This window comes from Chionomys nivalis, chromosome 1 (genome assembly GCF_950005125.1).
Source record: "Chionomys nivalis chromosome 1, mChiNiv1.1, whole genome shotgun sequence".
Taxonomy (NCBI): Eukaryota; Metazoa; Chordata; class Mammalia; order Rodentia; family Cricetidae; genus Chionomys; species Chionomys nivalis.
The window spans coordinates 197,170,840-197,242,928 of NC_080086.1; the positions used below are offsets into that span (position 1 = coordinate 197,170,840).

General features: G+C 39.4%; 1 protein-coding gene and 1 pseudogene across 4 annotated transcripts; both read right to left on the minus strand.

The window, feature by feature from the left end:
* Window positions 1-369: 369 nt before the first annotated feature.
* Window positions 370-43,944, minus strand: Casd1 (CAS1 domain containing 1). Of its 4 annotated transcripts, none has more exons than XM_057778064.1 (18): window positions 43,296-43,944; window positions 36,870-36,966; window positions 36,220-36,340; window positions 31,796-31,840; window positions 30,285-30,335; window positions 26,519-26,563; window positions 25,971-26,094; window positions 24,645-24,859; window positions 21,292-21,714; window positions 20,218-20,307; window positions 14,447-14,566; window positions 13,302-13,458; window positions 12,017-12,096; window positions 9,629-9,730; window positions 7,980-8,120; window positions 7,380-7,457; window positions 2,664-2,756; window positions 370-1,822 (listed from the first exon to the last, which is right to left on the minus strand). In XM_057778064.1, exons 1-18 carry the CDS (start codon window positions 43,840-43,842, stop codon window positions 1,565-1,567), a joined length of 2,787 nt encoding a protein of 928 aa, XP_057634047.1. In that variant the 5' UTR covers window positions 43,843-43,944; the 3' UTR covers window positions 370-1,564. The 4 variants fall into 4 exon arrangements, with proteins under 4 accessions (XP_057634047.1, XP_057634038.1, XP_057634056.1 ...); XM_057778055.1 differs by having other exon boundaries at window positions 30,273-30,335; XM_057778073.1 differs by lacking the exons at window positions 36,870-36,966; window positions 43,296-43,944 and adding an exon at window positions 36,673-36,757 and having other exon boundaries at window positions 30,273-30,335.
* Window positions 43,945-71,904: 27,960 nt separating this feature from the next.
* Window positions 71,905-72,089, minus strand: part of LOC130885923 (phosducin-like) — a 756-nt pseudogene continuing 571 nt past the window's right edge.

Below are 72,089 nucleotides of genomic sequence, written 5' to 3' on the forward strand. Positions count from 1 at the left end.
CCGTCTAGGAGGCAGAGCAATGAATCATTACAATTGTCTATCTGGGAAATGTCAAAAGATTAAGGAAGGGCAGAAGAACAGAGAAACAGGGAAACACATTTCTGTCAAATAAATATTTCTCAGTTAGTGGGAATGTATCAATAGCATATAAGGTTGGAGAATTATAAAACTTTTAAATAAAACATAGAAATAAACCATAATTCTTAAATTTCCTGGTTGGAAGACAGATTACCATCACAAGCCCTAATAACTAAATTATTCACTCTCAGCTAGAACTTGGTGATTTATCCCTACATATAAAGGGGTTGGTAAAGAGGATAACTGAAATAAAAATCATTTAAAAAAAACACACCCAAGACTTGCTATTTTGCCAATACAAAAATAAGCATCCACTGAATGTTTATTTACTGTTTAAATTACTCCTTACTGTCACACACTGTGAACGGAAAATACATCTTACCACACACAGGAGAAAAGCAAACAAGTGCAATCTTTCATACATTAAAAATCATAATCAGATCTGTACAAGAGATAAATAAATGTATACGTTTAACAGTTAGGTTATAAAAACCAACTGAACAAATCATTCATTATCCAAAGTCACTATTGTACTTACAATTCTAGGTCATACATTTCAGTCAAAGGACTTGAAACTTCACTATGCTGTACAGGTTCAGATTGATAAATATTTAAAAAAATAGAAGGGAATAATAGGCAGTAACCAAATGGCTATAAAGGGCTTTCCAGAGATTGGAAATAATATACAATACTTGATTAGTGGCCAGCAAACATTTGTGGATACACAGGGTAGCTTGTTATCTATCTTGTTAGAATTTAGGGAAAAGAAATAGAAGAATCTCGGATTGGAAGGAACACTTGGCCTTTTTAAAAATAATGATGGCATCCACAATGATCAAACCTTGTCACCAAGATTTAGAACAACTCTGTGAAGGGCAAAATGTACAAAGCTTTAGGTTTACACACCTGAAGACCAACTACAGCTAGGAAAAAAGTCACATCTGAAATACACAGCAGATATGAATACAAACGAGTTAACGACATGCTGACTCTCACTGCACATCATTGCACGTATGACAGAAAGGAACCCTGCAGGCCATTTCAGTACTAAGTTCTCAGAGAAGTAGTTCCATGAGCAGACACAGATGGGACAATTACTACAAATTTAGGGAAGATCAAACACTCAGTGGCATCACTAAGCTAATTAAATTACATATATGTTTACTGGAAGATCGATCATTTCCCTGCCTTCATATGTCAACTATAATCACCTATGAACGGAGACACAGGTCCAGTAGAAAAGTCTTTCCTACATGCATTCCTGTCGGATGCATCCTGGTTCACTGTTGTTGTGCATTTCACACTGGATATATGCAGCGCTGAGATGTACAACCACACGAAGTGAACAGACGTCACAAAACTATCCCCTTGTCAAATGTTTATATTTACAGAGTCATTAATATTTCCAGACAGATGATTTCCCCTCCAGGCAGTTGCAAAGTAAGCCCAAAGAGTTTGGTGTCAGGATCTTAGGAGCCGAGAGTCTTCATTTGTCTTGAACGGAGGATAAGAAGAGTAGTCCACAAAAGAATGCAACTGTACATGCCAGCCTTCTGAGGAGAGACGGGTTATCTTTAGGAATAAGGACCTGTGCTAGGTCAGTAGTGATCTGAGAAATTTCATGGGCCACACAAACAAAGATGAAAGTGCTGACAATGATGTTGAGGGTAGGGTTTCCAGGGATGAGTACCAAAATGCCCCTCGTGTCTGCGGCCAGCCAGATGTGATACTGACAGATAAACAGCTGGAAACAGAGCAGAGCAGAAACACTTGACGTTAGGTGTGCACAGAGCTTTAGTGAGCAAGTCACAAATGTCCCTAATCTAAATATGTGGTGATGCTTTACTCTGGGAGGCTTTTCTGACCCATCGGGTTCTCATAATGGCCCGGAAGCCTGATGTGCAGTTTGTTGCTTTATACAGTCCCTCTTCTAAGGCAGACAACGGAAAATGAGAGGATCCTGACCAGAGAGCTTGGAGAAACTTGCCTGCCCTATTTAAGAAGGTAACTCTATAAATATACTCTATGAAGTATCTGGTATACCTGTAATATGAATTCTGTAAAAGCATTTTATTTCAAATAACAAAATTCAGAATCTGCAGAGTGTGCTTCACACCCCATGGCTTAAATTGATTTTGTAGATAATTTTATCTTTATAGCTCAGACTGTAATGAATCTGAATTTCTTCCAACAGTGTCCAGTCATATAAACCTTACATTTACTACAATAAACATTAGAGAGCTGAATTCCAGCAGTATTTAATTATGGAGAAAAACAAAAAGTCAAAATCTCCCTGGTGTAACTTGATTTCTATCTGGTTAATACTTTTCTGCTTACTTCTTACTTCTTAGTTGGACTGAAAAGCTTAGAGCAATGTGAAGATGTTCTGATAGTCACTGACCTCTAGTTACTGTTAAATAAGACTTAAAAGCATCCCAAATGCTTTATGATTGTTCAAATTTATGTTCAAATACACGGGACATAACTCTGATCTGAAAGGAGTGCATCAGGTTTGCCCATTCACACACACACATGTACATGTACACTTGATTATTTGTGATAAAGCAAAATATTAGAGTACCAACCTCTAGTGAAATTTTTCCAAACCAAGCAAAAAATGAACTGTAAACAGAACGGGCATATCCAGGGATGTTCCTTATCAGAATGAAGGCTACAATCTATAAGAGAAAATCAAAAAGGTAAATATCATTGCATGTTTATTTAAAAGAATAAAGTGATGACTTCATTGTTTATATTCTTGAATTTGACATATAGTTTTAATTGATAAATATTGGCAGGATATTTTGGTTACAGTGCATACAACCTGGGTTTCTCAACACATGATCTGTATACTGAAGAGTAATGATGGTTTGAGGTAATGTAAGACAGAAATGTTTTACTTTATGCATAACAGAAACATATTAACCCTTTGCTCCCCACTACCAGATTCTCTATGGAGAGTTGATGTACTTTTGCTCTATTCATAAAGTATCTGCCAGGTCCATAGCCACTCTTTTTCTTTACATATTCAAAATTCCTATCTGTGCTTTGGATATGAAGTCCTAAAATGGACTGACTCACCGATGAGCTCATGGCTGGGGCCTGCATGGAGGAAGTAGGTCAATGAGGATATGAAGAGTAAACCTTGTCCCTGAACCTTCCTCTCTATTTCTGCTTCTTAGCCACCCCGGGGCAAGCAACTTTGACAGACCACATTCATTCCATGGTGCTCTGCCTCGTCACAGTCCAGAAGTGCTAAGGCCCACAAACTCCACTGAAACCTATTAAGCCATGAAGCAAAGCACGTCTTGCCTCCGTTAGGTTGGTTTTCTTGAGTATTTTGTACAGAGAATACAATCCTTCCTGCTCTGCCAGGGATGTGTGTGGGAGCAGCAGGGCCATGAAAACCATCAGGTGGCCTCCACAAGGCCTGACAGGTGACATCTCACACAACATTCCCACGCAGTAGCTTTCTCTCTGGATTGTTACTCCAAAACAATCTCCGGTTTGGGGGCTTCTAGCTGACACCCTTTCCTGCATCTTTTATGTGCAAGGGGGAAGAGCCTTGCATTTTTGAAACTTCCAAATCACAGTCTCATATCCTATAACCAACCGTTTATTAAGTACTATCCTTAAAATTCATCTTCCTTTAAAAGAAGCAAGACAGTACGCTTTTTCAAAAAAAGAGATTACATTTTCATCATTATATTTTCAAAATTTACTCTTTCTTTTAAAGATTTATTTATTTATTAGATATACATTGTTCTTCAGGCAAGAAGGGGGCACCAGACTTTACTACAGATGGTTGTGAGCCACCATGTGGTTGCTGGGAATTGAACTCAGGACCTTTGGAACAGCAGGCAGTGCTCTTAACCACTGAGCTATCTCTCCAACCCCTCAAAATTTTACTCTTATAAAAGGGTTGGGACATCCATTTAAACTTCAGAAAAGAACTCCTACTGAGTGATGTTTATCCCATGCCTCTGTCAAAGGATGCAGAAATTCTCTGGAGAGATAAGAATAAGGAAGTGAAAGGAGGTATTTGGCTAATCTGGCCAAAAGAAACTCTCACGCATTTAGCTGCAGGATACTTGGGCAATAGCATCAGAGAACTACCAACAGGGCCTGTTTGTGCCTAGGACTTGAGAAAAGGCACTTAACTGGGTCTGCTTCATCAGCAACACAAATGGGGAGGAGCTTTAAAAAGGAGACATAAGCATTAATATGAAAACACGCATGGGTGTTTATTGAGGCACTCACTGGAGATCTTTAAAAAAGCTTTCTACACGGTTAACAGCATAAGCATTGCACATTTAGAGGTAAAGTGTCATTATAACTAGCTGTCATGTAAAGTATTGGACATATGGATGCATATGCATGCAGTCCCTTAGGCTGCACAAATGGACATCCGGGAAGAGCACTTTCTCTCCTTAGATCTAGGATCCACCATTCCCAACATTTACTACATCCCTTTGTCCTACTGAAATGCTGTACTGTATCATGTTTGATAAATAAGGAAAATAGAAAAGTCAATGAAATAATCACCATGGAGAGCACAGTTGAAGTCTGAAAAGTCATTATTAATGTCAAGTGAATATAATGTTTAAATTTGGGTTAACATTAAAACTTCCTGTTTGCTATTATAATCATTTTTATACATTCTTTATGATTAATTACCTGTTCCATAGCTAGTCACAGCTGAAAATTCCTATCAAGGATGATGGGCAAAACCACAAAGCTCCGATTCAAAGATTGGCACAGGCTGGGGTTACACTCAATGGTGATGTAGTTGTCTGGTGCCTGCCAGACCACACACACACATTCTCTCTCTCTCTCTAATAACACACATTCTCTCTCTCTCTCTCTCTCTCTCTCTCTCTCTCTCTCTCTCTCTCTCTCATAACACACTCACACAAATTCTCTCTCTCTATATATATGTACAGAATGAGAGGAAAGGAGGTAGAGAGAGAAGGACAGAGAAATAGACAGAGGGAGGACAGAGGAGAGAGAGAGAAATGAGGAAAGAAAGACTTCTCATGAGTTAGGCTGAGAAATATTTTTAAATCAAATACTAGGAATTGTTGATGTGGCTAAAATCTTAAAATAATCCCCTCAGACATGTATGTAATGTATGTACTTAATGTACTTAATGATTATCTATTTATCTCTCTGTCTGTCATCTGTCATTCTCCCAGTTTCTCATGAGATACATACATATATCCTCTGTCCACATCTAAAGAACAAGCATGCAGTCTGGTCAGAAGGATGTTGCTATAGCATCTGAATTTCTTAGATGCTGTTGACATTTACAGTGTGGAACAAATATCCTTAAAAAGAAACAGTCAATAAAACTAATATTTGCTTTAATTTATATTCCTAGTTCACTCTTCTACCCTACAAGGGAGAAGCTCGGCTCTCACAACAAAGGTAACTGGATAGACAAGCATGAGGGGGCGGCTAAGTAGGAAGGAGATGATGTTATTCTGCTTGCAGCCACTCTCTGATTTCTCTCTCTAAAGTGTTCTGCCTGGTATATCATGAGTGTTAATGTTCCCTCGCATCCAGTGAGTCACAGCACTGACATTCATAAGTTGTACAAAGAGCTATCGGTAAGCAGTCCTCTTGTCTGCAGAAGCAATAGAAATGCCATTCAAAGACAGCGTTGGAAACTTGATTACCAATCATGCCTAGAGAATCTCTCACCTATTTGGTGCTACATAATACACAGAAGCTGAGAATAAATCCAACAGTCCCTGCACTGAAGAACACTCAGGATGTAGGAGAAGACACTCCAAAAACTCTCCATGCCCCTCTGTGCTAGACTACTTATTCTTCAAAGTTTAAGACGATTTCCTTCAAAAACCTTGCCCTTACATCAGTGAAGGTTAGGAAGAACGCCCACACTTTCAAAGCAATCTATACCTACTGTCCCCACACTGATGATCATGCCCTATGATGACCTGCAACTGATCATTTGCTTTGTAGAGCCGGCTTGAGTCTTCACCAGCCTCTGCTCCCCTTATAGGCACTATTCCCCACGTTTCTACATCTTGGGTCTCTGAGTTCCAGGCCCAATGGCCTGTTTTAAGTCCCTTCACTGTGCCATGTTCCCTCTCATTAGAGGGCCCGCCTAGCTGTTTGTTCCGTCTATTTTCAGGGAAATGATCCATGATCCCTGACCCCATTTGTTTGTCTTCCAGCTATGTCATATACCACCCTCTATTAAATTCTCATAAAGTATGAGATACTTCTACTCATTATTAATTATATATACATATAATATAACATAATTTGTTACAGAATATTATCCCCTCCATAAGAGTAGAAAATGTGCTGGATCTTGTCATCACTGGAATATCTAAAATGCAGAATCAAAAGATTTTATTAAATGAATATAAAACATTGCTAAATAAATGAATCAATGTTTACTGATCCACATCTCCATCAAACCATACATTTCTTGAGGAAGGGTGTCATCTTATTTAATACTGAACCATTAATTATCAATAAGGTATTTAGCACAGTAGGCAACTAATAAATAAAATTAAATAAATTCAAGTAAATATTAATAAAAGCAGTTATGAGCAGAGAATTAAAATGTTTTGTGTATGATGTGCATGTTTGCAAATATGAATATGTATGTGTATGGGAAAGAGGTTGAAACTGGGTGTGTTGCTCAATTGCTCTTCATTTTCTTCTTATGAGATATGTCTCTCACCAAACATGGAGCTCACCAATTTGGTTAGACATGCTGGCCTATAAGCCCCAGGGATCCACTAGCCTCTGCTGCCCAGAGCTGGGATTTTAAGCACATGTTGCTACATCTGACCTTTTACATGGTGCTGGGGACTGAACTCAAAAATCTTTGTGCTTTGTACGGTAAACATTTTACCAACTGAACCATTGCCCTAGTCCTGGAATTAACATTTTCCAATTACAAGTTCTTGGCTGTATAATTTTCAAACATGAGATATAATAAGCCTTTGATAGTGATTTTAATATCTCTAATACTGTAAAGGAAGATAAGATTCAGAGGTTAGGTAATTTCCCTGAATTTTCTGGGGTTTGAACTTTCATCTCTTCACTTCTGAAGACTATATTCGCACAAAAACTTTGAAGTGAAAAGTTCTCTAAATCAAGATAATTCTTGGGAGGGGAGTGTGAAAGCCATGATTTTATCACCTGGGAGACTGAGGCAAGAGGGTCATGAGTTTGAGGCCAGCATGGGCTATAGAGAAAAATCTCTAGAGAAAAATAAAAAAAAAAAATTTGTCTAGAGAAAAATCAAAAAAGATAATTACCTGTACCACAGAAACAGAAGGGTGGAGCTCATTACACTCGGCTTTGTTTTTACAACTGCTAGCCCAGATGGAATAGGTCTAAAACAAGAAGGTACAGGTCAAATCACAAAACAGCTGACCCTTAGAAGACACAAAACAATGTTTTAGTGGTTATCTGCTTCACAACATAGCAGCTCCCTATGTGATAAAGAAAATCATTAGAAGCTTTCTGTAGGCTTTATTCGTTTGTTTCAGGAGGACCAACTGTCTAAGCATGAGAACATGCTTAAGAGACAGGACAGAGATTTGACGCATCTGGTAATCCGGCCGTCACCAGACAGTGCTGGCTCTTCACATCACAGAGAAGATGATATAAGTTTTCCTAAACTGATCGTAGCTTTTGAATTCCAATCTAACTAGACTCAGCTACTGCCCATACTTTACTTATATATGTACATTATATTTAGAACTTATATCCAATTCAAAACAATACAGTAAAAAAATTTTAGTTTTTATTTAAATCAGTTGATTATATTTCTTTGTTTTAAGGTTTTTCTATAAGCCAATTTTCCCTATCAATTAATAATTTAGATAATTAGAAACTTACGTTTTGAAACTTACCAAGAAAGAGACTACTGAAATAAACAATAGAAAGTTGGAAATTTTGTTTGAAAACAAAGGTTCCCCCTTCCCTTCAGAAAGTATTTGTCGTCTCTGCAAAGCCAGATAAATGAAAGCAAACAGCATACCGTGGAAGACCACCTGCAAACAACACAGGGGAAAGTTGCTTTGACCAGTCACTTCTCAAACACTAGCAACAATGCCTGGTTATTTAAAATGTATTTATAGAAGTAGGAGGGCCAGAAGCTGACAACTTTAAAGTTGCCATGAAGAGCTTAAACTGTAAGAACAAACTTTGATAGTCAAATACAGCCAGTACTGCTCAAAATGCAAACAGGAGCAAGCAGCCCAGGCAGCAGGGAGGGAAGTGTTGGAGACTGAGCCCAGCGCCTTCTACGTGAGGAACACAATCTGTTCCACTGGCCTACACCCCTAACCTCAACAATTTAAACATACCAAGCCCATACAGTCTCCAAAACATTGAAATACACTGTACACAGCTTCCTTCAATCAAACCCCGCAACATCACTGCTAAATCTTAAGCTTAAAATGAAACTACTCTCAGAACCCAACATGGTGGAGCAGAAAGCACAAAGCTTTCAAAAAAAAAAAAGACATAACTAGGCATAGTGTGACTTGTCTCCGAAATGGACTGGGTCTTTACATTCCTCTGCTGCCTCCAACCCCCATGCCCCAAATAATAAAACCCTCTTGAATGTCAAAAATGAATTCCTATGTGGAGTTTGGCATTTGAAGTGAGTATGTGGAAAGCGGTCAGGACATAAGGGTGCAACCTTTATGAGTGGGATTAGTGCTTTTAAGAGACCCCAGGGAACATTCCTAGTGAGGGCTGCCCATGGCCCTCACCCAGCACTAAATCTGCCATCACCATGAACTTGGATTTCGCAGTCTCTGGAACTATAAGAAGTATGCTTTGTTGTTCAGGAGTCAACCAGGCTATCGTGTTCTGCTTTAGTTGACAAAACAGAAGAAGATAAGCACATCTAAGCAGATTGCATTAAAGAGACTTCAGCAGGGACATTGTATTTGTATGTGGCTTAGAGGTGCAATAAACTACACAGATGTTAGAACCAAGCATGGCACTGAATAGTTATCAAGAAAACATATTGAAAGATGGTGAAAGATAGAAAAAAAAAAAGCAAAGGGTAAAGTGATTACCATAGATGAGTGTTCTGCTAGATGGTTTGCATTTTCTTTTCAGGTTAAGGGCATGGAATAGGCCAGTACGTTGTTGTTGCTGCTGCTGCTTTACATGTCTCTCACCAATCTATATTGCACAACTTTGTATAATAGTAATCTTAGATTTGAGAGTGGATTGAAAACTCTTGGCAGCTCAGGGTATGTCTTTCTCTAACACACACTTCCCAAAATCAACATTTCATGAAACTCAGGAATGAATACTGTTCTGATGCTGGAGTATATATATGTGAACAACTGTCAGTCAAAGGCTACTTTACAGACAACAATGAAAATATTTTACACGCATGTACTGAAAAAGGGCATGTGTGTGGTCTGCTTTAACTCACTCTCAACGTGTTTCTTTATTCTAAAACTGAGCAGAAATAGACAAAAGCACAACTAAGCTCCTAACATTCGAGGCAGAAAGATATCATAAAGTAGATACATACGTAACGGTCTAACCTCCATCTGAACCACCATTCATACACATTCCCATTCAGCTCAAAACATTTGGAAAGTGGCCAGAGAGAAAAGATCTTCTCAAATGCACCCTAAAAAAAGGAATCCAGACAGTTAAGACAATGCAAATCAATGTCTGCTCTGCAATTTCACTCAAAGATACAGATTTGTTGATAGAGTTGCATAAAGCACGTGTACATTTTAAACTTCTGTTCAATTTATTTTTAAAATATGGCTTCATTTGAAATTCACTTAATAAATTTACTTTAGCTATGACAAATAAATATTATTTAATTAGTTCCAAATTTATTTGTCCTTCACAGGGTTTCTCTGTAGCTTTGGAGCCTGTCCTGGAACTCCCTTTGTAGACCAGGCTGGTCTCGAACTCACAGAGATCCGCCTGCCTCTGCCTCCCGAGTGCTGGGATTAAAGGCGTGCGCCACCACCGCCCGGCTAGAAAACCATTTTATTGGGGAGTTAGGATTTAATACACAAAAATGCTCATATTTACTTGTCAGACACAAAAATACAAAATGTTTTAGCCAATATGATATGAATAACCAAAAGAATGGTTAAAGTGAAAATATAATTTATTTTCCTCTAGCTGTCCTTAATTATTTCTAACGGTTAGAACTGAAACAGTCCCCTGGATTACTCACTCCGTCAGTTATCCCAATGCTATTACCACCTTTGAAACACAGTCTCAAGTTTTACTCTGTCCAGTTATTGAATGGCACCCTCTTATTAATCTGACAGCCAGGAAAATTTGGGACTGAAGGGGCAAAAGTCTTTAGGTACATTCCTGCACACTAATGAAGCCCTTCAAAGAGAACAAATCCTCAGTATTGACTAAAGAATGCCAGCACCCTCTACTAAGGAATGTCCTTTTACTAGACCTACTGCAACAGCACAAAAAATGATTACTGAAAAATAATTACTAAAACCCAAAGAAAAACATGAAGAATTTCTTTACTTTAACAAAATGCAACTGTTTCCATCTTAAGCACAACTTCAACTGCATATAAAACAGAGTTGTATCAAAATCTACTCTGTAGACAATGTTGGTTCATTCTTACCAAAAGTTGATAAATAAAGCCTCCTGGATTATGCATATATATAAACACATGTATAGATATGAGCAGATAAATAACATAACATACTAAATATAAACATATGATCTTGGCCACCTCATGTAAGAAGAATATCTATATACAAATGCATTTGTAAATTAAAATTTTACAAATAAATTGAAATTTATTATTTAGTATATCACCAATAAAGAAGTTTTATTGGGTACTGACATTTTGTGAAGACAGTGGGCTGACCAGGACTGTATCTTTTTTTTTTTTTATCTTGTTCCGGAGTCAACACTGACCCAGAGCTGGGGAGGTTTCATTACTCTCACTATTTAATAACGGGTCAGCTTCCTTTTTTTCCCATTTGAACGTACATATAGAATACTGGGTATTTGTTGGTACCTATTTCTTTATGCATTTCCCCATTGTTTTATTATTTTATTTATCTCACGTGGAAAAGAAAACTGGATGCCATGCCAAAAAAAAAAAATGTCTTAAATGCTTCTAAGTATGACAGTATGAATAAAAGGCCTAACAACCCTGCTCCAACCCCAGCCCCAAAGGCTCTGCAGAACTAGCTCACAGACCACTCCACACATAACAAACACATCTAATGGGAATTTGCACTTAACATAGCTTTATGCAAAACCTAGCACCGTGAGTCAACTGCAGCTTATGTCAAAACTATAGACATTCAAATTAAGATATTTTATTCTGAGTATCATGCTGCCCAAATAAAATGTCTGCCTGAAGGATATAACCAGCAGAAATCACTGCCATTCTGCTGAATCTACAGAAAATCTAAACCATCAAAATAAAGGCTATAAAGTCAGATGTATAAAAATGACCAAAATTTTTTAAATTAAATACACAAAACATAGCAAACCCTCTACACCCAAGTTCATTTTATTAACTGTCTCAAACTTAATTTGTTCATTTACAGAAAAATCCAGTTGCAGTGTGGTACAATGAAGAATGCACAAACTAAGCTGCATATTCCGTCAAGAGAATCATCGTGTAGAGTATGTCTCAGAAGAGGCATTCAATAAACATTTGATGGATCAAAGTCAAGTAAAATGGACCTTGAACAATTGCCAGAGGAAGAGCTTAAAATTGCTCTTAAAACAAAAACAGTAGTAACAAAGTAGGTGGGGTCTCAAAAGAACTTCCCTGAGCAGTCAGACACAGAGTGACACTTTTATTCCAATCATTAAAAACAAAGCTTAAGAAAGGCTCTAACCCTGTTCACACACTTTAGTAGATGTAAACTCTAAATCTACACACTGAGAAGATCATACAAACCTGAGAATATGCCAAGAAGCAGATGCACAGCAGCAAAAAAGCTAGTTTCAACAGCAAGCCGAGATGCCACAAACAATTTCCTAAAAGAAAATATGCAACATACAAAACAATATAAATTTCTGTTAACAAACTTTAATGTTTTTGTATCCTGAATGTTCCTCAAAATAACCCTTGCATATAGTATATATAAATGTTTTTAGGGGCATCAATCAAAGGTAGAGCAAAGGGAATCAGCGGAGGAGGATTGTTGTGAGGAACGGGGCTGCAGTGTGTGGCTGGCTGCGCACACACCTGCCACATGTCTGCTATAGATACATGCTTAGAGGTGCCTCTTGGATGCTTTTACATCCATTCGCTATTGGATGTTTCAACAGGGCATAAAACTATGTTCAACACAATGCTCAAACCCATGTTAAATACTAGCTTAAGGAACTCTGCTTAATCATAAAGTTCCAAGAAGTATAAGCTCCCTAATGGACTAGGATTAACCATAAAAGATATGCATACTTCAAAGTACATGTTCACGTTTATTCATTTTCATAAATGGCTTAAGTTTTGTAGGGAAATTGCACTCTAAATCTACAGAGTGTCCGAAGACACTTATGAATTTTAAGACGGTTCCACTGAAACAGAAGTCAATGAGAAAATATTTCAGTTGGAAGTCAGATACAGATTTAATATTAAAAAAGTCTTTATTAAAGGAACAGAAGATTACCCTTGAATGATCTGATCCTGGGAAGAACTAGGGAAACACCTGTGCCTTACTTGAACAAGATCAGTAAGAGTCTGTGAGAGGGGGAAATGACAATCTTACAGGGAAGTAACTGGGTCCTTTACATGTACAATAGGTTGATGATAATTCCTCAACAGTTGTGTAGAAGACAAACTATAAACTTTGACATACGAGGCTTTTGCAAGTAAATGTTTGCTCAAACTGTCCACATATGTAAGAAACCACACAAAACAGGGTTACCAGTATTGAAGCACAACGGAAGAGTCCACAGCCCCAGGTGACTGCTCTGCCTCCCTTACACTCCCCGCCACTCTGTTTGAAAACTGCCTTACTATTGAGAGGAAAATACACAATAGAAATGTAAACTAGTTATATCCTACCACGAGCTACCTGCCTGTATTATTTTAGAAATAGTTTTAAAACAAAAATGCTAAAAACACACATAAGTTTAATGATCTACAGTCTTCAATAAAAAACAGCCTTTACCAGTAATAGGAAATGCAGTACACTGAAAGAACATATTTATTAACATTAGTAAGACAGTCTATTTACCATTTGCCTTTTTTTGGATTATTTGTGGCCACAGTGCTAACGTGACATATATGACCATGAACCACACGGTGACCAAGGGGACAAAGTAATAGAATTGATAAGGTCGATCCATTACGATACATAACACCACAACCAGGAAATTGAGACGAAATAAGACCTATGAAAATGGAGAAGAAAACGGTTTTCATTCCCAATATACACGAAAAGCAAATCCCAATATACATGAAAAGCAAAGACAGACTTCCCTGAATACAGTAACACATCTAAGACTCAGTAACGACTATACCAGTGTATTTTATCAATCCCCAAGGTTTATTTGTCCTGAAGTCACTGAAGAGTTTAATATAAAAACCTATGCATTATTACACTAACAAAATTCCAGGAAAAAAAACCAGCCTTCACTATCCTGTAACTCCAGTTGTCATCTTTTTAAATAAAGGGAAGAAATCATACACCGGCCTCTTAGGGATATAGGCAGAGAAAGGACTGCCTCGAGAAAAAGGCGTCCATTCTTCTCCTGCTTGATGCTGATTTACCCATTTGGGAAAAGATGGATAGGTGTCAGAGGCACAAAGTAGAATCATTTAAGTTTTAAAAAGTCCCTGTGATTTTCATTAGAGCCATATCAAATATGAGTTTCAATTTATTAACAACATGTAGACTGTGAGCAGGCTCTCGTGAGTCCTGTGCCACTGACTCTATGACCCTGTACAGAGCATTGGCCTCTTAGAGCCTCTGTTCCCACCTATGATCATGAAAAATGATATCTCAGGGTTGCAATAGCAGTAACTAATGCTTAGGAACTGCTTAGCACAAAGCAGAAGGTCTGTAAGTATTAATCCTCTTCTCAGGCAGGGGGAAAGCACGTTCATTTCAGCTCAGTGGGTATCGCTCTACCAAACTGAAGACGACCACCACTGTGACCTCTGATCACTGATGCTATTATATGTGCTTCTAGGTTGTATTTTCCTTCCATCACGATAAACTATCTCAAATTACTACACAGTGAACACTGAAAACAACCTTAAAGCGATATTTCATAAATCCTTATGATTCATGATCTCATAATGACCATATTTATATTTCTTAACAAGTAGACAGAAAAGGATGCTGAGTTGAAAGAAGAGAACTGACTGCATTCTTACCTGACAAACTCTATGGATTCCAAAGTCTCCTTTGACCCAAAAGTAAGAGAAGTGCCCATATCCTGTCTGAAACAGATATGCAGCAACCAGAACCCGAATGTGCATGTACACTGGCAGGAACTGTGGACAGAACAGACAGGGACAGTGTGTGATGGCACAGCACGCCCATCGAAGACGTGATGCTCGAAGTAAACAAGACAAACCCCTTACCCTTGGCAGTGGCTAAAGGACTACTTATAATATTTAGTTTACTTAGCAAAACAATTAGATTAGACATATGAAATTATGACTAGAGCTATCTCTCACCACCCATCTTTGGGAAAGTATCTGTTTGAACTCCCTGTCACCCTCATTGCCACCATCTTCATCATGCCCAAGTCCTGGAGGTGCTCACTGCATTGTTTTTGGAGAACTACATCTTCACATTAAAATACTGTGATGGGGTATCTGTCAATCAATTATCCTTAAGAGGCAGGACCAAGTTATGGTGTGGCTTTCTGGGTGCCTGGAGAAAAATGCCCTGTGGCCCTGCTGCACGCATGAGCTCGCTCTCTCTCTCTCTCTCTCTCTCTCTCTCTCTCTCTCTCTCTCTCTCTCTCTCTCTCATCCTCCCTCCCCACTCTACACAGCTGAGCTTGGACTTCTCATTCCTGTTTCATGAGCTTGCCCCTTATAATAAAGAAAAATATAATTGCTCTATCTCTTAGCTAACCTGGTTAATTTTTGACCCAAGATAATTCAATAGCACTGCACATTTTAACCTATGTATGTCAGTCACAGGAAATGTTACCATATTTCCAAGTACTTAGGAACCTAACTTTACACTGCCATTCCACCTTTAGGAGTGCAACTACTATCGCTACGATATAACTACTGCATTCCTTTATAATCCTTAAACTCACTAAACTTCACTAGCTTGAGTTTTTAGCCACCTGATAACTCTGCAACTATCCAGCTTTAATAATGGGTAGAGCCATTGCAGGACAATGTGAATTTCCCAAGTGATTCTGTGGAGAATGAAATAACTTAAATGTATACCTTAAGGAAACTTTAGAGCCTAAAATGCATGCATTTTGGAATGTATCTCTTTCCTTCATAAAGGCTATTTTATTTGAGAACAAACCCTAGATCAAACCTTCAAACCTACAATCTATCATATACACTTCTGCAGAGCCTCTACTCTAACCAAACTGACAGAGCCTCTCCCTAAAACTGGTCTTGTCTCCTGTCTTCTGTTGCCTGTCAGTACATCCCTCAGCTCTCCCTCTAAATGTGTCTACATTTACTGGAATCTTATTTGCAAGCCAGGAGGTTGTGGTATCTGTAATCTTAGCATCTGCGAGGCTGAGGCCGAGGCAGGAGGAGTACGAAGTCTAGACCAGCCTGGGCGATACATAGAGTTCAAGGCCAGTGTGGCTTTCATCTAAGTGACTACTTAACATACCAAGGGCTACGAGGGCTAGCTCAGTGGTTGAGTCCTTGCCTAGCATGCTCAGGGCCTCAGGACCCACCACAGTCACTGGAGGATCTCAAGTCCTATCCTCCTCAGACCCTAGTTCAAAGTCTTCTCTTCACTCTTCCTCCTGTGTTACTACCGTGGAAATTAGCTGCATATCAGACAGCTTTTGTGAACTCTATTTCATCATTAGTTCTTTCTCTAAATGTCTTACATCTTAATCAGATAAGAAATTCTCAATGAAGGTACAACACAGAATCTCAGATTCACAGAGAAAGAGTGGAAATTTGGTGCTGAAGAAAAGTCCTCAGAAATTAGCCAGCAGAAAAGCATCTGCGTCCATTCCACTCCTGAATATACTGGACAGGAGCTCCTGCATGCATCGTAAGTTGTTTTGTCATTGTATGGTTGGTTGGTTTGAGGGGTTTTGATTTTTGTTTTTTTAACACAAGGTTTTGCTCTGTGTATCTCTGACTGTCCTGGAACTAGCTAGCTCTGTATACCAGACTGGCCTCAAACTCAGACCCACCTTCCTCTGCCTCCCAAGTGTTGGGATTAAAGGCATGTGCCATCATGCTGGGCTTGAATAAGTCAAAGATTTTATTTTGTTCTTTTGGAGGTAGAGTGGTCTGGGCTGATCTCAAACTTGTAATCAATCTACTTTGTCTCAGCTTCCTGGTTGTGGTGAAGACAATCACATCCAGGCTTAAGCACGCGCGCGCGCACGTACACACAATTGAAAAGAATTTGCGTGTGTGTGTACATTTGAATGTAGATGCCCATGGAGGTCATAATAATAAGTCAGATCCCCTGAAGCTAGAGTAATAGGTAGTTGTGGGCTGCCTGATATGGATGCTAGGACTGAACTTGAGCCCTCTAGAAAAGTAGAACATACTTGTAAACCATTGAGTCATCGCTCCATAAATGCTTCTATTAAGGTAACCAACTCCATTGTGAGAAGGTCACTCACTGCTATGAAGGCCCCTGTCACTAAAGTTGCAATGTGACTATCTACAGAGGCTGCAAGCTCTGCTCTCTGCAGCCGCTTGTTCAGCGAGCTAAAGTCAGCCCTTGAATGGTTCCTAAAGTGGCTTCTATGCCCTTTATAGGCTAAAAGAAACAGATGAATCCAATTTTAATAAATAGATTTCATTTACTTAACAAAAATATTTTAAAACTATCATTTTAACATCTTAAGTGGAAAAGCAATAGTCTTCACTATTTCTAATCTGACAAATGTGAACTCAGTGTAAATTGATTGTAATCAGTCATACTCAATCTGAACAGCACACTGCAGCTCTACCTAGCTCTGCCTAGTTTCAGTGGCTGCTTGGCTAACACAGTGGAGTCTGGCTGCAGAGCCACACACTTGAGGTCCATCTCTCTTCCTCTGACAGCTCTGCATGTATTGAAAATAGATGTCAAACCTACGCTAACCTTTCTCAGTCACCTTTACTACTCTCTAGAAAGCAAACTTTCAAGTACCTTTAAGTCTAAGGCTGGGACTACAGAGTTAAGCTTGTTTATTTATAATAAGTAATGCAATTCTATTATAGAAAATTTCCAGGTTCCTACCAGTGTTGGTCTGTCATAAATTTTACATACCATTTCTCCTTTTTACTGTGCAATATTTCAAACCAACAGAAAAGACCAATACAATGTACTCAAATAAACTATGCTGAAAACTCGTAGAACAAAGGTATTCCTAATATGGTATACCATATATCTTGTAAGAAGGAATGAAGTGCCTTACATGGTCACAATATTATACTAGCCAAGAAATTGTTATTAATATAATCTATGGTTTCTCTGGAAATTTTTGTGTGCTGGACATTGTGGTTCATGTCTGTGAGGTCAGAAGCATAAAGATTTAGGGCCAGTCTATTTATATAAAGAGCTCAAGACCAAGGTAGGCTGTCCAGTGAGAGCCTGTTTCAACCACCCAAGGCTTGCGGAGCACCTTAGTTAGTGGTGGAGTCCTGGCTTAGGCTGTGCAAAGCTGGGGCTCTGATTCCTGACCCGCAAACAGTGAGTCACACATGCACTCGACTCTCATCTGCTCTCTATCTGTTTTCAAATCCACATTTCCCTTTTATCTTTCATGTATCAAGATTACAACAAAAGTTTAGAGCTTCCATTGTATTTGGAAGTTCAGTTTCATCAAAGAGGTAGGCTAACTTTCGAGCCCTACAAATTTTCCTCACAATCTTTCATGAAAGTCTCAAAAAAGAAGGAAAAAAACCACAATGAAGCACAAATATCATTGTCTAGCGCAGATGCCAAATTGAGTCTCTCTGCATTTTAAGCATATTTGATATAAACCTTATTTTAAAAGAATGTATATGCCAACAATATGTTGATACTGTCTGCCTGGACTATTTACTAATTCTGGAATTTTAACAGGCTTCTTTCCAGCATGAAAAACAGGGAACAAAACTATTCCTTGATACACTTAATCTAAAACATTACGGCCGGAAAATTACAATACCATGCTGTTAGAGTTTTAAATAAGGTTACTCTCTCAACTACCCAGGAATGGAGCCCCCAAATATCTTGTAACCTCACGAACAACACTTTTCCAGTGAAGATACAGGTAATTTTTAACAACAAAATGTGTATAGCAGAATAGGGACACACAATTAATCATCACAAATGATCTGCTAATCTAAAGTATGTCCTTCTAGAACGGCGTGGGCTTTTTTTTTTTTTTAATTGTAAATGAGAATGTATTGAGAGGCAGGCTAAAAAGATGTATTAAATGTTGGGTTGCTAAATGATTACACGAGAATGCCAAATTGCCTTCATCTTTTTACAATCTAATTCCTTTCTGAAGTCACTAAATTGAGGAACTTAATCTGCCATGAATTTTTCCTACCTAATTTCTTAGATAGAAATATCACCATTTAATATGTCAGCAATTAATTATGTCTGTAAATGGCACGTTCTTAAAACAAGCCCCTACCCCCACTCTTAACTAAGTCCTTATTCATAGGCCAGTGGTATTTCTAGGTTCCTAGAAATAGTCACTTCTTTTTATTTCCAGAGAATTCATGGATTTATGCCACAAGTCCTAAGCCATCTGCCCTGAATTTCTTTCATGCTCTCAGCTTCACTACCTGCAGCTCAAACTTACAGTGGCAGGGACCACAGGAATCTCACCACTGGTGCAAGCTTATAGCACAACCAGAGAATTCCCAAAAGGAGCACAATTTCATTCCTTTGCTTTGTGCCTTCAAATAAAACATCCATAAAACTGAGAAGTTCAGCAACTTTCAAAAATACAAGATAAGGAAGACTATGGCTTTTTCTTTTTTAGAAAAAGATCTAGCAATACTACTTACTCACTAATTGCTGCTGTGCAATCTTAACAATACATCTCTCAGAGCACTCTCCTCTTGTCTGAATTTACCATCATTCAAGCACTGAATATTTACAGATGAGTTTGGTGTAATCAAAGGAGCAATAAAACAACGTGGTACTTCACAGATTATGAATGAGTTCCCAACGTTAAATCTTCACACGCTTTCCATGTGAGTCGGACTCCTCACTCTGAGAGCCTCTATGACAAGGCCCTGTCAGGCTTGCCCAGGAAGGTTAAGACATAGAACTAGAGTTTTTCTTAACTCTCCCACATCTGAGGCAGTCCAGATCATAAAATTCCTGAGAAGAAGGAAAAAACTAGAGCAAAAAAGTTCTAAGTTTTGAAGTTTTTAAAATATAAAACTAGTAGGGGCTGGAGAGATGTCTCAGTGACTGAGAGCACTTGCTGCTCTCGCAGAGGACATGCGTTTGTTCCCAACACCCACATCAGGCAGCTCGAAACTGTCTGTAAGTGCAGCTCTTGGGGATCCAAGTCCTCTGGCTTCCACAGGTGCTTACACTCATGTGCACATGCCCAAACACAGACACACAGCTAGACGTGATTAAAAATAAATGTTGAAAATTATTTTAAAAATGCAACACTAGTTAATTAAAATTTCTTAAAACACTGTGAAGGACAGACTATAAATTTGATTTCTTTTTATAGTAATTAACCTATTCTAAATCCTTTGCCCTTTACAAAGCTTCCTGACAACTTCAAATTAGCGATTCAATAAGATGATGTAAGATATCGGCTAATTTCTAAAGAACTTAGTGTAAATAAATACAAAATCAATCATTGCTTCATCTTTTTCAAAGAAAACTGATTTTGCTTTTAAAATGAAAGATTTTCAAAAGACCTGGGGGAAGCATGAGGTCGCTGGGTAGGAAGTGAGAAGGGCACTTAGGCAACACCACTTTCGATATGCTTTGAACGTAGATTCAAAGTACTTACTGTGCTCGCTCCCGAGATGTGGTAAATCAGAATCACAAGCTGCATCCAGCCTTTCCACTCATCAGTTTGTTCTCTATTTAATACTTTAGTCTGCATAAAGGAACCAAAGACTGCTTTAACACCCATCGGGAAGTCATTATTTGAGCAGGACATATTAAGAATGTAACATTTTTCTGACAGTATTTAAAGCTAATGTTCCTGTCAAAGAACCATGGTTGGGGTAAACAGCCTCTATTTCTCACTAAAAGACACAGTAAAACTATCCTAAATGTGACATCAACTTGAAAGACAACTATAATGAGATCTTGAGGGGTTTGGGTGGTCCTTCCGGTTCTAAATGGCACAGAAACGATGACAGATCTATTTATAGATCTAAAAATGGCATCCACAATCTTCTTTACAAAATTTTAGTATTTCAGAATTAAAAAAAGATCTCACGGTTCCTTTACACTTCACTGACAGAAAATGTTCTATCATTAGAACTTATTTCCCTAAGCACACTCTCACAGTATGATGAAGAAATGATTGGTCATCCTCATAAAGGAGCTGTCTTTATCAGAAGAATTCAAATAATATACCCTTGTAGAAAACTTAAGAAATAATTCTGAACAATGGGCACACTTCTAAATCAGAAAACTCAAAATGCCATGCGCAAAAGCCACATCATTATACAAGCTCTAATTTGTGTGGACACATCTAATAAGTACATAAATATGAAATAGTTCTCTCATAATAGAAGCATTTCCTCATATATATTTACATTTTAACTGACAATAAATAGCATCTAGTACTTGAAGGAATCATTCTACTTTCCCTAGCCACAAGCAGGCAAAACCAACGTGAGTCATGAAACCTTCTCCCAGGGCAAGCTTCCATCTGTCGGCCTGGGATGTTTTCACTGTTTCAGAGGGGTGGCTAAGAGTCTGCTAAGTGAACTGCAGGGCCTTTCTTCCTCATCTGTGAACATGCTTGTAAGCTCTGGCTTACAAACAGTAAATCAGTGACTATAGCTCTTTACTGCAGGTTCTCTAACGAGGCAGGAGGATAACATGGGCTAACGTAGACGATTCTTACCTCTTTTGTATTTTCATTGTAAAATATTCCCAAAACCAATATGTAGATAATTGGAATAAAGAATGATGAGTGTGTATAAAATTTGTTTTCCTTCATAAACAGGTTTGCACGGTCACACATATAGAAATAAGCCATAATCAGTCCAAGTTTGCAGAAAGACTGTAAAAGTGTCTCTATTGAAGACACAGGAGTATTGAGAAGAGTCTTCTTTTCCTCACCACTTTCCAAGTCAGTACATGGCTTATTCTTCCGGTGAGCGTTACGATGAATGGCATAGAAAATTAAATACCCAATAATGGATAAGGTGAAGAAACAAGCAGCTAGCTTCTGTATGAGCGTGAGAGGAGGCCGAGGTTGACAGCAGGAACCGTCCACAGGCTTCAGAACTTTATTACAATACACATTCATGAGGATCATCGCACTCTGTGGACAGACCAATTCCTTCGGTTATTATCTTGTTCGTGACACATTTCATATTCCATTTTCCTCTGTGAATACTGGTGAGCTTTTGACATCAAAACCAAAATCTCTTGTATTTTTTAGACTCCCTTCCCAGACACACATGCGAGTGATGGTATTCCTGCACTCTGTATGAGCTAGTTTGGGTGTCTAAAACTTCTCTGGTTATGGTCACAGAACGAAGCTTGTTTTATTATGTGACCCACGGCACATGGGAAGCAACACTGCCTTGCTACTTATAATGCACTAACACGGTTTTGTTCTTTTAGAGAACAACAACAAAAAACAATGAAAAATAGCAAAAAGCTCACAGATTCGATGACTACTAGTAGATCAACTTAAAAAAAAGGAATACTGACAGATGAAATATACCAAAGAATTTTAATTAGCAGACTTCCAAAATCAGAATAGTTAAGATCAAGTCCCAGTCTTGACATTAGAATGCAATATAACTATTACTGAAAAAATTAATAATTCTTAGCTAACAATATTGACAATATGCCTTTTATTTAATTCACAGCTTATAGACAACTTATGAGTACAATTTTAAGATATCTATTGCTAATAAAATTGGAATGCTCAACAGTTTGATTATAATAAACTTATTGAGGCGAGCTGTCAAGATTCTGTCTAGTTAAAAGATTGGTCAAACTCTAGGTTTATGAAAACTCCAATGTGGGCATCTGAGGGCCTCAGATGCTGCCACAGAGCATAAGCTGTCAGAGGATTCAAGTGTTTAGAAAATCCTATCAGTTTAGCCTTTGGACCAAGGAAGTTCTCCAGCTGGTGTTCTCAGGAACCCTGGTCTACAGATTCTCTTACAAGGTCTGCAACTCTCTCCAAGTCTTCAAAGACCATTATATATATAGAGAAATGGGGTTATGCAAACACAGGCATTTTCCTGCAGAAGGACGGTTACCACAACATTTGACACGAGCCCTTTCGATACCTGATAAAGTGCCTTTGCAACCTAATCCTAAAGGGAAGAAAAGAGGCTTCATAGCTACACTACATCCAGTTCATGGACTAAAACAAGGGACATGAGTTATTTTTTTCCTTAAAATTTAAATTCTTCCTTACAAACACATTTAAGCTTATAGAATTCCTTGCTAGATCTTGCTAAAATAAAATAATCATCTAATGCCAAAACTTTTCAATTATAAGAGTATGGCAATATAAGTATGTGATTAATTCTTCTCGTATACCCACACACCCCTGAGATCCACTACTTTTTAGAAACTCAGAAGCCCTTCAAGGGTGGGTCCCTATTGCTGAAGACAATACACACTTAGGCACAAGACTCTGAAGATTCAGCTGAACCTGACCCTCAAGCCTCTCTCCTGTAGTCTAGCCTCTATGGTACCCGAAAATACAACACAATCTGCCAAGGGAGGGAAACAACCAAACAGTTCTACCCACCTGCAACATCTGGGAACCATGACAATGACCAGCATGGTGAGGTAACTAAATGTAAAGGTGCATGCACTAAGTGGCATTTACATGTTGGTGCTAACCAACAGCTGTATAATTGGTCGTAAGCCTTCTCAAGAGAAGGGAAATCATGACTGAAACTAAGCCAACTTCCCAAAGCTAGTAAGGTCATGGTCCTTAAAAAAAGAATCTACTACTAGCACTTTGGTAGACCAGCATAATTCCTTACTACATTCTAAATCTTATCCTCCATACAGGTAAGTGTAGCTACCACCCCTTACCAAAGAGGCCTCTCTTTACAGAGAGGATGTAAATGGAACAGATGGACACCATGACAGAAAACCACAACTGGACACACTTCAGAGATGCTTGAATCGTAGGGAGTCCAACTACAATGGACACATCTAAATCACCGCCCTACACCTACGGTTCTGGCAATGTTGTGGAAGAAGGGGTAGAAAGGATGTAAGAGACAGAACACCAGGAAATCTGCTTGGGGAGCAATCTTTTCTTGAAAAGGTTGTACAAACAAGACTGGACCAAATCAATGGACATATTAATGTGGAAGGGTGAAAATTTCGCGGGGTCCCATTCCTAGACAAAGAACTACAGATTGCTGATAGGAGGAGAATTAAGTCTCTTCCAGGGATGAGCCCTCTCATTGGTTGTCAGCCCTGAAACCACAACCACACACACACACACACACACACACACACACACATACAAACAATAAAACAGACTTAGCAGGTTGTATTTATATATTTGTGCACATACATCCATATATATATATATATATATATATATATATATGCGTGTGTGTGTAGCAGTAACAATAAAGAAAAAGAGGCTACTGACTTTGAATTGGGGGCATATGGGAAGGGCTGGAGGTGGCTCCTGGGAGGGGCCACAGGGAAGAAAGGGAAGAAGGAAACTGATGTAATTCTATTTCAATTGAAGACGTGTACTTTTTTTAAAAAAAGAAATCACTCTAAATCTTTTGTTCCAGCATACAAAGTGATTACTTACAAAGTTTTTCTTCTCACTTAAAATTTCTGCATCAGGCACCCTAATCTGTACCTTGAATAATGAAGTACAAGAACCATAAGGTTATAAAAATGATTTTTTTATCTGAAAATGTGTGCTCCCCACTTCAGTTGAGTCTGCATAAGGGATGGAGAACATAAAGCAGTCCTCTGTGCATGCTACGAACTCAGAGCTTCTCAACCGTGACTGGCACGCTAGAGGAGGATTCGTTTTCTCTACTACAGCAGCGGAGTCTTCAAGCTTTGGAGAATAAGACACTTTTTACTTACTCTAGCCTCATCTAGGTAACAGAAAGCAAAATTATTTCTACATGTACATTTAGACAGCATGAGTAATTAGGACTGTAATCCTGTTTTTATGACTCATGGGTGTTAGCAATTGAATTCAGTCTCTCCTCCTGACATCTAGGTAACTCTTACAGTTTCTCTGCTGGATTCGGGAAGGTGTAAGCCATCCAAAGACTCCATGATGGTTTCTTGAGCAATTAGTTTGGAAACACTGAACAACTTGACATTGGACTTGGAGTTTTTGGCGCTGCTGTTCAGAATGCTGACTGCAACTTCATTGTAGGCATCTATCTTCTCATTTGTGATCATTTTCCTGTTTTCACTCAGGAGATCCTCATAAACGGGATCTGCACATGGGAAACACATTTCAAAGTAACACTTCAAAGCTTCTTAGCGGTAAAAGCAGGCCACACATGCTACTTAGTCCACATTCCATAGTCTGTTCTTAAACTCGAGGTAGGACCAGGTACTTAGTAAATTACTTCTACATAAAGCTGGCTGAAATTGGCAATGATTTCCTATCTTCCATTCAACTTCTGAGCCAATATCTTGCTCAATTTATAAAACTTTTATCACTTTAGGGAAAACATTTTCGTGTTGCAGCATGGCCCAAGAGTTTAAAGTTCTTGATGCAGATGATAAGAAACTACAACTGGATGATGGAAGGATGTCTAATAAGGAACAATAACCAATCTGCTTCTGTGGCCCCAGTGCAATTCTGGGACGTCTGTTCAGGCAATCTGGAAGTGACACACAGGCCCAGGTCTGTCCATTTCCATCAACTATTATATGTTAATTCTTTCTCATTTTCATGAGAGAAAGGTTTGTCATGAGCCTATAAGTTGAACAAAGATGGTGCAACAGTTCCTTACTACACTTTCTTATCCCTTCCAATTTGGAAATAAACGTAAGAGTTTTTGACAAAGATATTGAATTGCTAAAATATCCAAGGCATTTCATATTGTGTGGAACATTAAATAATGGGCACTCAATAAATTCCTGAAATGAGCTGACTTAATGCGACTTTCATACCCAGTATAAACTAGATGATGTCAATTTAAAGACAGTGCGGTTTCCAAATATCTTTACTTCTAATGATTACAATATTATACAAAGAGGGTCAATATTTTCCCTGCATTTCTTTAGCAGTGAATGTGCCCTGTAGAAAGGAAAACAGTTGACAAGAAACCTCATTTGTCTTCAGGGTTTATCTCTTCACTGCATTTTTCAGCCACTCTACTGGTTGGAGGACATTTTTTATTTATTTTATGCTTCCTATAAGTTTATTTCTTAAATTTAAAAAAGAAAGCAAGACCCTCTGGTTTATTCTAATCTTGCAAACATTATTTCAAAATTCATTCTCAGAAAATAGCAATTTTGTCTCTTGAAGAAGGATATAATAAAACCTATATCTTAAAATATATATAAAATGACATTTTTTCATTATTCATTCCTTACCTTGTAGGACCCAATAAACATCGCTAGTTTTTGCCAGCTTTTCTAAGAGTGGAGCTATGGAGGTGATGTTCACTCTATACTGCGCCAGCGCTTCCTCGCTACCATTGTGAATCTTGATGGACCACTAAGAAGCAGCGGAAGTTAAGCATTAAGGCAGCACTTAGCACAGAAAAGTAAAGTGTATAATGCACCTATTGTAACAATAATTTTAACACAATTCTCATTTTAGTTAATACTAGAATAAATTTAGTCAAATTATTTAATGAAATACATGCTCACAATTATAAAAATTCACTATAAAACAGTCTTTGAATGTCTAACACTCAATATAATTCTAGATAGAAAATAATACTGCAATTTAACATTAAATTTATTCAGTTCATTCAGACCTTTTTATTAAAATTCATCAGTCTGGTTAATTATAATCAAAATGGAAATTAAAATATAAACACAACCAAGAATTGTATTTAATGTAAATCAGCTTTCTCTTAGCATGTACGTAAGAGAGAAGCAAAGGTCTCGCTGTAAGAATGCAGACAAGAACTTACTGTGGCTGCGCCTGCGACAATCACATGGGGCTTCGCGACCGAGTCCTAAAGGAGGAAAGCTTTATAGCCACACTACATCCAGGTCATGGACCGAACACAAGCAACACCAGCTACGGTCTTCCTTATACACCCTTGTCCCTTACCAATGCACCTTAAGTCTACGGAAGCCCTTACTGGAGTATTTTTACTACATGATAGATCTCTAACAGCTAAAAGCTTACATGGCTACACGATTACACTGCATGAAAAGATACTTATGTAGTTAATTCTTTATAGTGTTCTTAGAAATACACACACACACACATGCACACACACACACACTACTGAAGCTGAACATGACCTGCTATCATTCTGAATTCTGAATAAGTTGCTTAGAGTGAAGCCCCAGTGCATCACGTCAGTCAGCGAGGAGGTGTTCACAGAAGCTAAGGGTACACAGTGCAAGAGAGAAACAAAACACAGTGCTCTAAGCAAATGCAATCTGTTGGGAAGGCTAAATCTAACATGAATTTAACAAAATGTACTGTTAATTACTAAAGATCACATGTGGGAAAGAAGAAAAACTCTAGAAACAGTCACTGGCTGTGAGGTGCACTATCTGTAAAAGTTACGTCATGTATTAGTGCAACCGAATTGACAACATATACATAGTACTGAGTTTTAGTATCTTCTCTTAAAACATTTCATTTTAAAATACAGTCTTAGTGCCTTGTGATAGGCAGGGATGATATTGAACTTGTGCAGTAAGGGCCCATTTAAAAAAATAGTAAGTTATTTCTCAGCTTGGCAGGAACAGTCAAAATACCATTTTTTTAAGTTTTGAGTTCAATGCATCTTTGCGAAAAATGAAAATAAGCACTATATTAAAATCCTCCCTATAGAATAGTCAGTTGACAACTGTTACTTCTCATCATGATGTTGACGCAGGCTGAGAGGGCACCTCCCTTCAGGTAGACATGCCCATTTCCCACGCGCTTCCTTTTACAGCACCATACTTCTTAGAATCATTCTTTCCTTCTCTCACCCCTAGGTAGCTCCCTTTTTTGGTCTTAGAGCAGTGATCCTGAGTCTTACATTCTTCCAGCACATCCTCTTGCCCTCTTCAACATACAGTTTGACCCTCCACACAACCCCCAGCTCACGTCCACAGCTCCAACTTCATCTCCATATTCACCTCGCCAATCTTCCTCTAAGGAGCAAGTCCAGAAATGGACTTCCATTTCTCAACCCTAGCCTCATACTCTTTCCTTGACTGAGCTCCCTTCTCACTTCTGCAGCTCTGACCCATGCATGAGTCCTCTCCTCCGAAACTCATAAAATAGCCTTCCTGTCCTGTCCCACCTTTCCTCCTTCAACCCGGAAGTACCGAGTCATCTTTACTCAGCAGACCATTCTTCCAGCTCCAGCTCCCTTCCCGCAACCTCCGGTACTTAAAAGCAAACACTTATTTGGGAGAATAGTCTTTCCTCTGCAGGACAGTTTCTTTTTCTTTTGTTTAAATCTCATGTTACAGGGTTTTAAGTTTGAACATGGTCCATCATTTCAACTGTTTTAGTGCCCAGTGATGAAGTCGGAACTGACAAGTCTGCAGTTTCATTCATCTTACCTAGTTAAAGTCTCACCACAGCCTGTCCACCTCTGAAGTCTCCTCCTTGCACTCTAACAGTTCAGCCCCTTCTCTCTTGCTTTTCTTCCTTCCCCTTCTCCTGCCACTTCCGGATAATTCAATTTCCCATAAATTTTCATCTCTAGTCTCTAAATTTCCTACTTATTCAGCTTCTTCTGTGCAAACCGCTTCTCTCCACCTTAATCCACACCAAAACTTCCCAAGATTACCCAAGTACTTTCAGCTTGGTTTTTCACTCACCTAAGGAATCCAGCGTAAACAGATAGCTTCTTCAGTTTAGGCCACTTCTCTATTCCTTCTCCACTATACCTCAGCAATCGTCTGTTTACCAGTTTCAATAGATGTCTACTACCCTCAAGATATAGAATACATTCAATCCAGTGTCCTTACCTTTAGGAAATCCACTCTAAACAATTTAAAAGTAGTTTATTTTTAAAGGGCAGGAAAATAAAGTTAATGTAGTTTATACTACTATTCTTCTGGTATCAACTTACCCTATGTATTAGCAAGTCTCCCCCAAGAAAAGAACTAAAACCAAACACACATAAAGAAGGACTCACAACTGAGCTCCAGACACACTAAAACTGCTGCTGGCCCCTGACCATTCTCAGTACCATTCTTAGGTACCCTGAGTTGATACTGGTCCCCTGTAACCTTCTCAGCTGCAGTCCATACATCTGAACACCTACCTTAAACAAATGAATTATAAATGGTGACTAGGTTCCAACATGACCCTAAAAATGCATATCTCATCCAAAATGTGGTGTAGACAGAAGTTTCTGTCCCATCCAGACCTGCGGTCATACAGTCCCAAATAAACACACAGATATTAATTATAAACTGTTTGGCATATTACTCAGGCTTATTTCTAACTAGCTCTTAATACTTAAGTTTACCTATAATTCTTGCCTATGTTTAGCCATATGACTTGGTACCTTTTCTCAGTAAGGCATTCTCATCTTGCGTCCTCTGCATTTGGCTGGTGACTGACTCTCTGCCTTTCCTACTCCCAGACTTCTCCTAGTCTGATCGTACTGCCTAGAATTCCTGCCTGCTACTGGCCCATCAGTGTTTTATTTAATTGGTATGAGTGACAAATCTTTACAGTGTATAAGAGCATTATACCACAGCAATGTGGTTCATTTTTTTTTTTTTTTTTTTTTTTTTTTTGGTTTTTCGAGACAGGGTTTCTCTGTGGCTTTGGAGCCTGTCCTGGAACTAGCTCTGTAGACCAGGCTGGTCTCGAACTCACAGAGATCCGCCTGCCTCTGCCTCCCGAGTGCTGGGATTAAAGGCGTGCGCCACCATCGCCCGGCAATGTGGTTCATTTTTAAACATAATACTGAACAGTGTTTTGTTCATGCCAATGCAGATGCCTCTGGAAAATGAAGGCTTCATCCAAAGCCTGGTATTAGCTTTGTGGAGAATACTGCAGAGACTGTAAGATGGACTTACAAGAGTCTTGAGATTCTCTGACATCAAGAATATACTTGCTGTTCTAAGTTATGTACATATATTATAGGCTAGAACATACTACTCCTATTTATTACATCATACATGCAATGATAAAAAGAAAGTCTTTGAATGTAAAACTAAGAAAGTCCCCTTTAGTGCTTGTTTATGAATAAGAAACCCCAGAAAAGTATCAAGAGACTATGTGTTATTCTGTGTGATTTGTGTTTGTTTATCTTCAAGATGAGGGCTCACTACATAGCTTAGCCTTGTACTAAATCAATCAATCTCAATCTCAACTGATGTTACTATCCTCTCTCTCTCTCCCCCCGGCCCACACATTCACACACAATCTGAACTCAGGGCCTAACTCATGCTAGGCAAGTTCCTGGCCCCTGACTTACATGCCCAGTCTCTGGCTTCATATTCTCGAACCTTCTTTCTTATGTATGTCGCCCTCTGAGTTTGAATTACCTAAGTGACAGCAGCAAAGAGGATCCTATACAAAGAGAGTCTAAGTATTACCTACCTGTTGATAATGGGGCAGGGATATTTAATAACAGCTACTCATCATCCAAGTACACAAATCAGTCCCACACCGATTAGGAAAAACAATGTTCTCAATGGCTTGTTAAATTTGCTTATAGACACAAAAGACTGTTTTCAGAAACAGACCTCAGTCCACACCTTGATACACTGTTTCATAGAACCATTAACTTCTGGATGCCAAAGAAAATCCTGGGAGAAATGTTAGAAATAAAGAAAAAGCAAAAAAACAAAACAAAAATAGACTTTTATTTCCATCATTCCAAATAAAAATCAACATTTTCTTACAGAGTACTTAAAAGTAAAATGTCACGTTGCCTAGGACATCTTCTTTTGTCATTTCAGTTTAACCAAGCATTTCATGACAGTTCTTGTATGCATTCATCTCCTCTACTCCCCACATTTGAGCAGAAAAATCCTTACTCAAACCCCAGAACTGTCCTCAGAATAAAATGTGGGATCCCTTGCACTTGTTGAGAAGACACAGACTGTGGCCTCTACCAGCCCCTCTGCCTTTCCCTCTGCTGCTCCCACCCTTTCTCACCATGACCCTCTTGGTTCCCTGTCAGCCCCAGAAGGCGCCTGTGTGCTCCACGTCCGGGGTTTTTGCACACGATGTTTTTTCCCTGGGCACCGCTCATCCTCCTTATCCTTGAGGCCTTTACGAAAGCACCATTTATTAAGAAGGAAAACTACTTTCAGCTCCTTCCTTTGTACAGGACTTCTGCCCCACTCTTTCCTTGCAATAACCCTACCCCACTTTCATTTATGTAGGACTAGAATGTCCTGGAACTTTTTTAAGTTAAGGACATTTTTTTTCTTGAATCCCTAATTAATTCTCACTGTGACTGAGAATTCAGAAAACGTCCATATATCTTTTTAAAGTATGTGAAATTAATAATTTATTAATTGAAAATTATGGAGCAAAACACAATAAAGCTAAAGTGTTGCCCTCTTTCAAACACAATTATTTTTTAGAGGCACGGTTTTACTTTTCATCCCAGGCTAGCTTTGAAATTTATCCTCTGCAAGGCTGGGATCCCAAGCATGAGCCACTCATTAGCTTGGCTTCCAGAATTTCCTAATGCTTATATTGAAACAGATTCACTTTATCTTCAAAGCTCGATGTGACAAAAGACATTCTCTACAAGAGGCTCCAATCATCTTGGGTAGACACTGTCTCCTCCATCTTTACTGATGCGTGAGGAAGCTGAGTCTTTTCACCTCTCTGAGGCTGTGTGGGTCCAATTCTCAACTCTATGGAAGACTCAAAGGTCTGTGATCCCTGTCCCCCCTTTAAAAAGGTATTTTTCTTACATAATGTATCCTGATTACTTCTCTTCCTTTACTTTTCCCAATTCCTCTCCACCTCCCTACATATATTTATTAATGGACATTAATCCTAAATTCACACTGGTTTCAAATTACAAGATTATTGTTTCCTGGATAAAAATTTGAAAGACCAAAATTTTCTAATTTCCATAAAAATATCCACAGACATTCATTCTACTACTTTGCTATCTATACGTATTTTAAAGAATACACTGAAATCGATTTACTATGGATAAAATGTACAGACTATGAGTTGATCTCCAAATAAATTTGCCTTTGATATAGCTTCCACATTTGACTCATTAGTAACACGAACTTACCACTTTAAGTGATGCAGTCTTGTCTTCAAAAGGAATGCTTTCATGCTGCCACAGGAAGGAGACAGCAGAGAAACATTAGTTTCTAAACTCATCATCTATCTCCCCAGTGAGAAGTTTGTTTCTTAAGTGTAGAACTTTTCCCTACATTGAGGTAATAAAGATATTCTCCTATTATTTTTTTTCCAAAAAGTTTTAACGTGTTGATCATTCTAAATTTACCTAGAAATTATTTTATTTGATGGTATGAGGTAGGGATCTAATTTCAGTTTTTCCCATGCATATTAGCAAGTACTTCCGCAAAATTAATTAAATAGACCTTCTTTTATCCAGGACTCTTGAGCAGTGTGTGCGTGTGTGCGTGTGTGCTGTCCTACCTATTAGTCTCTTTCTATGCTAGTGGAGCTCTGCCCCATCATAGCATTACCTATTCACTACAGTTAAGATGAAGCTTTATATTAAACCACAGATCCTTCTTATTCTGAAGATTCGCTGGCATTACTGGTGGTATGTTGCCCTTCTTTATAAAATGTAAAATCAATCCAGCAATTCCACAACAAATTCGGTTAGGACTGATATTGAACCTACAGATCACGCTGCTTAAAGCTGACAACTTTATACTCGGAGTCATCTCACCAAGGACACATCTACCACTGAGTCAGAGCTGTTTCTCTGTGTAACAACCCTAGGTGTGCTGGAATTTACTTTGTAGACCCAGGCTGGATTCGAACTCACAGATATCTTCCTATTTCTGCTTTCCAAACTCTGGGATAAAAGGCATGCACCACGATGCCTGGCAAGTTATACTACTTTAAGAATGTCATTCAGCAAAGTTTTACAGTTCTTGTGCATACTAATATCCCATATTTCCCGGTTGGCCTTTGTTCTTTTTGGTAGTTCATATAGTATAACTTTTAAAGTTCTAGCTCCATATTACTGCTCTGTAGACCATAACTGATTCACACCTTTGAGTTGTGCAAGTAATATTTATATATCCATCCTATCACCAGCTACCCTCCTTCGTCCAAGAACGTAACTGTGCCATATGACTCCTGAGTTTTCTTCTCTCCAAAACTTACATTTTTACATTTTTTTCAACTAGTACTACTAATAAAATGTTGAAGAGAGGCAGTAATAATGAACATCATTGATTTTCCCCTGATTTTAATGAAGATGTGTCTAACATTTCATCACTAAAAAATTTACTGTAGGCTTCTAAAACTTTTATCAAGTTCAGCTCCAATAAATTGCCAAAAAGAGATGACTGGCACCAATTTTCTGACACAACTGAGACATGCTTCTTAGTGGAGTAACGTGGCTAAACCCAGCCACAGACTCTCCACAGTGGCCATCTAAGTCCCAGCCATAGACTCTGCACAGTGGCCATCATCTAAGTCCCAGCCACAGACTCTCCACAGTGGCCATCTAAGTCCCAGCCACAGACTCTCCACAGTGGCCATCATCTAAGTCCCAGCCACAGACTCTCCACAGTGGCCATCTAAGTCCCAGCCACAGACTCTCCACAGTGGTCATCATCTATGTCCCAGCCACAGACTCTCCACAGTGGCCATCATCTAAGTCCCAGCCATAGACTCTGCAGTGGTCATCATCTAAGTCCCAGCCACAGACTCTCCACAGTGGCCAACATCTAAGTCCCAGCCACAGACTCTCCACAGTGGTCATCATCTAAGTCCCAGCCATAGACTCTGCACAGTGGCCATCATCTAAGTCCTAGCCATAGACTCTCCACAGTGGTCATCATCTAAGTCCCAGCCACAGACTCTGCAGTGGTCATCATCTAAGTCCCAGCCACAGACTCTCCACAGTGGCCATCATCTAAGTCCCAGCCATAGACTCTGCACAGTGGCCATCTAAGTCCCAGCCATAGACTCTCCACAGTGGTCATCTAAGTCGAGGCTAAAACACTGAAAAGTCAAGACTGTCCACAGCTCAGCCATGTTTGCTAGTTTTGTTTGCTTGTCGCTCCTTCATCGAGAGCAATGGGAAAGTTTTCAATTACAATACACCTCATAGTTTTTAAATTTTCTTAGTGATTTGACCATTTTTCATTAGAAAGCAACTTTCTGTATTGGTAATGTTCTTGGCTAAATATTTATTTTCTCTTGTTTTAATATAGCTTATTTTCTTCAGCAGGCATTCACTGACTACTCTTTTTGTAACTAAAGGCCTTCCCGTTCTTTATTTTAGGTACACTTTCCTAAATAGGAAAGTGTTCTTTTCAGAAAGAAATCTGGAAATCTGTGCTCAGTTTAAATTTTTTGGTTATTTGTGTTTATTTTTATTTTAAATAGTTTTACCATCTTGCTTGGTTTCTACCTTCTGTACACATAAGTTTTTAATGTATGAATAATCTTTGTAAAAACATATTTTTTAAGTTTTTAGTGCTGGTAGTATATGCCTTTAATCCTAGCATTTGGGAGGCAGAGGTAAGCAGACCTCTGTGAGTTTGAGGCTATCCTGATATACAAAGCATGTTACAGGACAGCCAGGGCTACATAGAGAAACCCTGTCTTGGAAACCAAAAAAAAAAAAAAAAAACCCAACCAACCAAACAAACAAACAAACAAAACCCCAAAAAACCCCAAAACACTTTTACATATACACATAAGTGATGTATTTATGTGTATGTTACATTTGAGTATATATGTACACATATGTGTATAAAATACATACTTGACACCAGACTCGGGGAGATGTTCTTTGCTTAACTATTTCTCTGCTGTGTTTGGATTTGGAATTTATACCTCTTAACTCTATTCAACAACAACAACAACAACAATAAACACAGGATAGGCAACGTCTGCCTCTGTGGTGTGTGGGAAAAGGGAATATACAAAAGATAATCTGGCAAAGGTTTGCTCAGAAGTTGGAATGAGTTGTTTCCTTGATATCTGTTCTTTAGAACTGGGACACACTATCTTTTCTTGCTTCTTTTAAAAATGTATTTAAGTTAAAATGCATCTTGTTTGATAATTTACAGGATGACTGGATATTCTTAGAAAAATGCTGCAAACTTAAGTATTCCATTAGGAAATAAAACATTTCATAGTGTATATCATATATGTGTAGAGTAAGCCATTGTAGTTTTCTCAATAACTGACAAACTCAATATACTGACTTCCAGAAGGAATTCTAAACCTATAAATATTAAACTGTTTCTTTGAAATCAAATTTTGTGTGTATAAATATTAATGGAATATATGTTTACAAACACCAAACAATATATAGCTAACGTCACTGTTTTCTATTATTCTCATAAGGCACAGTTTCTAAGGATATAGGACCCACTATTGACACCACTCTGAACATCTCCGATTTCTCAGGAAAGTTCATGTCACAGACAGATTCCCCTTGCAAACTCATGAGCTGCTCCTGTTGGTCTGCACGGTGAGCCTGCATTATCCATCCTCTGCCACCCCCTCTCCCTGGATGTAACCACACGCTGTCTGAAGACAGGATAGAAAGACATATAATAGAAGGATATAGCAGAATAGCTCACTCCCCCAAATTAGCTAATTAGTAGATGGAAAGATAGTAATCCTTGTCAGTTTTCACGGCAAGGTCTATTTTTAAAATGAGAAAGTCCTCATCAAAGGAGCAGGATACATGCACTACTGTCTCTGTTCAGAGCTCAATGCCAGTGTTAGGAGGGCTGCAGAAGGCAAGATGCCAGTGTGCACTGCTAACTACAGTATATACTGAAACACCGGAGCAAGAATAAATAACACTGAATGTTTAAAGTCTTTCACGCAATATTTGCATTATTCTACACTAAAAATTTTTAAGAAGTAGAGTTTTTACTCAACAAAGTAAGTGGAAATGCCTTTTCTTGTTCAAAAAAATTAAGAAAACTAGAAAATCTAAAAAAAAAAAATGAGGTCAATACCTGGAATTACATATAGTCACTCAGTAATATGTGGCTTCTAAAGACAGTTAGGTCGATACACAGTAATATGGTGAACTATGATAAGCAGTGGGAGAAAGCAAGATATTAAATTATACTTTGAAAGATTATGATACATTAAATATACTAAAAACAAAAATATATTAAAAATATATTAATTAAACATTAGTTAATAATTTAAACATATTAAATAGTTAAAATATGTTAAAAGCTAAAAAGGAATGTGTCAGGGTACTAACAAGGGTTGAGGTACTTTCTCCTTATCTCCTTACTAAGAGGTTTCACTAACTTTCCATGAGAAAAACTGATTCTTGAGAAGAGTCTTGACAGTACCTGAGCCGCCATGTCTTTCCCCCACCCCTATTACAGCAAATGCTCCTCGTTCCCGGCATCAAATAAGAAGGGTCATCTCCCCACTATCAGTTACCATGCTCCTCCTGTAGATACCCACTTGACAGTGTCTGAACCAGCATGGGGAAGGCACAGGATTAGGGGGAGTTACCTTATTTCCTTCTTCTTTAAACTGGGGGTTAATTATTTTTACAAAAGAATAAAATAATTGACGGATTCTGGAATCTCCGATAAATGCAATGTGTTTATCTACAAGACAATTCTTTGCTTCACTGAAATTGAGAGAAAAAAAAACATTAATTAAAACAAAGTCAACCTAACTGAAGTTGAAAGAACATGGTTTAATGTAAAACAAAAAACAAATAAACAGAAAAGCAGCACAACCTGTTAGACAGCCAATCACACAACTTTAGAATTAGGTAGCCAAGTCTGTTTAACTTGCTAGACTATGTCCTCATTACCAACTAACTCAATAAGACCCCGTGCGTTAAACATCCGAGAAGCATTCTAACTCTACTGGCCTTTGTCCCATTGCTCTGTGCTGAGGGCTCAGGAATCCAGGTTACAGAACACATCCGCTCCTGACACATTCTGCCCTCATTACCTGTTATCTCAGATAAAGCTATTTGGTCCAAGCCCTTCCTCTAAAGCTGTGGGGCAGCTCCAGGCCAGGCCAGGCCAGCTCTCCTCTCAGGAAGTCTCCACCCACCTGCAAAGCACTGTATCACCTTCATGTTTGCTTCTCACTACATATTAAGAATTATGCAAGGAAAAAAACCAAGCAATATGAAGACATTTTACCTCATTTTGTATTTATGCATCATACAACTGTGAGGTTGCCAAACTTTGTCTCCAAGAAATCTGCCACTTGAGAGAAGGTATTCACAGGAATCATTGCCTGTAATGGTAAAACACCATGGTGGTGTAAACATTAGTTCACTTAGTTTTTATAGTTTGCGTATTCTGGTCTTATTCAGAGTCCTTGAAGTCAGGAAGTAAAGTTTTCTAGACTTCCTTATGCCTCCCACAGGCACACAAGTGTTTCACAGAAGCATGGCACACATCAACATATCAGCAAGCTAGAGGAAAAGAGTCACTTAGCATTCCCACTTCCTGTAAGGGACTTCTTTTCTGTCTGTTGAAAATAATTCTCTCATACAACACATTCCAACGGGTTTCCCTTCCTCCCCTCCTCTTAGTTCTACCACCACCACCCCTCTCCCCTAGATCTACTCCTCCTTCCTTTCCTCTTCAGAAAAGAGTAGGCCTCCAAGAGATGACAGTCAGATAGGACAAAATAAAATACAATAAGCTAAGGCAAAATCCCTCATATTGAGGCTGGACCAGGCAACCCAATAGGAGAACAAGAGTCTCAAAAGCAGGAAAGAAGGTCAGAGACACATCTCGCGCTGTTCGGAGTTCCACAGAAACACCAAGCTAACAGCCATAACATGTATGTAGAGAACCTGGTGCACACCCATGCAGGCCCCACGCTTGCTGCCTCAGTCTCTGTGAGCCCAGATGAGCTCTGCTTAGTTGATTCAGTGGCCCTGTTTCCTGGGTGTCCTCCATCTCCTCTGACTTCTACAGTCTTTCCTCTTCTCTTCCACAGTGTTTCCTGATTTCAGAGGAGAGGGACCAGTTTAGACTCTCTGACTGTGGGTCCCTGCATCACTTCATCTGCTGCAGGAGGAAGCCTCTGGTGCCTACTAAGGACTTCTAACCCCTAGATGCTGTGGTCACCGTTTTGATGGTTTCTTCTAGCTCCGCTTTCTTTCCTCAGACATCAACTCAATCTGAAATAAGTTTTAGGGCATTTTATCAATTTGTTTCTGACTGAGAAAAATAAAGCATAAGGGCTAAAGGAAAGCCTTTGGAAATGACTCCCATTACAACTACATTTCTGCATTAGCATCTAGAAACCTGGTTTAAACCTAGGGTTAGAGTTCCTGGCTAGGACCCCTCTGGCTCTGTGTAAACTGGGAGAACCATTCTACATCCTTTGGCCATTTTATTTTACCTTAACCAAAGACCCAGGACCCAAAGGAAGAAAGGGAGATATTTGCATTAACTGCAGAGTATAGGAAAATAGGAGTTAAAGTTAATCTCTAGTTTCTTATTAACAGTTAACAGCACGCTAAAGTTGGTTTAATCATGTTAGGGCAGGCTAAGTGCTCCAATAAAAGGACCACTGCAGAGCTGACAAACACTCAGTATGGAGGCACTCGGGGTAAGACTCAAGGAACTGAAAGATGGCTGCTGTTTCTGTTTCCTTGGAGACTGCATCCACCCAGGGCTCCTGCACAGCACAGGAGCAGTCCACCACTGGACTACAGCCTCGCACTCACACCTCTTTTTCTCAGTCTAGTTATTTGTTTGTCTCGACTGCCATAATACACACCAGAAGGATAAACAGTCAACACAAAAGTGCTGTTGCTTCAGTGTCCCAAACAAAACAGAAGGGAGAACTCCCAATGCTGCCATCTTACTGGTGAAAACTGTAACAAGTGCAGGATACCAATGACTGAGTTTTTCTATTGCAAATGTATCTTCAGCAAGTTTTATATTTCAAAGATTCTAACAAGCTATACTAGATATAAATAGTTCTCAATTCATTCCTATTTTTAAAATCTAGTTCTAGATCCCCCCCCAAAATTAAAGCACACAAATAACCAAAAATGAATAAAGGAAGGATTACAGAAAAACACAATTAAGCTATTCTCCTAAAAATATTCTTCTGCATGTATTTTATGATAAGCCTACAGCAAAACTATTATAAATTATAGTATGTTTAAAATGAGAAAAAAATTGATATTTATTGCATTTCTACCTTTTCAGATATACATACAAAACCAACTTGTGAGTTAGTAACAACTACTTTTTAGAAAATATGAGTGCAAAAGTGAGGTATCAAATCTGTGGGTATTTCTACCCTTCTATTTTTTAATAAAAGCCTAAACAAAAACAGTCGTTTTGATCAACTCGCAGCGTCTTCATGTGTGCAGATGGAAGTAACATGCCCATAACTTAAAATAGTTAATTTCTTCTCCAGAAATGCTTGACATGCAGAGTTCTTTTCGTTCTTGGCACAACTGCCAACATTTGGCTCCTTGGGCCATCTACCGAGAAACAACAGGTCTAACGTCCTGGACCCACTTTAGAAAAATCCTATAGCAAAGGGAACTTGAAGAGATCAGTAACCAAGCTCTACCAACACGGTACTCCAGAGACAAACAGTTTCTCAGGGAACAGCCTTCTTTCATATGCCAGTGAAAGCCAGTTGGTAATTGACGTTGCTAAATATGTAAGAGTGGCCTTTTCACATTTAACAAAATAAAAATATCAGGAATAAGTACTCACACACCTAATTAAAAATAAATTAACATGATTTACAAAATTCTCTAAAACTCCATATTCTAAAGCACATTCTCTTAGGAAGGAAATGCTTTCAGATCAAATTAGTAAATGCATACATAGTTGTTAAAATAAGACAATGTATTACTTTTTTATTTTTACAATATGCAAACCCTTTTCAACTATATCATAAGCAAAAAAGGAATCTCTAGTTGCTATTTTCAACTGCCTAATATAAATCTGATAGTTATTTTAATATATCCAACTTAGACTACAAAGAACTTGGAGAAATCAAAATAGTAATACAACTTTTAAAGACAATTCCCAAAGAGCTGGCTCCATGCTCAAACTATCTAGATGAATGGCTATCTTCTTCTTTTCTCTGTTATGCTTGGTATAATCTTTCTGGTTAGTGAATACAGATACTCCACTTCTTATGCATGGTATTTCCCAACAACAGAAAGGAAAGCAAGAACAAACCAAATAAATAAGCACACCAAGAAACTAAAAACGCCAGTAACAACTAAAGAAAATCTCCAATAGGCTTCATAAGTAACAAGTTGCTTTTCAGACTGAGTGGCCGTACAGTTGTGTTGCCTCCCATCAACTCTAAAAGCACTAGCTCATACAGCATGCGTTCATTATGTTCCATAGAAGAATATGTCTAAGATTCAGCAAGTTTATTCTGTGCTGAAAACATCACTTAAATTTTTCTTTAGAGAGCTGAGCATCCTAAATCCTAACATTTAAAAGCAGAGGCAGGGAGATATTTAATATTGACATTTCATATGCTTAGTGATGGAAAGAAAATCAATTTCAGAAAACTTAAGACATTGAAGTACATTAATTTTACCACTTTAAAGCTTTTCCAGCCTCTGGTCAGAAATAATGTGCTTACTCCAGAACCACACAATAATGGACATCTTAAAGAATATATTTTAAAACTCATTCAAACATATCATAAGACATACTAATAATTAAAAAAAAACTCTTCTTCCTAAAGTTGAGATTAGAGCACAAAATTTACTTAGAATCACAACTGAACCAAATGCAGATAGAAAAATAAGAGAAAATAAATTTTGGATGTCTACTCACCAAATAGGTGTTTATGAAGTTCCTACTGTGTGTTAGGCTCTGGCTGTTTAAAAACAGTCAAGATACACTTGGGAGCTCAGTGTGTGTGTGGAAGAGAAGAACATCAAGTCTTGTAAGTACAACACGGTGAGCACGTACAAGTTGCTCTGGAAGAGACTGGTTCCTCCTTATTCTTATTACTGTGAAGGTTACATTTGAGTCAAGCATTGAAAAGGCCCTGAGAATTGTAATCCAAGGAAAAGGACATTGCAGGTAGAGAAACGCAGCGAGAGCAAGAGTCCTCTTACACTGTGAGCTTACAGCTGAGGGAGAATGGGGAGGGAACTAAACAACAAAAGCAAGTCTTTATAGTTCTATACTGTAACTTCAATATTGTCACTTGGTCAGAAAAAGCAAAACAATGGGGATACTCTTTACTGGTAGTAAATTAGTACTTTTAAATTATCTAGCATTAGTATTTTAAATTAACATCATCTTCCATAAACCTTCCACCAAGCTCCCAGAAAGGCAGACTATAACATAATGGCACCAAGCTCTCTAACTAGTCCTAAATCATAGCTCAGTCGTATATTCTCAGGCAATTTACTTCTCTGGTTTCGTCTTTAAAATGTAAATAATTCTCTAATTCACAGAATTTATGACACATTTTTTCATAGCAGGAAAAAAATGTTACCAATTAAACTTTGACATGCAATCAAAGTTTTAAAGACTCTTCTTGATTACAGGAATGTTAAAGGGGGGAGAGATGAAATACTGCACCTCACAGACGCTGTAAATATGAAATGAAGTATGAAACCTTAAACATTACCTGCATACAGTAAGTGCTCAATTTAATGCACACAATTGTGAAGCTTTACTCTCCAAAATGTGTAATTCTTTTATATTGAATAACTTTCAAACCAAGAGGTGTAGGGATGTGTGTGTGTGAACTCATTCTACCTTGATGCATGTTCACACCCACACACCTAAGACCCTGATGTGGACTATACCTCCACCATCCAGCTAAGATAGGAAGCCGTTTCTTGTTCCAAAGATTTCTATGTGATTCAAGCGCATGTTTATATGTGAAAGGCAACTACATCTGACATGGCTTGACACTGCCAAGACATGGATGTCTAATATGGTCCTGGTAAGACGTTTATTTTTCCCACACAGACTCTGGTTTAAGTTCTTGATACTGAGTCTGCGCAAGTTCCCATGCCAGGGGTACTGCTTCCCATTCAAGGCAGCGGGGAGGCCATGAGCCACCGCTGCAGGAGGCTTTCCAATCTCAGACTGCTACACTGACTCAGAGGGCCCATCCTACATTCTAGTTTCTCTGCTGATGGCAGCTCTGATAGTATTAAAAATTAGTATTCCACGTTATCAAAGACAACAAGCACAAGGAAAAACTGTACGCAAGCTAGCTGTTTCCATTTAGGACAGCAGCATTACAGTAAGGAACCTCAGCTCTGCCGGCATCACAAACACAAACTGAGCTGGACTACAGTCAGCTCACACCAAACCAACATAAAATGATTTATCATATCTAAAAGAAACTTGTTTTCCAAGTTATCAAAAGTCAGTGCATCAACTCTGTTAAGTGTATTTTATACATGAAAACATAGCGTTCTTGGTGGCGGCTGTAGACGAACCTTTCAAGGCTTTCCCAGGTCATTTGCTAGAACTCTGTAGAGGGCTGGATGAGAATGGCCACCAGAATATTTATAACATAGCAATCCAGTTATGGCGCTAGAGTATAGGATCTGATAGACTCAAGAGCAGGCAGAAACAAAGCACTGAGTTTCACCAAAATGGCCTCTACTTTCAGAGACTGCCTGAGACGAGGAAGGAGCTCAGATTCTAGGACCCCAGTGACTGCAGATTTTGCTAAAAGGGCTGTACAGTATAAATGGGTCCCGCGCTAATGTACACCTATCCACACTTGACTAATTATGTCGGTCACCAAGAGCTGTCCAGATAATGGCGTTGGTGGTATCAAGTGTCAAAAATAAAAGATCCTATCATTTCCCTCCTACTCTCACTGTCTGTCCTGGTAGCATTTTTCATAAGGGGGGGGGTCAATCAAAAAGACAAGCAAGTATCTCTTAATAAATGAAGAATAATAGTTCCTTTCCAGCTTGCTACCACGATCTAGACCCATATTGAAGGCCTGCTTTCAAAAAGTTTACTACTTGCTTCGACTGCCTGTCTCTGTCAACTTCCACCTTCTTCAAACAAACAAGCAAGCAAACAAACAAAAAAAAACCCAAAATCCTTGCCTCAGTGCCTTTATTTGTAAAAAGTGTGCAACCCAAACTCTTGAAAAGTGTATGACAGGCTGGTGACACCTCCCCCAGCGGGAGGCAGGTGGGCTACCCTTTAGCCACAGTGGCTCTTCTGGCAAGGACAAACAGGGCTGCCAGGCAGCTGGGTCCAACCGTTGGGACCTGAGGTTGCAGGGCAGAAGCCAGACCCCGTGGGCGCCCGGTGTGCGACCCCGGCGTCTCGGAGGCGGCGCCGCGGGCTGGCCCGGGGGGCCCCGCGCCCGACCTCCCCCGCCGGAGCGCGGGCCGGGCGCGGCTCCAGGTCCCAGCCCCAGGGCGGGCAGCTGGGGGCCGAGGGCCGCACGGCCCGGCCCGGCCCCGCGGGGGTCGCTCGGGGCACGTGGGGCACCGCGGGGCCGCGGGAGGCCGCAGGCGCGTGGGCGTGCTGCGGCGGGGGGCGGCCTCCCGCGCGCGCTCGGGGCCGCGGCGCCGCCTCCCCCGGCCGGCCCGGGCAGGGGGAGGGCCCGCTCACCTCGGTAGCGGCGGGACGCGAGGTGGCACGCGGCGAGCAGCAGCACGGCCACCAGCGCCAGCACCTTGGCGCTCCTCACGCTGAAGTAGTGGTTGATCTCCCGCTTGCCCAGGGTGTAGGCCAGAGCCGCCATCTTGGTTCCTCCATGACAACACTGCGCGGCGGAGCGGGGAAGGGGCGCCGCGCAGGGGCAGCACCGGGGCGGCCGGCGCGGTAGCCAGCCGAGAAGCGGCCTCCAGCTGCCTTGCCCGTCGCCCTCGCCGCCCGCCGGGGAGCACGAGCCTGTGGCGTCGGCGCGGCCGGCCTCGCCCGGGCCCTCGTCGGCCTCCCCCCAGCCCCGCCGCCGCTGCTCCGCCGTGCCGGTGCCCCAGGCGCCCCGGCCGCCTGTCTCCTCCCCTTCCTCCTCCCCGGTAGCCTCCTGCCTTAATAGCGGCTGCGCCTGTGAGGGGGGTCCGGATGCCCGGGGCTCCGGGGTCACCGGGCCCGCGCGGGCCTCCGGGGTCACGGGGTCACGGGCGCCGGCGGACGGCGGCGGCTGCACAGACATGGGGGTGTGGGGAGCGGGCCAAGGCCTGCAGCCCGGCCGGGACGTCGGCTCTGCGGCTGTCTCCTGGGGCACTGGCCGCTACCTGAGCCCAGGTTGGGGCAATAGAAGTCCTGTTCCGGAAAGTACACTCCCTACTTCCCTATCACACCCCTTTCTGAACTTGCTGCTCCCTGTGCCCGCCCAGAGTCGTGGGGGCTTAAAGCCACGCGCGACCAATCTGGCCAGTTCCCCTGAACCTCCCGTGGAACACTCAACCCAAGAGTCAGGGGCCTCCCTCACTGTCACTCCCCAACTGCCTTGGCTAGGCCCTCTGGAAACTTTTATTGACCCAGTTGTCCACTTGCAGTGGGTGTCGATGCAGTCAGAACAGCATGGAAGGAACCTGACAGGCTTAAGTCAGGGTAGGTGTCGTTATGAGAGCCCCATTCTCCTTCCTGTTTACACAGAAGCTGGCCAGGGTGGCAGATTGGTTGTCCACGACAATCCTGGTTCCTAAAACTTGGTTAATGTTTTGTGATTATCAATAAAACCAACGTTCCGCGTCCCAAGACGCGTTGCGGGCCAGAATGGCTGTTGACATTGTGGTTAGCATGAGTCAGTTAAGTCGGAGGTGTTCTCAGTGTTCTTCAGCCGTTCGAAACTTGTGCTCATGGGCCCCTCTCAGCATTCTAGAATATTAGAGAGAAGGGACTTACAGATCCTGTCGACGCATTCCCAATTCTCCATTGAAGGATCTTTTAAATTATATTTCCAGCCACGAGTTTCGTATCATGAAAGATTCTTGTCGCTTAAATGAAATCACATACATCACTGTCATAGGTATAATGTTAATAAGCAGTAAAGTTAAATAAGTGTACAAACATTTAGGCACTGTTCGCTGCAAATGGCCGCTTAATTTTGGCTGTCTTTCTTCTGATCTGAGCTTGATCACATGCTGGCAGAATTGAATCAGATACGGTAACAACCAGATAACTGGGCTAACAATATGTGGCCTGCCAATCACACCCTAGGCAATTCTATGATGTCATCAACAGCAGATTAGAATTTCTGAACCACCTTCAATAACTAGTGTTAGCCCCCACCCCACCCAGGTTGGTGTAATATCTGGCAAAAATAAACCTGGTGTTGTACTTAATTGCGGTTACCAGAAGGCTTTCTAAAATATTAGAAATAACTGGGAATGAATCATTTCTCTAATTCTTCAGGGTAAGAACCTGAAGGATCAGTGAAGCAGCGGAGCAACTGCTAGTGACCTGTCTCTTCTGTTCCTCCATCGGAAAAAGGGTGTGATCCTCTCTTTGCCCAGCCGTGCTACTTCCTGTCTCCTGTCTGTCCTGTCCTCCGAAACCTCTATGGTTGATTTTGGTCGGCTAGTGTAGCTTCCAAAACTGTTGACCACTCTCTCATTTGGTATCTATCCATCAAATTTTCTTTCATCTCTAGACCTGTTTTGTTTGTTTGTTTGTTTGTTTGTTTGTTTGATCCCTTCTTAAGAGCACTAGCCAGGCGCCAGTTGTCAGGCTGCTTCTGGTGTTTCTGTGGTCTCAGCATCAGCTCACCATAGTTGGGTCCCTGTTACTCTCAGGGATCCTTAAACACACATATGCATGCACACACACACACACACACACAGAGAGAGAGAGAGAGAGAGAGAGAGAGAGAGAGAGAGAGAGAGAGAGAGAGAGAGAGAGAATTGTGTGCCTTATTAGTGTGTCTCTGCCCTCTATAGAGCTGTCCACTGGTTCTTCCAGTAGGATAGTCTTGGTTAGCTAGTTGTTGTCATTTCTAATGTAAACTCATCACAGGCCCCCTTGTACTGTCTACTTCTAGCCTATACACCTCGTCATTTCACTGTCGATGGAATTATCCAGGCAAGTGTTTGCATTGCCCTTGGTCTCCTCTAAGTAATCCTCAAGTCTGTTACCCCGCCCATCACCTTGCTGTGTCTTTTCTTGCTGAATGCTAAACTGATAGAATTAAGTCTCCTACTCAATTACTTAACCCTAAGGTATCTAGAATGTTCATCAATCCATAGTTGGGTACTTCCTTTCTAATAACATTTTAAGAAGCCAGGAGAAAAAAGGAGAAGGGGAAGGAAACATCTGATGTCTCTTCCAACTGTTAATTACTTTAGAACAAGTTAACAAATTATTCTTTTTTTTGTCCTTTCCATTCTTGGTCAAAGAAAATTTCCTCACTCCCCTTTCCCAATGGTGTTCCTTTTATCTGTGACAATGTCCCTCTTCACAGGTTGCCAAGTGCTCCCTGTTTTCAGATACTCCTGACTACACCACACAGTCTTTTCTCTTAGCCATCAGACATCTGAGAGGAACACATAATGGTCACTCTCTTTGGGACTACTTAATGTTTTTGTGAGTGGGGAGAGTGGACTCAGTCTCCCTATATGGTACCAGCTGCACTGAGCATGTGATCCCACTATCTCAGCCTCCTGGAGGCTAGGATTATAGGCATTAAACAACACTTCTTTTAATTCTTTTTTAAAATTAATTATTTATTTTTATTTTGTGTACATTGGTGTTTTACTTGCAGGTATGTCTGTATGAGGCCATCAGATCTCCTGGAACAGGAGTTACAGACAGCTGTGTGCTGGTACCTGGTTGTTCCTTATTTAAACACCAGAGAAATGAGAAAAGTGACACTGTATCTACTGTTTTACTTTAACCACCCTTAAAATATCAATCAGGAGGTTGAAGAGGTGGCTCATTAGTTAAGAGTGCTTGCTACTCTTCCAGAAAACTACAACCTTGTTTTCAGTAGCCATACAAGTCACAACCTCCTGTAACTTCAGCTCCAGAAACTTGAACACTCTCCTCTGGCCTCTGTAGGCACACGCAAGCACACATAGACACTCACAAAGTATTCTAAACAAGAATATATGTATGGTCACTAAAATCTCTTAAATTATCAAAGTAAAATTATCAAAACTACTTGAAATAAGAATTTACATCCACTCTTTGCTAAGGATGGATCCTACTATAAGTGTGAAGCACTTTGGTAGGAGAGCCCCTACTGAGATGAGGCCATCAAAATTAGGTCATCGAATAACTGAGTTTCCAAAACATGAATGAACAGATTCTCTACTCTTTTAGCATGCGCAGATGCCTTAAATTACATGACGTGAGTATATTAGTTGAACAGTACATAGTTTTCATAGATAAATATGTGCAAGTTGGAAGGATACATGCCCAACTCTTTTATTGGTATGAGCATGCTATCAGAGAAGATGGAGTAACTTATGAATCAGCATGTTCTCTTCCTTTGCCTTCCCAAACTTGTTCTTTCTCCCCAGAATCTTGCTTAGGCACAAGCCATTGCAACAGACTTCTGCTGGCTCCTGTCTGATCTTTCACTTTTAAAGTCTCTCCTCTCTTTCTCTACCTTCTTTATCTCTTCCTTCCAAGCCCCCCCCTTTCTTCTCCTCTCTCTTCTTTATATAATTACTACTAGAATCATTTAACATAATTGGTCTTGCCACTTCTCCACTTTAAAACTTGGGTGGTTCACCAGGGAACAAAATGAATTTCCAACCTTGCAACATGTTTCAGATGTCTGTGACCAGACCCAATTACCCTCTCCTTCGGGCTTGTATTTATCTAGCTATGTTGATGCTCTTCTCTTCCTGTTCAAATTGAAGTGTGAAATGCCCTGAATGGGCTGTGTGCTTTAGTACTTGGTCCAAAACAAGCCAGGCTGCTCTAGGAGGTAGGAAAGTCTTCTGGCCAGGAGCCAAGCTGGCCAACCTCGGACTGTAGGTGTTGGACTTCAGGATTATAGGTTGTCTTTAATTCAGACGGTCATTACTTCATGATCCCCAGAGATGTGAGGAAGCAGCTTCACAGGTCTGCAGTCCTTTCTCTGTCACACTGGACTGCATTCCTGAACCATGAGAAAATACTCCCTTCCCTTAGGTTGTGTCTGTCAAGAATTTGGTCATAGCAATGAGAAAAACAACTAATTCCATTCCCCTGGCTTGAACTATTTTTTTCTTCTCACCAATATATTTATTCTAATTATTTAAAATCTTTCTCTTTTGAAGGTTCTGCTTCTTCCATTCCTTTGTACCTCTACCTCCTAATGGAATAGCAATCTCTACCTCTTCAGCTCTCATAGCACCATCTTCCTGTTTGTGCTTAGGAACCCATTCTGCAGAAAGCCCAGGCCAATAACAACAACCGCCTTTCTTGCCTGTGATACCAAAGGCGTGGAGACACCACCAGTTCTGTTTGGAGGGAAGAAACACTCCAGTGCGCTGGCAGTCCACTCAGTTACTGTGTCCGTTGTCTTCTTCAACATGTCTTTCACTCTCAATTTTATGTATTAGTCCTTATTATACTATGTTAATTATTCCTTTCATATTATATTTTATATTATGCTTGGAAGGCTAGAGTCTTCCAGAAGCACAGATATAGAAAGGACTCATGTGGGAAGGAACTTGAGAGAAGTTATTGCAATGTTGCCTTTAAGAATTGTTAGGGGGCTGGAGAGATGGCTCAGCGGTCAAGAGCATTGGGTGCTCTTCCAGAGAACTCAGGTTCAGTTCCCAGTGCCTACATGACAGCTCACAGCTGTCTGTAACTCCTGTTCCAGGAGATCTGATGGCCTCATACAGACATACCTGCAAGCAAAACACCAATGTACATAAAATAAACATAAATAGATATTTTTAAAAAGAATGAAAAGAATTGTTGTTTACATCTAGGCATATTAAAACTAAAAAACATCCAGTACTTGGTATAGATCCATATATGAAATTCTGCCTCAAACTCTTACCCTTTCCCCACCCAGAACAGAAGTCCACCAAGGGCGTTTCAGCTCTTTCCGCCTTGCAGGTGATCTCTGAGGTGAAATCAGCAATCCCCCACCAGTGAGCTTTTTTTCTGCTTTGTTTTCGAACTGGAAAGAAAGGTGTGGTCTGACAGTTACTTTGTCCTGAATCTCCCTCACAGACCAAGAAAAATTCTTTCTGTGGAGTAGGGGGTTTCAACTGTCTGGGAATTTCAGTTTACTGCTTCTGAAGAGGCGTGGTGTCCCTTGGGTAGGCGAACAGAAAAAGAAGAACCATTGAATTAGATCAGAGTGTGGCCCCTGAAATCGGCAAAAGAAAGTTTTCAATGACTTACCTGACTTCACAGCCATTTGGCCAAAATAGGAAAAGCAATGATGGTTAATTACCTTAGACTTGTGCAGCTGCAGTGTCCAAACGGCCCTCCACCTCATCCACCTCAGGGGAGTCTAGTGCAGTGCCGTGGACTACCTGCAAGCGTCCATAAACAAATTAGGATGGCTTTTCCTGTGGAGCTGTATAGCTCCCGGGGACATGTGGAAATGCATTAGGTAATGTCTGTAAAGCACTCGAAAGGTAGCCACCATTTCCTCAGGGATGCTTCATCTCACATGCTTCCAATTCCAGCTAGCACACTGATAAAGAGCAGTAGTCAACTGCACACTTAGTGGGTTGCCTGGGATGACTCAGGGAGCCTTTACACTACGCCCAGAACTCATGATCACTCTGCTCATCACCAAGTTCTGTCTTTCTACCTTGTGACATTTAGATGCCACTTTCAGTTTACAGGAGCAGCAGCTGTAACTTCGTGGTCCTTAGGGAAAAACTTTACTATGGGGGTAGAAGAATGTGGTAAAAAGAGCGTGGGATTTTTGAAAGAACATTTGGTACCTGACACCTGGCTCTCACATTTATGAGCTAAACAATCTGGCAAATCGCTTTACCTGTTGAACTCCTGCTCTCTTATTTGTGAAAATGAAGACAATAGCACGCGTCACTCAAGGTTGTTTGCATGTCTAGGTGAGTAATGTATAGTTCTCGACAGTTTAATGATGCCCAGTGAAGCTGCCTTCTTCCTTCAGAATTCGTTGCAATTAGTCAACTCAAACGCTATTGTTCTTAAATCTTCCCTCTGTCTGTGCAGGTCCACATGTATCTCAGAGATTGACTGATATTAACAAAAAGTAGCCAAGTCAAACACACATACATTCAGTTAGATTGTAAAATAACCTTTGGTTGAACCTTAGAAACCACCCCCCCCAAAACCAGAACACAATACAATATTAAAGTTCTCACTTTTTCATAATTTACTTTTAAAAAAATCTTATTTTTTTAGTTTTAAGTACTTTTTCTTAATGATCCAAAGTTGATCATAAATAACCTCTTGAGATTATGTCTTTTGAGCGCATGTGTGCTGAAGTTTGAACCCAGGGCCCTGCACATAGTATATAAGGCTTCTAGTAGGAACTGTACCCCACCTCATTGATCATACACAGATACACAAAGAGCAGGGACGCAGACAGAGTCTCATATTTCAGCTGGTTGTTTCCACAGGTCAGCAAGAGGTACTAATGAGATGTGCCTCTTTGAGCAGTCAGTACCCATCCACTATGGAGGCCAAACAATTAAATTCTGGCAGATAATTTCATCAAAGAATATTGGGTTGGTGATTTAAATGTCTCTATTATTTTTCTATCTATCCAAAGACCAGTAAAGCAAGCTCACCAAGATGTTGCCATTTAGATTCTAGAGGATCCCTTTCACTTGAAGTATCCAAACAATCCAAGGCTGCCAGCTGGCCACCAAACAATGTTGATTCTCACTGTGAGATTTTACCAGTAAAATTGTCAGGTGATCTTGATAAGTATTGTCCTATAACAGATAAGCTCCCCAAATCTTATTAAATGTCATTTATTCTCAAATATGACTCCAGGTGTAATCTTTTGAAGTTCTTTATTGGGGTGCAATATAAGATTTTAAAAGGTGTGTGTGTGTGTGCGTGGGTGCAATCATGCCACAGTGCGCATGTGAAAGTCACAGAACAACTTGTGGGACTCAGTCCAGGACACTGAAAGCAGTTCCTAGATTCTCAGCATTGCAGCTAATGCCTTTACCTGATGAGCCATCTTGCTAGTATCTCTATCAATCTATATCTGTATGTTATCTGTACTTATCTATCTCTATATAGATATATCCACCATCAAAACTGAACACAGTAATATTCTCTTTGAAGGTGAAACACATGAGTTGGGTTGTAATAGACTTTTTCTTTTGGGCCACTAGCCAGCTCCCAAATCATCATATGTAGATTTGTTATTAGTTTTGAATGCGTAGCCTCAGTTTAGCTCCCATTTTAATCTGTTTTTTTTTATCTACATTTTGCCTCTGTTATGGAATAATCTTTTTATAAACAGCTATGATGTGTCTTTGATTGGATTAATAAAGAGCTAATGGTCAATAGCTCAGAAAGAGGATGTAAGGTGGGACTTGCAGACAGGGTAAAGAGCATGGGGAAAAGCTGAGCTTGCCATTCAGATGCAAAGGGAGCAAGAGATGAATATGCTGGGTTGAAAAGAGGTGCTGCCATGTGCTAGAGTGTAGATAAGAAATATGAACTAATCTAAGATGTAAGAGCTAATTAGTAACAAACCTAAGCTATCAGCTGATCATTTATAGTTAATAATAAGTCTTTGTGGTTATTTGGAAGCCACCAGTGGGACACAGCTTACCAGTAGTTCCAACGAGAGACCCCATCTACTTGTCTCGGGGCTTTTTACCTTTCTTTGTTTCTGTATATCTCCCTTTCCTGCTGTCTGCACATCTGGCTGGCAGCTGCCTGGTTTCTGGCCCCCAGCATATCCCTCTCATTCTCCTTTGTTCTCTCCTCCTTCTCTCTTTTTCTCGAGCCTAGATTTCTCTTCCTACTTATTCTCTCTGCCCACCAACTCCACTTATCCCCCTCCTACCTAGCTATTGACCACTCAACTTTTTATTAGACCAATCAGGTGCCTTAGGCAGGCAAGGTCAAACAAATGCAACACATCTTTACATCATTAACAATGACAGCAGAAACAAATGTAACACCTTTACACAGTTATAGCAATATTCCACAGCTTAAACATCTAACACATCTTTACATAATTAAATATTCTGCAACATTTGTTTTTTCTCTCTGGGAGTAAGAATATATTATGGAAAGTGCGATCCCTCAAAGATTTCTAGATGGCCTTATGGGTAGGTAAGGTCTGAGATATGCAGATTAAGAGTATGGTATTTGTGGAAATATATCATATAATTTGACCACTGTTGGGCAATGCTTACCACCATGCAGAAGAAACTTTTTAAATGTCTAGAACAATAATTCCGGGTCTCACTCCTGTCTTTAGGTAAAGGAAGAACTTTTAGATTTTTCAAGTGACATTGTAAAAGTAATTTTAAAATCTTTGAAGTTTATTTTTCTTAAATGAGAAGATTATCGACAAAAAGCAAAATCAAAAGTCATCAGAGTGATTTAGATCACCTACAAACAAGTATGCTTAAGAAACAAATGTATTTATCAGAGTGATCACACAATATTCTAAACAACAACAACAAGACACAGAAGAAAGAAAGAAGTCATAGGTCTTTCAGAAATGGGTAAGATTAAGGCTTTGTTACCTGATAGCTTGACAAAGTCAACATGAGACACAGGACTGGAAGAGATGTGAAATGTCTTTCATGTAGGAAGATGATGTAAATGTGAAAGAATAAAGTTTATTACCTATGCAAAATAGTTTTGGAATTTAATGTGTATAAAACCACTTTCTAGTTTCATATTAATATTATGATGATAGTAATAATAGCAATAATGATGATGGTGATGATGATGATATAGATACATGTATTTTCTGCCTTAAGTCTTGAGTTAATTTACAAATAAGCTCATCAGAAATTCTGGCAAAATTTGAATATACTTCCTTGTTTCTTTTCTAACTCATATGCAATAAAAGAAAATAAATGTTTCTGCACATCTACAACTTTGTAGTTCTATTGGATCTTGTATTATACAAACTTTTTAAAATATATCTTAGAAAACCTACAAACATTACTTCAAAGTAACCCCCCTATGTTTGAGATGGGTCTTCTTATGTATTCCAGGCCTCAAACTTGGAGTCCTCCTGTCTCAGCATCCTGAGTGCTGGGGTTACTTTGAATATCAACATCACTGGCTGTCTTCATTCCCTGGAATTTAAAAATACAATTCATGGCTTTTTATTGATAATTGCACTTTTCTTTTTTCTAAGTTTTGTTTGTTTGTATGTGTGTCTATGTGAAAGTATGTGCACACGATTCCACATGCCCGTGGAGGCCAGAAAAAGGTGCTGGTATAACTGGCACTGGAATTAAGATGATTTGAACCATCAGGCATGGATCCTGGGAAGCAAACCCAGGACCTCTGCAAGAGCAGTCTGCTCTTTTCAACTCCCACTTGAACTTTGCTATTATGGATTTAGTATAACCATTGATTACTCATGCACATGACAGCTTTAAGCCAAATTAGTTTCTATTTCTGACAGGAAACTTTGAGTTCAAGAAATGTCTGTTCTATACAGTCTGCAAATTTAGTGAAACTCTTGAATAAACACATAATCCCGCAGAGTCACGAAGATCCAGTTTTCATCTTTTTGAGTGTTTGCAAAGTAAATACAATAATTAATATGGACAATTACTAACATGAAACAATTGAATATATTTAGAAATTTGCTACTGACCAAATGTTAGCTTCTTTTTTGCTTAAATACAATGTTCAGGTTCTTCCTTGTGTCATTTAATAGTTCAGATGTCAGTTTCTGGACCAGTGTCCCTCTACGCATCATTAAACATCTTCAGAACTACCCACCTCCTCTGTCCTACAGAAAAATGGTTACAAATATCTCTAAATATGTTAAGCAGGTAACTAACGACCTCTCCATAATATTTTTCCCGTGCTGTGATTTTCCCCTATGTCCATTATTAAATGTATATGCCTTTTCTCTTATAGACAAATAAATGACAATAGAATAGTCTGAACTTTTATAGTTAAATATATATCTTGCTTAAGTTGGCAAACTTCACCTTAGAAAGTTAACCTGTCAGTACCGTATCATCTATATTCATGTAGTTGAATGGTTGGGGTTAAAATTTATGTAAGTTTTTCTTTGTTTTCCAATATCATATCAATTTGATTTCATTGTTTTAAGTTTTGACTAGAAATATAAAACTCTACACAAATAAGTAACTTTACTATTTCTATCAGAAAAAATTTAAATAGTAATTTCTAGACATAGTTTGTTCATCTAGCCAAAGGGACTCCTATAAGAACAACAGACTGCTTACCTAGCCAAAAAGTTAGCTTTATTTTAAAATTATTAAAACTTAGGAAGGGGGTAACTATTAAATAGAGCCTGATTCAGCTTTAACACTGATCAAAACAAACAAACAAACAACAAAAAAACAATATTCAAGTCAACAGCACTTATGAACTTACAGCTTGTGACAGCACACACAAGACCTGTGCAAGCCTAATCCAGATTAAATTCCAGCATGGAGTGGGGAGTTGGATATGAGGTTTCACCCCCAGCTGAGAAGCTATTGGCTATCCTTAGTATCAAGTAGAAAGGGCAGCTTTCTCTAGAAGCGCCTGTTAAGTCTGTCATACTCAGTGGAAAGCTGCATATCCAAGAATATTTGGGCAGCATGACTTGGTCTTGATGAAAAAAAAGGAGAAAAAAGTAGGGAGGACCTGAAGTCGGTGAGAAAGAAGGGGATGGAACCTGGGAATAGTTGTGAGGAGGGAGGAAGGGTGGTTATGATAAAAACAAAACAAAACAAAACAAAACAAAAAAACCCAGAAAACATTGCATGAAATTCTTCAAGAACTTAAGAGAAAAAAATTTTCATGGGGAAGCTGCCTTTCCTTGTGTCTCTCAGTCATCAATAATGGTGTCCTAGCCTGTTCTCCAGCTCAGTTAGTGTCCTGTCTTGACAAGCCTTCCTCAGCCACTTATGAGGTTCCTCAACCCTGGTGCCCAGCCTGCCTATCTATCTATCTATCTATCTATCTATCTATCTATCTATCTATCTATCTATCTATCTATCTATCCATCTATCTATCCATCTATCTATCTATTTTGGGGCTCTCTTTAGTACACCTAACGCATTTAGCTTGGTTCACCAACAGGAACTGTGAGTTAAGAGATGTTTGCTATGTTGAAAAGTCTGTGACAGTGTTGTGCAGCGACAGGAAGCAAATCAACCACACCATCAAAAGCAGAAGAGTTACACGACTGTTTTCAGTTCAAGAGTTATCAGACAAGCCCCGTCTGTATGAACGTTGTCATTACCATCTGAACTTGTGTTTTTCTATATTCCCACTTGTGATTCTCAAGTCTCCCAAAATCCTTGTAAGTCTAGTTCTATATGCTCACTTTATCTACTTCTTAAGAAGCCTGTGAAGCCCACTTGCACTTTTTTCATGAACCGGTGAGAGCGCAGTTCTTTACAACGTATTGTTTATTCCCATATTTCAGAGGTAGAAAAATATCAAGTTTATAAGATGAAGGTAAAGATTTTCCACAACTAAAGACAGGCTCATCTACTGAGAGTCCACTGTACTGGTCCACAGACTCAGCTAAGTTAACAACTAAGGCACCCCTGGAAAACTGCTATGCCAGATGGCACAGAGATTTGTTACTCTAAGCAGACACACAATGTTTTCTTGGAGCAAGTTGTACTCACAAATAGAAGAATAAATAAATTAGGAAAAGGCTGACAAATTAGATTTTTTCTCATCTCTCATCCAACAGAAATTGATCCATATTATTTGCTGGAAAATATTACCCAATATTATACCATAAAACTAGATTCACAAATACTGCATCATTAATGAGGAATTATTTGTTCAATCCAAAGTCAAATGTACATGAGAATCTCTATTGACTATGAAGCTAAGACAGTCCTGGGGCTCTGATATTCCTACCTCTTCTCAATGAACTCAACTGTGGTACTAGACAACACAGGAACATGTGAAGTCATAGCTTAGAGCCAGAGAAAATAAAATTTCCCATAGAATACTGAAGAAAAAAAGATTTTGAATGTTTAGCTATCACGTTAATCCAGGAGTGAAATAGTCAAAAGGGTGTGACAATCTGTCACTGTTTAATACATTCAAAAATTCTGGAATGTTAAAATGATCGCTGAGTTTATGGCTCAGGTGTAGAGAGTGTGCTTGGTAAACATAAAGCTCCAAGCTTTGTTGCTGCAAAATAAGGAAACACATTAAAGATTTTGTTTAACAGACTTCATTTAAAAGGTGAAATGACTGGGAGATGGTGGTGCACGCCTTTAATCCCAATACTCGGGAGGCAGAGGCAGGCGGATCTCTGTGAGTTCGAGACCAGTCTGGTCTACAGAGCTAGTTCCAGTACAGGCTCCAAGTCACAGAGAAACCCTGTCTCGAAAAACCAAAAAAAAAAAAAAAAAAAAAAAAAAAAAAAAAAAACCAGTGAAATGTTACATGTTCAATGGAGTTTTCTTTTAATTATATATCAGGAATGTTTAAATAAATGTTCAAATAAAAGTAAAACTGGTTCTTTAAAAAGGGCAGGTGGGAAGTAAAAAAAATATCCAGCTCGCTCTCCATCACACAAGGATTAATCATTCATAGATGTTACTATGCAACCAGTTAACTGTGGTTTACAGTTGTGTAAAGTAAGGACAGTGAAGGGCAGGAGTCAGACGCCTGAAGGGCTGTGATGTGGGATGTCCTTCTGTATATGTGTTGCTTTTATTGGTTGATGAATAAAGCTATTTTGACTGATGGCTTAGTGGAGTAAGGCCAAGCAGGAAATCTGAACAGAGATACATAAAGAGAGAAGGCAGAGTCAGGGAGGTGCCATTTAGCTGCCAAAGGGGAAGGATGGCAACCTTATCGTGATGATACACAGATTAATAGAGATGGGTTAATTCAAACTGTCAGAGCTAGCTAGGAATACTCATTAGCAAGCAGTGTTGTAACTGGTATAGTTTTTGTGTGATTGTGGTCTGGATGACCAGGAAATAAAACTGCAGTCTCCATTTACAAATGGTGCCAAAGTGGGGGGCAACTATATCTACGTAAAATCTGAGAGCTGGAGAAGGGATTCTAACATGAAAGAACAGAGTTAAGCATGACTTCTTGGTAGAAGCATTTTTTCAGGTCGCCTCTGTTTTCTAGAGGCAAGCAGAAGCACAGCTCCATTAGGAGAGGCTTCCTGACTCAGTGTTAGAGGCAAACACCTCACAGCCCTTTCAAGAGGCCCTGCCACCAAACACTTAAATAGTGTTTATGAGCAGCTGCTAGCATGTTTCTTGGTGGTGGCATGGACCTAGAATGTTCACTGAGTTGTAGAAAAAAATGTGGCTTCTGCCAGTACCTCCACCATGAAGTTAGACTCTCAGGAAGCCAAGGAGTGGGGCAGATCCAGCCATCAAAGTCATGGCTTTAATTCTAGCCATCTTGCTTAGCAGATTAAAGACTCATGAGGTCAGAGAAAGATAAAGATATACAGTAAAGAGACAGATTCAGACAGAAAAAAAAGAAAACCCTAAATAGTATATAGTGTGTTTAAAAATATATGTAGGCTTGGAAGATAAAAGAAAAAGTATAGAGAAAATTCTTTTAAAAAGGAAATAAGAGTCATTAGGTGTGATGGCACATGCCTTTAATCCCAGCACTTTGGAGGCAGAGGCAGGCAAATCTCTGTGAGTTCCAGGTCAGTCTGATCTACAGAGTGAGATCTAGAACAGCTGGGTCTACACAGAGAAACCTTGTCTCAAAAAAACAAAAATTAAAAAATAAAAGGAATAATATAAAAAGCCATATGAAAATGGAAAATGTACAAAGAGTCTTGATTATGTATATTACTGTGTTTTCTTTGAATTTTTTGACTGTTAATGAGTTAACTGCTAAAAAACCTTTGATTCTGGGGGCTACTAGGCTAAACCAACATATATGTTTCAAAATTTGGGTCTAAGAATATGTTACTTTGGAAAAAAGGTTCTACTTTTGTTTCCATGGAAGATGAGAACCTATGGATTCCTTATAGACTGTGGTTTGATGATACAAGAACCCCCCCAAAAGGACTCCATAAACCCTAAAAACATTTCATTCAACAAACATCAGGAAGCAGTTTGGAGAAAACTATACCCAAATTCCCAAAATGATTGTTTACAAATGTTTGTTTTCATTTAAAGGGGGTTGGCTAAAAATCATTAATGTTCACAGCCAATCTCTCTCTCTCTCTCTCTTTTTTTCTCTCTCTCTCTTTTTAAAGGGGGGATATGATATAGAGATGACTACTTTGCATTGGTGCAGATCTTGGTATATTGATACAAATTTAATATCAATTTTGTTACACTGTGTATATGTTTTTCTGCTCTTGTTTAAGGTATTGTGTTTGTGCAGCTCATTTAAAAATGTAATGTATAATTAAGAAATACAGATTAATAAATAGGCATATATAATAACTTTTAATTATGTTAGTTAGGTTTTCTAAATATCCATATATATATTTCAGCTAGATAGATAATCTTCAAAATCTCAAAGACCAACAGAATATGACATTTAAAATGTTTTAAGAACTTAGACTTTTTTTTGATAGTGAGACATTTCTGCTTCTGGCAGCATCAATTACTTCAGAGATGTTGATGGGCATTAAAAAAACTCTTTACAGAATTTGATTTACCTTCAATGTGAGAAAGCTAGTCATTTAGGCAAGAAACTGCTCTTGCCTGGACTGCTTTATGATATGCTGGATGAATTGGACATGCAGGACCCACAGAAACGTGACTGCTGAACATCCCAAAAGACAAAAAGGTCCTTCAGGGTTCCTGTTTCACAGAGGAAACTGCCAGACATTCTTCAAAATATGGAAGGAAGTAACTGATGAACTTTGCCATTACAAGGCAGAAGAGATCTTCAAATTTCCTGCTTTACTGGAAAGTCTGCCAGATACTATGGGCCTATAGGCTGAAGATGAATGATGTCTCAACATTTCAGAAGAACGTTGGGTGACTATCCAGGCAGTGAGATATCTCTATCATTTCTAGAAATTTGGAAGTTGCTTATAATGAATCTCCTGTTTACTTAAGTAATATTATATCTTTCTGGGAACTTTGATGGAGTTGAAGACAAGATAGTTACAATTGTAGTTTTCCTTGCTAATGATAAAGATAAATTAGATATGAAACTTTAGACCCACAAAGACAAATGATAGAATATTTTCTTTAATTTTTACCTTATACAAACAAATAGACTAAATATTGTAACTATTTCTCACTTGATAACTGTTTTGTTATATGTAATTTTACTATTTTAACATTAAAACCTTCCTTTTATTTAGACAGAAAAGGGGAGATGATGTGGGATATACTTCTGTATATATATTGCTTTAGTGGTTGATGAATAAAGCTATTGTGGCCAGTGGCTTAGTAGAGTAAAGCCAGGCGGGAAATCTGTACAGATACATGCATACATACATATATACATATACATACATATATATATGTGTATACACACACACGCACACACACACACACACACACACACACACACACACATATATATATATATATATATATATATATATAGAGAGAGAGAGAGAGAGAGAGAGAGAGAGAGAGAGAGTAGGCAGAGTCAAGGAGATGCCATGTAGCTGCCAAAGAAGAAGAATGCCAGAACCTTACCAGTAAGCCACAGCCTTTGGTGTTATACAAATTTATAGAAATGGGTTAATTTAACATGTAAGAGCTAGCTAGGAATACTCCTGTGTCATTGGACAAACAATGTTGTAATTAATATAGTTTTGTGTGATTATTTGGGTCTGATTGGCCAGGAAACAAAAGTGCAGTCTCTGTTTACAGAACTGTGATGACAATACTGTGTGATATTATTTATATAGCCACAGTTGTTCCCTTATGTTGAGCTGGACTTGCTTTATGATAAGAAGTGGTAAAGTAGATTGTGTGCCACTTTAGACAAGAAACTACACAAACTAGTAATGTTGTGGATGTAGTAGATATAAAATAGGTTTTAAAGATCATACTTGGCCAAGGTTGTTAAAGTCTTGGTGGATTGCCTCCTATAGTCTAGACTTACATGATGTTGAAGACATTATGCAAAGAGGTGTGAAAAATGTCAAGAGGGATCATTTGAAAAGAAATTCCTTAATACTGAAAACAAAATGTCTTGGGTTGGTGCTGCCATCCACTCCACCAGTATGGTTCTGTCTTCTGGTGGCCACCACAGCAAAAAGTGTCATTTCAGCTTCCTTGCTGCTGAGTATAGCCAGGCTTTCCCTTCAGAACTGACTGCTATGTAACTAACTATTGTTTATCCCTTGAAGTGAGTTACTTAGGGAAGTCGTAAAGTGGACAAAGGACTCACTCACTGCTCATACCTTTTTCACTGCTATAAATTTGACAAAGATTCTGAGTTTACAAAATTATTTAAAGAAATTGAAGAAACACTAAACTAGTTTTGAATGTTTTGGAGAAAAGAAAGTGATGTATTCAAGCATCCTCTTCATATTAAAGATGTAAATAGAATCTGATTATCTCTTTACAGTTATGTTACTGCTTTGGTGCTTAAAGGTTATTTGAAATAGAACTACTAATTTGATTATAGACTAGTAAACTTGAGGTTCTAGTTATCCAACATTCCAATATTTTGACTTAAAACAATCTTCTCTATTCATATGTGAATATTGGGTACTACTTTTTGTCCTATGTAAAGAAAGAAGGGATAGAGAAAGAAAGAAGGAAGAGAGAGAAGATCAATGACGAGCAAGAGGAAAAAGAAGGTAAGAGAAAAGAGAATTATGGTTGACTGAAGTGAAAAGGAGAGAAAGGACAGGAGTGACAAGAGCAGTGACCAACTCCCACTTAGATCTGCGTTGGTTTCTCATGCACTGTGGAAGAATGACATTGCTCACTCGTTTAGCCCAAGGTCCCCCTTCCTTCCTTTTTTAGTCTTTTCCTGTACACTGAATAATTACAAAGTCCTCAGCCTACAGTCTTCATTCATCTTCCTTATTCTAGGAATGGCAAACAACAGCTAAGGGCAGCCATCTCCTTGTGATTGCTTTGCTGATCTCTAACTTCTGGTCAGCTCCCCTCTCTAGCCCCTTCACTCTCTGTTAGATGTTTCTGAGAAAATGGAGAGAGATAAAGAAGCTACTGCGTGGACTGAGTGACTGGTACTTAATTCTCCTCTCTGTGATGTGAGTTGGACAAATGTCTCCTCAGAGGCACGTGAGCATTGGTTGGTGCTCCAAACCAAATGAGGGGAGCTGTAAGACAGGCACCCAGAGTTTGGAGGTCCCTGTAGGAAGTGGAAGGGCATCTTGTTTTCTAGTTTATCATCTGCTTATGCTCAGACTTGTGGAGCTGCCTCTGTCATGGTAGCTGAGGAAGGAGTCTGATGAATGACATGACATAAGGAAACAGTACTCTGCTTCCTTGGTCTGGCAAGGATGGGAGTGTCCCCATTCCTGACAGACACCATAGGTTATAGTTAGACTTGAGCTAACTGTCTGTGCCACAGTCAATGAGTAAATAACGGTAGGCTAGGTACTATTGGAGGTCAGGAATAAGACAGAGGAGTTCTTTATCCGGGAATTTATGTGCTCCTCTGAAGAACTGGCAGTTGGTGGCTGTTGTAGAGGAATGTCAAAGACCAGGTGACTTCACTCAAAGAAGTCTCAGGGACCATGGAGAATCTTTAACAAGCAGATGCAAGCATTTTCCCTATTATTTTCTTCTTTCTAGAATGTTTAAAGGTATAGGAAGAGGTGGGAAGGAGAATATGGGAAAGAAATGTCCTGTGAAAGAGGGTGATGCTGGGGTTTAAAATGAAGCAGACTGAGCTTTAACAAGTGAAAGTGACTCATCAGCTTGGGTTGCTGCTGGAGTTCTGTTAAGAGGCAAGGAAGGAACATCTTGCCGTCCAAAGATGAAGGCAGTAACTGGGGAAATGTAAAATCTATTTTGTGTTTGCTTCCTCCATAAAGACCAAACTATAATAAGCTGATCACAAGTAAGTAGAATTGTTTTGTCCAGTGTTAATGGTAGGAAGCAAATAGAGTCACAAGTAAAAAGCAGTAGAAAACCAGTCTGGGTAGGAGAATACTGCGAATGAGGAGAGCATCTTTGGGCTAGAAGCATCCATGGGAAGAACTACTCATTCAAATTATGGTCAAGAGTGCTTTCTACATTAAGGCTGAGAAGGAAGCCCGTGAAGGTTATGCGGTTACCACAGTGAGGTGTGGGCAGTGACAGATGACATTTCTAATTGTGTGATCAGAGACCAGAATCAGAAAGACTTCAAGGCCATGGTCTCAAAATATCTTCAGGCTTTTCCTTGGTCCTTGAATCCTTATAGAGGATTCTGAATGTATTAATCTGATTTTATTTAATGAATCAGACAGGTCATAAATGCTAAACAACTGTGGCCTCAGGGATAAGAAATTACCCTGAAAGTTCGCATTTGTTTCCTTATGATTTCTTAGGTCTTATACCTAAGTAGTTATAGAAATTTGTTTATGGTATTGTAATTTCCCTTTCAGTACTCCATACCCAAGGATTAAGCCCTTGCCACTATGAGTGTGTACACACACACAGGGAGCTGTGATGGATATGTAGACCTTGATTGGTATAGCTATCCCATAAAAATAAACCCTTAATCCTGTGTGTTACCATAACTGTGCATGTTAATCATGCAGAAAGAGATAACTGATGTGCTGACATGAGGAAAGTATGTCGAGAGCAATGACAACACACTGTCGAAACGTTCTCTTTTGATAGTTAGGCTCCAAACCCCAGAATGAGAGCACTTTTTTTCCTAGGCTTAGAAATCCCCAGAGACAGAAATCTCTGCCACGAGTCGTACCGGCTCTCATTTGTGCACAATTCCTAACCACAGTAAAGAATGCTCAGCCTGCCAGAGACGTGCACTTAGCTCTCCTGTACCAATGTTGCTGGCTTCTTCTCTAATATCTGACACCCCCCAAACAGCATAGCCCCAACACCTCTGCCTGCCACATCTATGCAAGTAGTTGCTCTGAATTCAACATGATACCTTCTAGTTAATCCTGGAACATTAGGTATTGTAGCTGTCTGGTGAAAGAAACAAAAAAAAATTCTGTTCAGTATGGAAATAACTGTAAAGCGTATGATAAATGAAGGCTTATGAATAGTGTATCGGTTATTGCCGTCATCATTATAGCAGTATATTTCCTTGGGTTCTTGTGGGAAATCACTTTCTTTGGCACATTCTTGGGAATTATTTCCTGTGCTCCATTAACTCCACAGGGTGACATCCTAAAGTGACGGATGTACTTCTGTTGTTTCGTTAGAGAGTTTTGTAACGACCCTTACAATTCCTTGTTAGAATGCATATTATATTCTTTTTGAATATTATCCGAGAATATGATTCATAGTTTAGCCTTAACTTTTATATTTCTTTTTTAATCACATGACTAAGAAGAAGCCCTGCTCTGGGAGGAAGAGTAATAAACAGCAGCACAGGCAATTCTTACTCCCACCCTCTTGCCGCCACTCTGGTAGAGTCCTCCGACTGTCATGTCTGGTTCTCTAACTCACTTTAACATCCATTTTTTGCCTCTCCTCAGTGCCTTTTGGCAATCCTCAGTAGTTACTAAATATTAGCCATTTGAAATTCTATAGGTGAGGCAAAATGTAGGGATAAGAACTGGGGAGAACGATGCTGTGCCCAGGACTGCTCTGGTCTGCTGCCACTGCTCTCTGAGGCATAGGTTTGTTGTAGTCTTGCTTGCTGGAGCTCACTGTGTAGAACAGGAGCATTCAGTGGTTTGGGGTGAGATCAAATCAGGTACCTCCAGCTACTCTCCAACTACTTTATATACAGAGCATGTGGTTTGCTAAGAGTCTGTTGAAGTAAAGTAATTAAACCACTAATGATGAGTGTCTGCTATGGTTAAACTACTGAAACCAGAGAAGCAGCTCACTTTGGAATTACTGTCCAAAGTTATAAAAGGGACTAGAGAGATATTGAGATAAAATCAATAGAATGAGATGAAAATCATTATAATGAAGAAATAAGAAAAAGAGAGAGAGAGAGAGAAAAGGAAATACAAGAAAATGTATTTAAATCACTTAAACTCAGCCTGAGGAACTTTCTATTCTCCTGCTTCAGCCTCCCCCAGGCCTGTGCAGTAAGATTTTATTGGTGGATTTGAACAGAGTGCCTAGTATAATAGTAATGTTTGTTAGGATTTTCCGCCATATAAACAGGGTAGTTCTGCAGATATATAAATAGCAGCAAAATCTCTTCAACATTTGGTTTCAAGAGCTATTCATGACCAATGGGACAGCAAAGGACTTCTGAGGCTGACACATTAGATTAAGCTCAGAGTTGTCATTTACCTGTCATGTAGTTAAAACTGAGGCCTATCAATGTTATTTCATAAAGACACTCCACATATATTATGGTAGCCACCTAAGGAAACATAATGACCTTCTTTTGTCTCTGTCTTGGAGTATCTTCAAATAAACACAAACACGCACTTTAAATGCAACATTCTTGAGAATGCTTACTGCTGAATATGCAGAAGCAGAGACAGAGTTCCTTCTGACTGCCATGGAATCCCCTTACCATTGTTTGGGTTTGTCCTCCACAGTCCACCTCTCATTTCCCCCTAGAAACAGTAGGAAAAGCAAGTAATCCTCAAGATAACACTAACATGAATCAGATATGTTCCACCTTGGTGAGCTTATAAATCTGTTTTCAGATGTTCAAGACACAGAAAAAAATAAAATAAAAAAAAAGCAAAGGGAAATAATCTGTATTATCAAAGCTGGAAAAGCAGACATAGACAGTAAATTGACCAAAGTAAACTGAAAGTATGGAGAGTTTACAGAAACACTTGTTCCTTCTGTGCACAAGATTGGTAAGCTTGGCAGCATGGGTTGGGGGCATGGTGATTACTGACTTTCTCGACTTTAATGTTTTTCTCACCAAATATAACAATTGACAGAAGGTGGGATGAGAAACCACAAAATTAGATTTTTACCCCCAATTAGATGTGAACAATATGTTCTCTGTGTGGTAAATTCTTGTGCATAAGGGTGACTAGGAAGCCAACAATTAATGGGGTGCCATGGTTAACACTGTTCCTCAGAAGCAATAGAAATGTCAAGTCAGACCCTGACTGTGGGTGGGATGGCATGCGGCCCAGGCCAACAGCTGCCTTTCTTGACACTTCACAGAACCCTGCAAGGGGCCTTTGCTTGGGTGAATTTGTCCCAGCAAATGATCTGGCTCTGAGCTTGTAGAGGCTTGAAACTCTCAAGTCTTTGTCATCTCAGAAAAATAGATGTACTTCAGTGGCAGATTCACGTAAACCAAACTCACAAAGTGGATGTCTAAAATTGAATGCTATTTTATTGATTTTTTAATTGGAAATGCAATTGTCTCATTACCCAAAGAACTATCATCTATGATCAGCTCATTCTTCCTTCATAGAAAATAAAACATAGTATGTCAAATTATTGCATGAAAATTAACTGATGATCATAAAATCAGAAGAGTTAAATAAACATCCCTAGTCTATAATGAATTCCACAGCAGTAAGCTATGCTGGAGTGAAGCCTTCGCTTCCGTCTCTCTTTCTGTATCTTATTCGTCACTGTATGAGAATAATCATTTAAAGTTCCTCTTCTGAGAGAGAACCTGAAATGGTCCGATCCTATAGCCATACTGATGAATATCTTGCATATCACCATAGAACCTTCATCTGGCGATGGATGGAGATAGAGACAGAGACCCACATTGGAGAAATGGACTGAGCTCCCAAGGTCCAAATGAGGAACAGAAGGAGGGAGAACATGAGCAAGGAAGTCAAGACCGCGAGGGGGGCACCCACCCAATGAGACGGTGGGGCTGATCTATTGGTAGCTCACCAAGGCCAGCTGGACTGGGACTGAAACTGCATGGGATAAAACCGGACTCTCTGAATATGGTGGACAATGAGGGCTGCTGAGAAGCCAAGGACAATGGCACTGAGTTTTGATCCTACTGCATGTACTGGCTTTGTGGAAGCCTAGCCTGTTTGGATGCTCACCTTCCTAGACCTGGATGGAGGGGGGAGGACCTTGGACTTCCCACAGAGCAGGGAACCCTGACTGCTCTTTGGGCTGGAGAGGGAGGGGAAGGGGAGTGGGGCGTGGGGAGTGGGGGGAAGCAAGGAGGAGGCAGAAATTTTTAATAAAAAAAAAGAAAAATAAAGTTCCTCTTCTGTTGTCTCTCGGTCTTAAGGGAAAATGCCATCTTTCATGCTCGGAGCACAGGAGACTTCTACTTTTAACTTTTATTCTAATGAGATATAATTTATAAATTCAGGTTAAAGAGGCTAAAGATTCATAAGGCCAGTTTCATAAATATGTAAACAGGCAGTAATAAAAGCCACAAGTATCCTCAGGAGGTAGGGGATTAGCAAAGTTGGGGAGGTGCCCTGACCTCTGCCCACCAATAAAGCTAGAGAAAACTCTCCATTTTTGCACAAGATGTTCACACTGGACCTGAAACCTTTCCTGTCCCGAGAAAGAGCTCAGAGGTAAGGAGACGTCATCATTCCTCTTCCTGCCTAGATGAAATGTTCATAAACACTATGCATACGTTCTTCTTGGACCCCAGACTCTTATGTGCCTTAGCAACAGCAAACTGATCCCCACTAAGAACCAGTGAGCCAGTATCATGAATTCTGTGATATGCAGCAGACCTATGGTGTAGGTGAAATTAAACTCTGCTGTGACTTATATCTGGCTGACCTTTGAGTTGTTGGGAAGCTCATACTTAACGTGCAGTTTCACATTTCTTATCCTGTGATGATTTTAATTTTTCCCTTGTATGTTTAGAAATGTGAGCCCCTGGACAAAGGACAATGAAGTGGGAAGGACATCAGCTTCTCTCAGGTCCCTTTCCACAGCTGCCTCTCCAGAGTCCAGGGTGTAGGCATTCTAGGCCATGACTGACACTTGGGTCAGTGATACTTTGATGGGTGATCTAGAATAGATTGAATCCAAACTGTCCTGGTTCATATCTTTTGCCAAGAAACAATGTCCATTCTCTCCGTTTAAAAAGCATATTTTAAGAATGCTGTGTAGAAGGGAGGTTGCTTGTTTGTCCTGGCCATCCAGAACTGAAATAATCACACAGAAACTGTATTAATTAAATCACTGCTTGACCCATTAGCTCTAGCTTCTTCTTGACTAACTCTTACACCTTAATTTAACCCATGTCCATTAATCTGTGTATCGCCATGTGGCAGTGGCTACCAGCAAAGATTTGGCATCCATGACTCTGGTGGCTCCATGACTTCTCTGACTCCACCTTCCTCCTCCAGCATTCAATTTAGTTCTCCCCACTTAACTCTGTTCTACCTTATCAGGCCAAGCCAATTTCTTTATTCATTAACTAATAAAAGCAACACATAGACAAAAGGACCTCCCACACCAATGCTATGCCTTTGTTCTGATTCTGCTTCTCGCCCAGTACCAAATGTCTTTCTAGGTTGTCTTTTTTTTTTTTTCAGGGAAAATAGTTGACTGAAGAGGAGTTTCTGGGGTGGGGAGGCTGGGAGGGCATGAATGTTACAGTTTAGGAAACTGCCTGGTTCAGATATGGAAGAATCTGGTCATAACTTATATTTTTGAGAAGAAAAGCAAAAGGGAGGGCCTGTGTGCCAGGGAGAGCTTGCCCAAATGTGCTAGGAGGAACATGGGCTTTGAAGATACGTGGACTGAACCCCACATCATCATAGCACACATTACTCTGATGACCACCTCATAGAAGCTTCCTGGGTTCCATCTTATCAGCCAAATGAGAAATGCAGACTTCCAAGCCAGAGAGTTTCTGAAAGCATCAAATGGGCATCTGTGAACCAGTGCCACCACCACACCCTCTACTGTGGCCTTCAAATGCTGGCTTTCGTCCTTGTGAAAAAGAAGACTTCTGGCCTAAAAGCCTGTCCTTCTGCGTTGATTGAAAGGTCCCCTTAATGTGATTGCTCTGATAGAACCAGAGGCAGGTTCTTTCTCACCTTGTCTGCAGCCAGCCCTGCAGGCAATCTCTGCCGCAGATCCACTTAGTGACTTACCGCTCCTGTCACCATCCATACCAGAGGAAGATTGGTGCAGTTCTTCAGTGAGGAGACTATTTCATTCTCCTTCTGTGCCAGTAATGGCCCTTACCCTTGGGGAGAGGGATAACTGGGGCTTCTGAGTTATTGGAAAGTTTCATCTATATAGTTTTGCCCTGTTCTACTTCTATCTATTTGATCTTATTATACTGTTTTGTTGCTGTCTTTAATAGTATTTCTTGATTTCCCAGTATTTCCAAGGTTAAGGAAAGCAGAGATGTCACTTACTTTTATATTCTTATTTATCAGATCATTCTAGATGCAAACAGTGATACTGAGTTTTTCCATGGCTTTATAAACAAGTGACTTTGTGTACAAGTTAGCCCATTGATTTCCTTAACTTCTGTACACCCCTTGGATATCACACCTTTAGTTCTACAGTGATTTAACATTTTACCAAGGACAGTCAAATCTAATCTCACTAAACTTGTTTTTCAAATGAAAGAGCTGTGATTACCTAAGGGCCTGGAACATTAAGTGAGAATAGAAAAACAAGAGTATAAAATCAGGAAGGTTTTTTCCCTCAGAAGGAACACAGACATATAATTAAAACGATTTTCAACCTTGTAGACACAGCCTAGATTTGACTATACCCCAGGATGGTAAGGGACACAGTGAAAACTTTGTTATCATAACCGAAATGGAAAGTATCTTATTAAAAAATATAAATATATTCAAATATAATGTTTTATACTCTGGAGTCAGTTCCTAAAAAGAAAGCATTTGGACAGAATATATTCATGATATACCTATAAATAAATCTAAGCTGGAAAAGCTGATTATTTGATTTTGAAAGAAGAGATAATAATCTGCTATAGTCACTACCAAAACCTCAAAAGAAGCCATTGTATATTTGTAGTTGAATTTAAGATACAGAAAATTCTGTTAACGCTTTTCAACTCTTAGTCAATACCTGAGTGAACCAGGGCTGAGGAATGTTGTAAATCAATAGTCAGTATTTTGACATGACTTCTGTGTAACTCTTCAAGTAAAGGGCCCGGAGACTCAGTGCCGTGTGACTGTCAGTGGAGCCCAGGCAACTTGCCACCTGTCCTCCCCGAAAGGAGGGAGGAGGGAGAGAAAGACAGGGAGAGAGAGAAACCCATGGGAGCGAGAGAAGACTACCCACTTGGGATCTGGTTGCTTTTCACATGTTGTTTTCCACCCTGCTTGCCTCCTCCACCGATTTCTCACTCCCCGCTATTTCTTTCACTACCAGCACGGCAGAGAAAAACAATGTGGTGATTGGTGCATGTTGGTGGATGTTTACGTATTGGGGCTTTGTGAGCTTTTTCTACTTCTGTTCACGTAAGGCACACGGAGCAGGGGCTTTGCTACAGTTCTGATGGGGCCTTTGGCCAGCTGACTGATAGCTGCAGGATTTGGACATTGTTATTTAGGATGACCTTTAAATGTGTTGCATTATAGATAATTGGAACCTAAGTTAGATTTCAGTATATAGCAAGGTGGCTGAGGAACAAGGCCTGGACCAGAATCTGCATAAGGCTTGGTCCTTATTAGATGTGTATCTTGGGTAACTCCTTTAACCTTTTTTCTTGCCTCAGTTCCATCCTGAGTTTCTATCTACTTGATATGACCACCTTGTTGTGGAGCAGAATGTTAATTTTTAAAGTATTAAAATGTGTCAGAATCATGACAAATGCAATTTAAACGTTTGCTATTACAGGGCTGGAATCTCTTATTTATTAAAAAAAAAACCGTGAAAATCAGAGAAAATGTTGTTATATAGTGTAGCAAGAGACAAAGTCTGGCTAGAATGGATCGCTTGCAACTTAAAGACTTTTCTGATCCTGTTTCCTGGAATTCTGCGCCTTGTAATAGAAGAATGAGCAGTGTATATGAGTTACACGTCCACACTTATTTCATGCGATAACGACACCTTTCTTGAACCATGAAAGGAGTCAGGTCACAAGGCTTTTCCCAGGGAATTGTTGGTCTGGGTTGCTATTCCTTTATAGTTAATTAATTCTTGCTTTTTTATATGCTGACACAAAACAATCGGTATAGGAATGACTTTCATAACACAGGGGTATTACCTAGCACAGCGATCCAATAAATGTGAAAACCAGAAACTGTAATGAGCACAGAATTCACATTTGTGATAAGTATGGATTACCAAGTTGTAAACAGCTCATATTGAGCACTGTCAAATGCGATACTTCCTTTAGTGAGTGTGACTGCATAAATCAAGCATTCTCCTTTCCACAGTACTGTGATCAGCAGTGTCCGTGACTTACCTTTAATCTTCTCGGTGGCTCTGTGCACTGTGTTTTATTGTCATCTCATTTAAGTCACAAACAAATACAAAATCAGTGAAATTCAAACCCTAGGTCTCAGCACTCTGAAACAAACACACTTTTAAATTTGAGTTGACTATCCTTTGATGGTTCAGGAAACATTACTGATGGTAATGCTGTGTCCCAAAGACACCAATAAGAATAGATACTACTACTACTAATAGATGCATTTTTTGTTTTTTTGACTTTTATATCAAACATTGTGTTGAGTCTAATGATAACTCATCTGGGAGCCATGTCAATAAAAGAAGTTGTTTAAAATTTGTTCATAAATATTCTTTCTCTCTAAATATTTATGTATACATATGTGCGTGTGTTGAAGAATTTTGGATAGAAGGTAAATTTCTATCCAGAATAAAAAAAAAAAAAACAACTTCTTAAAAAATTCTGGGACTGAGCAGATTGTTCAATGGTTAAAAATACTGGTTGTTTATCCAGAGGACCTGGGTTCAATTCCCAGGATTCACATGGCAGCTCACAACTACTTCTAACTTCACCTCCAGGGGATCTGACACCCTCATGCAGAAACACATGCAGTCAAAATATCAATGCACATAAAATAAAAATAAACATGTCATTAAAAATTCTAGTTCTCGTAAAGTTGTTGCTCCAGTAGTTTAATCTTTAACTCTAAGGCTAATAATCTGCCAGGTCACATAAAAGTCACAAACTATATTGGATTGTTATCCCCCTACCTTTTCTTTATGGAGACCATTGTCATACCTACAGAAACTATAAGTCTACAAGGAATTTTATATATTTTATGTCTGATTTTTGCTTTCACAGATAGTCTTGTTGTATGATCTAAACTTTTATGGATCTAATCATGAAGCCCAGATTGTACTTGATTTCTTGGGAATTCTCCTGTCCTAGCCTTCTGAATATTGGTATCACAGGCATGAGTCATTGTGACCAATTGAGGAATTTTAAAAATCTAAACACTTACATATATTTTAAAAAGATTAAGGGGTGAAATACATCTTTATATTTATCCAGATATCAACATTTCTAAATATCTTCACTCCCTAAGAACTCCAGTTTTCATATGGAATCATTTCTCTTTACCCTGAAGGATTTCATTCACGATTTCAACAAATCAATTAGGAAATTAATCTTTGTAGCCATACTTAAACACCCTGTCATCTCTCTCTCCTCTTGTAAACATACAGTCATGATGGCTGTATATGGAGCTCTGATTATTGATGCTTTTGTCTACCACCATTTTAACTTCATGGAGTTCTGTCCTTCACCGTTTCAAATGTGAAATCCGATCATCTGAATCATTGTTCCTTACTCTTTTGTTTTTGTTTTGTTTTGTTTCTTCATATGATTTTATTCTTATCATACAAGTCAGTTCATAAGTAGTATTCAGTTTCAAAAGCGCAAATAAAAATTCCAAGGGAAAAAGTAACGAGTAAAAAAGCTAACACATATCTTTAAAGGGATTTTTAAAGTGAAATAACATTAACATTATCCACCTCCTCTGTTTGCTCAGTTTTTTTAGGAACTATAACTTTTTGCAGCAAAATACTATCTCAATTTGGATAGATAATACTAAAAAATGCTATTAACATAATTTTAGTGTCTTTCCCTAAAATTTGGATAGCCATGGCCATATTTAGTGTTTGCTAAAGAAATATAGATACTACCAAAACCAGTGTTCACTGTGTAAAGGACAGATATGAAGTCCTGACACAGAGAATGCTTATTCAGCATCTTCATCTTCCATGTTGGTCTGCTCTAGGTGATGCATCTCTCTTTCTGGTAGTAATCCATATTCATTCAGGAAAGACTCCACATCTCCAGCAAAAAAATTCTTCAGCGAGCCATTCCGCAACACTAATAAAATTGCTGATGAGTTCCCCACCTTTGTATACAAGCAGGGTGGGG

Excerpts from the sequence above, each read along its gene's own strand:
- Casd1 (XM_057778055.1), bottom strand. The coding sequence starts at position 43,842 with ATGTCTGTGCAGCCGCCGCCGTCCGCCGGCGCCCGTGACCCCGTGACC. Across the intron at positions 31,841-36,219 it reads TTAAAGAAGAAGGAAATAAG|CATGAAAGCATTCCTTTTGA; the intron begins GTAACTCCCCCT and ends TTCCTGTGGCAG. Across the intron at positions 2,757-7,379 it reads CTTCTGTTTCTGTGGTACAG|ATTGTAGCCTTCATTCTGAT; the intron begins GTAATTATCTTT and ends TTTCTCTTATAG.